Raw genomic sequence first — 60196 nt, forward strand, 5'->3', positions numbered from 1 at the left:
TAATATCTCTCGTTTTTTTCAAAAAGAGAAAAACCGAGAGATTTCAATATTACTTTCGGTTTTTTCCCCTAAATTTTTCAAAATGTGCGGATTATTTTGCTCGCAACCAAAACATAACCAAAACCTGTTCAGCCAAACCAATATATTAATGATAAAAGAAATGCAGCATACATTAAACGATCACATTAATTGATCGTGAACATTACAAAATTCGAAACCAAACAAATATTCCGAACAATCTGTTATAAGTTCAACTACTATAATGAAAACATGTTCATAATCGAAACAACCTTAGCTTGTGGGGGGAGGAGGTGGTTGTTGCCTCATATATAATTCTATTCTCTCCATTCTCGCGTTCATCTCTGACTTCTCCCTCTCCATTTTTTCAGTTATCTCTAACTTCTCCCTCTCCATTCTTTCCACAATTTCTTTCTTTTCCAATTGCATTTCATCAATTTCCCGCCTTCTTTCTTCATCTCTCTTCTCCAGTTCCTCCAGCTTGAGCTTCATTATTTGATTCTCTTCTAACAATCGCTCATTGTTTCGCTGTGAACTGTTTCCACTACGACGATCCTCACGAAATTGTGTGGGTCGGACGCCTGATCCCATTCCGAAGACGACCCCGTGTTTTTGTTGTCCGAACACCCTCTCCGTCAATTCAAAATCAGATATTCCCGGTTCGTTACTAACAACCTCCTCCATCTCAGCCTGCACAATTAAAATAAAATATCATTTCTATAATAAAAAAACTAGGCATATTCAATTCACTTACAATTTTCTCTTGCACGTGTTCGTCCGGGACGGGTGTTGGGTTTTCTTGTGTCGGTTTTGGTGTACGGGTCCTCTTGAATACTTCAATTACAGACGGTGGCCGTCCCATTTCAATCGCCTGTTGAAATAAATGATTTATATAATTAATAACAATCTTTATATTAAGTTATTACAAATAATGTACTTACCATCTCGTCTTCAATTTGTGCAAACGGTCTACTTCCCGTTCGATGTGGGAATTTCAGATTCTTCCGATTCTTCATATTTGTAGTACTGTGTCTCTGTATTTGAAATAACAAATGAAGTTAGATTAATTAATATCAACTCTTATTTGAATTATGAAACCTTACCTTAAACGTTTCTGTGAAGAAATGGTTGCGACACACGAATTCCCAATCGTCTCGATCGTAGTCCGGTGGAGGATTAGCCAGTACCGCCGCCTCGTCTCCGTTGTGGACGCGGATATAATTCGTGTTCAAATCCGACCGCCATCTATCCCATATCTGATTGGCGTGTCCCAACCCCCTCGTTCGAAAAGAGTCAATGTCACCATTAGTCGCTTCGAACGGATCCTGAAAAAAATAACATCGAAATGTGAAAAATAATTATTTAATAACGTAATGTTTAATCAAGTAATAATTATTAACCTTGATAGCAGTCCACAGTGAATCCAATTGGTCTGCACTTAAAGCCTTCCACTTGAGAAGACGGTGTGAGACGGCTGCGGGGCTCCGGATAATCGACCCCACATGTCTAGACCAACGTGTCCTTCCCACGTCTGTACCGCCTGGCCTCCCATCCTTGTCTCTAAACGTTAGAGGGATCCTCGTCCCCGCTTGCCTCTTAGACAGCGCAATATTCTTGTTCTTCCCCCGTCTCTTGCGGGCAGAAGATTCTTCAAAATTATCAAAATCTTAATTAAATATGTCAATCAATTGAAACACTAACTAATTTGTAAACGAAATACCTGTCGATGATGGGTCGGGAGTGGTCCCGTGCTCCTCCTCGTCATCCTGCTCCTCGATAGGCTCCTCAAGACCCTCGTCTTCAGCCTCAGCGCTAGGCAGGTTATCAGCAGCGAATGTGCTCTCTATATACTCTGCGATGTCATCAATATCGTCTTCACTCTCGTATGTCCGCGGAGGCGCAGTAGCTATCGGGACCACAGGAATCGGTGGTTGGTCTCTCGAAGACGATCCTCGTTGCTTTAACACCTCGGATTGGGCAAGTAGGTTTTGGTAACTCTTATCCAATTTCTTGGGTGTCTTCCTCATACTCTTCCAAACTGTTTTAGGACCTTCAGACATTCTTAATTCACACCATTAATAAAAATGAGTGAATACTTGAAATAAAGTAGTAAGAAAAATGAATATAAAGTTAAAAACATAATTAAATCTACCTAATTAATTAATATGAACTATATGTTTGTAAACCGCGGTTTTATTTTTGTCACAATCTTCCAACCGGGTCGGGCTGACATATCAGGGGCGTAGAATACTTGTTTTGCTTGACTCGCCAATATATACGGGTCTTGACTTTGCGTTTTCAATATTCGGTTTACATTTACACTTACGAAGCCATATTTATCCACTTTCACTCCTAGTTCCCCCGAGTGTGTATCAAACCACTTACACTTGAATAAAACAACTCGTTTGTGAGAATAGTATTGTAATTCGATTATATCCGTCAAAACTCCGTAGTATGACATAGTTTCAGATCCGTTGTATCCCTCAACAACCACCCCACTATTTTGAGTTGTCAAACCTTCGTCGTGTTTTTCTGTACAGAATTTGAATCCATTTACTTTACACCAAACATACATAGACGAGTAGATACTTGGACCTTCTCCTAAGATCTTGAGGTCTCTTGATATGTCGTTACTTTCTGCTAAATGGGCGACCTATATATGTATCCGAAATGTAGTTGTTAATATAAATAAGAAGAGTTAGGATATATGGTTTGTAATTTACTCACTCGATGCTTGAAATATGCGGCAAACGTTTCTCCACTGGACTCGTTGTTATAATCTCTACAAATAGATCGAATGCTAATTAGTAACACTCTTTAATGCTAATTAGTAACAGCAACTTTGAAGCTTACATGTAAAAAGGTTCTGCTTCGGGACAATTTTTCAAAATGTAAGAATGAGCTGTCACTCGATCTATATAATCCAAGTTGTATACTTTTCCGTTGGATAGGTCTTCCAATGATGCAAATATTGAAATCCCCGAGATTTCAGGTTGTGCATTTTCTTGATCTTGTTCCTCCATATACCTGGCACATAAGCTAATACTTTCGTTAACAAGATAGCTCTCGCTTATAGAGGCTTCGGGGTGGTTATTATTCCGCAAATATCTTTTCATTGTACCCATGTAATGTTCAAAGGGATACATCCATCGATACTGAACAGGTCCTCCAAGCAAAGCCTCAAATGACAAGTGAACCGGGAGATGCATCATGATGTCGAAGATTGACGGCGGAAAAATCATTTCAAATTTGCAAAGCGTCAATGTAATATCCATGTACAATTGTTCCAGGTCCTCTTGAATCAACTCTTTGAAGCACAACAACCGAAAGAAACGAGACAAATTTACTAACGCATCATACACATACTCTGGAAGCAATCCACGAGTTGCTAAAGGAATTAGGTATTCCAACAAAATGTGACAATCATGACTCTTTAATCCCGAAAGTTTTTTCTCTTCCAAATTTACACAACCCCCGATATTTGAGCAAAACCCATCAGGCAACTTGAGATCTTTCAAGAAGTTACAAAGACGTATTTTATTTTCGGATGTCAAAGTGAAAGGCGCTTCTGGATAATGAACAACTCCTTCATCATTTATAGGATGTAACCATGATTTTATGCCCAAGAGTTCTAAGTCTTTACGAGCTTTAGGACCATCCTTAGTCTTCTCTTTCACATTCATTATTGTTCCCAGCACGCTATCACAGATATTTTTCTCAATATGCATCACATCCAAATTATGTCTCAATAATAGCGATTTCCAATAAGGTAGACGGAAGAAAATGCTAAGTTTGTTCCAATTGTCGCCCCGCGTTTCATGATATTTCTAATAAAATGGAAAACAACCCGCATTATTAATTACTTACATTTGTCTAAATTAGTTAGGCTTACATAATGTTAACATAATTTCTAACTATTCTATCATTATCCAACCAAAATTCAACATACATATCATCTAGAATTATATCATTCATACACCTTTTGAAGCAATCAATTCTAATCCAACATAATTTTATTCATACATAATTCATTGCATTTAACAATTCTAACCTACATTCAATTCTAATTGAATCCCAATCTAATCCAGCTTAATCTAACAAACTTAATACCTAATCTAACATAAATCAAATCAAACAAAAATCTAACAGGAAAAGCTAACATGAAAAGCTAACATAATCAAACTAATCTAACATAAACCTAATCGAAAAATCAGACTTAAATATAACATGAAGAACTAACCTTGCACCAAAAGAGCAACGAAGAAGAGCAGCGGATGTAGATTGACGGGCGGGCAGGGGGCGGCTGAAATTCGTAATCCACAATCAAACCTAAATCAAAATTAAACCCAAATCAAACCAACCACAATCAAACCTAAATCAAAATTAAACTCAAATCAAACCAACCACAATCAAACCTAAATCAAAATTAAACCCAAATCAAACCAACCACAATCAAACCTAAATCAAAATTAAACTCAAATCAAACCAACCACAATCAAACCTAAATCAAAATTAAACCCAAATCATACCAACCACAATCAAACCTAAAACAAAATTAAACACATATCATACCAACCACAATCAAAAATAAACCCAAATCATACTAACAATAACCTAATCTTAAACTTATAACCTAATTGCAAAAATCAAACCCTAATCTAACCTAATTTCAATAATCTATCAATAATCTAACATAATCAACCCAAATCTAACAATAATCTAACAAAAATCTAACCTAATTTCAAAAATCAAACCCTAATCTAACCTAATTTCACTAATCTAACAATAATCTAACATATTAAACAATAATCTAACAATAATCTAACCTAATTGCAAAATAAATAAAAAACAAACCTTGCAGGGCGGCGGCGGCGGCGGCAGAGGATGTTCTTCACGTTCCGGCGGCGGCAGAGGGCTATTCTTTAAAATAACCGGTGGTCTTCGGCAGGACGGCGGCGCAACGTCTTCGGCAGGTCGGCGGCGCAAGAACTTCGGCAGGAGATGGCGCGGAGGCTTGTTCGTCGGGGAGAGGCTGGAGTGCGGCGGGAGAAGAGGGAAGTAAAATCGGGAAAGAAGAGAAAGAGGCGCCCGTTTTTTAATTTTATCATTTGATTTCCGAGAGTTATATATATAACTCTCGGTTTTACCCTTATTAAAACCCGAGAGTTGTATATATAACTCTCGGTTTTACTCTTTTTAAAACCCGAGAGTTATATATACAACCCTCGGTTTTGACCCTTATTAAAACCCGAGAGTTTTATATACAACTCTCGGTTTTCACTTGAAACCCGAGAGTTTTATATACAACTCTCGGTTTTCACCCTTATAATTCCGAAGGTTAAATATTTAACTTTCGGTTTTATCACTTCCAAATTTGTTAAATTCTTTTGTTTCTCACCTACTAATGACCTTTAACAACATTGATTGAACACATTTGTTATCCTTACAATATTGCACAATCCATATGATCAAACATTACACATATTCTTTACATAATCATACATAAACATTCAAATACACTTCTCTATAATAATCAAACACAATCATAAACATTTCAACATAAAACACAATATAAATTTTTTAAATATAACTCACATTAGATTATATTAGTTAGGAGTCTATATTGGAAAGAAAAAATACTCTAATTTAAAAAATTGAAAATGTAAAAACCGAAAGTTATATAATTAACCTTCGCAAATACACATAAAAAACGAAAGTTGTATATATAACTTTCGGTCTTGAGAAGTATAAAACCCGAAGGTTATATATACAACTTTCGGGTTAGATGGATAATTCCGAAGGTTAAATATTTAACTGTCGGTTTTATCACTTTCAAATTTGTTAAATTCTTTTGTTTCTCACCTTCTAATGACCTTAAAGAACATCGATTTAACACATTTGTTATCCTTACAATATTGTACAATCCATATGATCAAACATTAAACACATTCTTCACATAATCAAACATAAACATTCATACATATATAAATACACTTCTCTATAATAATCAAACACAATCATAAACATTTCAACATTAAACACAATATTCATTTTTAAAATATAACCCACACTTGATTATATTAGTTAGGAGTTAAGATTAGTGGCTTAAAAACAAAATTATTTAACAAATTAGGAATTGTCAAAACCGAAAGTTATAACATAAACTTTCGTTTTTATGTATATTTGCGAAGGATTTACGTATAACTCTCGGTCCTGAACATAGTTAAACCCGAAGGTTTATTTGAAAACCTTCGGTTTTTACCCATTCCCATACTTAGAAAAAAATCTGATTTTTTTAATGCTAGGCAAAAACCGAAGGTTTATTTGAAAACCTTCGGTTTTTACCCATTCCCATACTTAGAAAAAAATCTGATTTTTTTAATGCTAGGCAAAAACCGAAGGTTTATTTGAAAACCTTCGGTTTTTACCCATTCCCATACTTAGAAAAAAATCTGATTTTTTTAATGCTAGGCAAAAACCGAAGGTTTATTTGAAAACCTTCGGTTTTTACCCATTCCCATACTTAGAAAAAAATCTGATTTTTTTAATGCTAGGCAAAAACCGAAGGTTTATTTGAAAACCTTCGGTTTTTACCCATTCCCATACTTAGAAAAAAATCTGATTTTTTTAATGCTAGGCAAAAACCGAAGGTTTATTTGAAAACCTTCGGTTTTTACCCATTCCCATACTTAGAAAAAAATCTGATTTTTTTAATGCTAGGCAAAAACCGAAGGTTTATTTGAAAACCTTCGGTTTGTACCCATTCCCATACTTAGAAAAAAATCTGATTTTTTAATGCTAGGCAAAAACCGAAGGTTTATTTGAAAACCTTCGGTTTTTACCCATTCCCATACTTAGAAAAAAATCTGATTTTTTTAATGCTAGGCAAAAACCGAAGGTTTATTTGAAAACCTTCGGTTTTTACCCATTCCCATACTTAGAAAAAAATCTGATTTTTTAATGCTAGGCAAAAACCGAAGGTTTATTTGAAAACCTTCGGTTTTTACCCCAATTTTAAAAAAAAAATAGGTCAAAACCGAAGGTTTTCAAATAAACCCTCGGTTTTGGCAATGCGGTTTTTTTTTAAAAATTTGTGAAAAGTAATCAAAACATAATTATTAAATAAAACATATTAAACCAAACAAAACAAACATAATAACAATAATTCATAAATATTAAAACATAACAGTCATAAAATCCATAATAAATCTACAAATTAATTATTAGAGGGGGTGGAAGGAGCGGGTGGTTGATTCAGTCGACTCCTCAACAAGACAAGTTCCTGTTCGAGATTCTCTAATCTCTGAGACATTTCGGCCCGGTCCGCTTTAATTTCACTAAGCAAACGACCTCTTTCGGCATCCCTTAGTCGGATTTCTTCCATTTCCAGCGTCATCTTTCTGACCTCTTCCTCACGTGCCGCAATTTCAGATTGTGTTATCAGATTCTGGTAACACGGATGCAGTTTCTCCGGTGTACGCCGAAGTCTCTTCCATGTCGAATCATCACCCATATCCTAAATGCATTTCAGATCATATATGTATATATATATATATTCATCAAACAAAATAACGTAAACTAACATAAATCTAAATCTTTCAATAAACAAAACAAAAAACCAAATCAAACAAATTACCTGAAGAGAAGAACCCGCGGCTTGGCTTGGAAGAGGCAGGCGGCGGCGGAGGCGGAAGAGAGAGAAAGGAGAGAAGCGAAATGAAAAAGAGAAGGGTTAGGGTTTGTATTTATAGAGGTTGAGGCCGAAGGTTTTCATAAACCTTTCGGTTTTGATATTAATCAAAACCGAGGGTTTATTAAAGACCCTTCGGAAAAAACCCTTTCAAAAATTTCAATTTTTTTTAATGAGCAAAACCGAAGGGTCTTTGAATAACCTTCGCAATTAAAAAACCAAGGGATTTCAAAACCGAAGGTTTTTCCTAAAACCTTCGCAAATAACCCACACCCAACACTTAGAATTTTTTTGGGTGTTTTGGGAAGGTAAAAACCGAAAGTTCTTTGTAGAACTTTCGGTAATAATTAATAAACCCGAAGGTTTCACACCCCACTCGGAATCTATTTTTAATCCCGAAGGATTTGTTCCTCTCGGGAGTATTTAGGAGAGGTTTACAAAACCTTCGGGAAAAACCGTCGCTAAAGACCCTTTTTTTACTAGTGATATAGACACTTGGTGTTGTGTTAAATTTTTTATGAATGTTTCCCTCAATCTTTCTTTTATTTCAATTTGTAGAGATGCATCAGTCTATTAGTTTGGCTAGTTGTATCAGATACATAAGGAGATTGAAAAGAGAGGAAATCATGTTTTATGACAAACTATTTTTCATGTTTTAAATAAGAGGTTAAACCCATCTTCTCAAGATTCTATGCGATAACGTGATCTAGATAACTTCATTATGGGACATTATTATATTTTGTTCAATAAAATAAGTCTGAATGAGTTGTTTTAAAAAAATTCATGAGAGTCTAAGATATCTACCAAGATCTCTTATTTTAGTTTGAGTGATATTCACGACGGTATTCTCACTAATGATATATGTACGTTGAAAAACATTATTATTGTGCATCATTTTTAACATTATCACGGTGTGACAAATATTTGGTGTCTTTTGTGGAATTTGATTAGGTATTCAATGGGTTATACTGGAGAACGTTAGTGTCTATTGAGATACATGAATCGAGACGTCTAAAAGAGTGAGACTTATTAGATTGGTCTCTATCCATATTATATTTTGGTGGGTTGTCTAGCTGGAAAAAAATCGGAAAATATTTAACTACTAAATTAGGTCGTTAAAAATCAATAAGCGTTCGTTTTCAACAAACATATATTTAAATAGTACTCATTTCTTAAATTTTAATATATATATATTTGAATAGCATCAACATGTAACAACAAATATACATATTTGTAACATTGACTTGTAATTACATGTGCATCAAATGTTTATATACTACTTGCATTTGCATACTAATCATTTCAATTTCACTTTACGTTAAACTATTTGCATTTTCAAAAAAAAAAAAAAAAAAAAAAAACTATTTGCATTCTACTATTTATTCATGATATACTATAATTTGTCTTTGTATGTATTTGTTTGTACTATAAAATGTCTATTTGAATTCTAAAAATTTGCATTTAGCTTTAAATAAACATTGAACAATTTATATGTACATATAAACTAAACCATTTACATTTACAAATATAATATTTAAGATGCCAATTGCATTTAAATTATAATAAAATATGTAATTAATAACAACAACACAAATGAATAACAAAACAAGAGCAAATGTCATATTAATTAAATATTATTTGAATTCTAAAGTTGTAACACATTATAATTTAACCGTTATACAAAAAGAAATCATAAAATATGACGTCAATGTTAACACCTAAAATCCCACATTCCAACCCAAGGGATGTCATTCTTTCATTTTTCACCATCTTTAGAGGATTTTAGTGGTTTGACACAACTTTTATGGCATTCATTTGTGTTCAACACATAAAATATTGCACAACAAAGAAATATGTCTAAAGACATCATTGCATTTTTAAACATTTCTAAACACTTATCAATATAGCAAACACATTAATATTTCATTCCTAAACACATTATCAATATAGCCAAACATATTACATTCCTAACTATACACTATCAATATAATAAACAAAGATAAAAAAAAAATATTACATTACTAATCATTCTATCAACAATAACAACAAATTATCAATTTATCATACTGCTAAATAATTTACGATTTTACGTTCAAAATAATAAGGGTTCAAAATTAATAACTTTAATGTTATTATGTTTACAATCAATTTCTCAACGTTGTTATACTTTTAAAAGTTTTCGAAGTAGTTGCAAACTTTGCAATTGAGTCTTAATTACAATAAATGTTACAAAACCGCATCAAATTAATACATCCTAATAATTTTTAGTTTAAATTGTGTTGCACTATAACATTATAAATTATTACTTAAATTAAGTTCTTGCTCGGTCCACTCTTCTAGTAGGTCTTGATCTTTGTGTCCTTTTGTGATCCAATGTGCGATGCAATTCTTAGTCCTAGGAATCTATTCAATTTTGTAATCCTAATTTTATTAAAGAGATTACAGAATGTCATGACAAATCGGTTTGTCATAAGAAAAAAATATTCTTATGATTTATATCATTAACTTCTTGACAATTTAAAAAGATTTCAACGTCAGTTAGATTTAGTCTTTGGTGGTGATGTTTGCAAGTATGATTGCTTTCTATTTCAGAGTTTAGTTTTTTGTTATAGGTGTACACTGATAATCAACTAATTGAAAGGATTAAAAAAAATGAAGATTAATAATATTAGGAGAGGCCAAGGTGGCAAAATGCTGAGGTAATTAAAGGTGGGGTATGAATTAATGAGATGTGTTTAATAATTTGTATTAAATTTGGTCATCCTTTGCCCCATTCAACGCTATATATGCCCTGCCCGCCTCTTCTTAGTCAATACCAAAACAACAGTATAAATTGGTTGACTTTCCAAACTAATGGGGCCAACAAAAATATTATTCAATATTTTAAAGAGAACTACTTCAAAACAAGAAACCCTCAACGTGTTAGTCTTTGATCATGTAAGTATATGGAAAACTTGTGTTATTTCATTCTAGATTGATTATGTGATCATCGAACTAGCTACATGACTAAGATTCCAAATATTGATTTTACATTTTTAAGTTAATTTTATAGTTTGATGTACGAGGAGAGAATACATAAAATTAAATGATCGTTCGAACTACGAAAAACAAGTCAAACGTTTTGAATTAGAGTTGGATAAAATGGAAAGACCCGCCAAACAATGACTCGTGAAATCCGGTCTAAGGTTTATAAAATAAAATAAAAAAACATATGGTGAATGAAACAAAGCATTAAACTTGATATCTACTTTGTAAGGTGGGAAATTTATGGTTGTTGGTGCAAATATAGCTTTAATTTGGAGCAATAAAGGATGGCCAACTCAGACAACATTATGAGAGCTAACCTAAAAATGGAATTAATGGCCGTACAAAGACAATGAGATTTTTGGGATGGGATGAAAGGTTGAAATTTTCAAAATAATAAAATATAAAATAAGGTTGAACCCAACTGTTACCTCCTGCCTCATTAATATATATATACATAAGCTAAATTTTTTTGATGTAAAACAAATTAAATATATAGTCTTATAAATAATAAGAATACAAATAAATAAATTTTAAATTAATAATACAAAACTCTTAACATAACCAAACAAAACCTATAATTGATCCTCATGTAAACTTTAAAAAAATATATAAACCGATATAAGTGAGTAAAATTAACAATATAAATTTTGTAATTGTTTTATCATTTTTTATGTTAAGGCACTTTATTACATTCAAATAAGTGCATAAGTGATGAATTTAAAAATAAAAATAAAATCTTAACAAGTTGCGTGACTCTGTTCCTATAACGATGGAGATTGGTGGTTTGCGAATAGGGTCCAAATGGTTGAGACAACATCCAATGTCATACGTTTTCATTGAGAGTTAAACCTGTCGATTTTTTCTACTGGACCACCGTGACGAGGTACTGCACAACATCTTATTAAGAATTTGAATATTATCTAAATGAATAATAAATAGTAAATAAAATAATGCAGCGATCATGTTACATTTTGATGTAATGTTTTTTTTTTTAATTATGAGATTCAAATAAGTGCATAAGGGTTTCATTTAAACCATTGGGCAGCAGCCTTTTCTCTCTCCTCCTAATTTTAGGGGTTATCTATTAGGCCGTCTAAAAGGGGACCCCCTAACCATTTGGAGAAGTTGTAAGACAAATTTACACTCATTTTTAGCAGATAAGAATTGACCTTTGGGGACATAAAAAGTAATTAGCTAATGGACATGAATGATGACCTTAAATCAAACAAAATATCAATAAAAAAGTAGTGCATGCATCCTTCCAAATTTAAGGAAACTTTAGCTTCTTTTAGATGGCCCTTAATTATTATATTATGTTATGTTAGGGGGCCTTAATATGACCTTGATTCTAATTTCTGACCATGAATTATTAACGGGACAGTTGTCGCTGAAATCACATTTTAGGAGGAAAAACAAACCAAATTGACACAAATTCAGACATTATTTATTAAAAGTTAAATCACACAAATTATAAAATAGAAAAATACAAAATTTTGAAAAATGGAGAATAAATAAAAATGTAACTTAAATAATGATTCAGTCTAATCTCTTCTTGTGTTAATGCTCCTTTGTGAGTTATATCGCGAGTAGCTAGGTCTGGTCCGGATATCATAATTTACGTAGTTACAGAGCTTGAACATTTCTTTTTCGCGTTGTGCTTATTAAATTTCTCATTTTTTTTTCCTTATTTCCTTTTATATGTTTAAACTTCGTCATCCTCCAGCATTCTAGATCGAATGTGTACTTTGTGATAATATTTTTGTCATGAATAGGGATGTGACATTGATCCAAATTAAGTACCATACTCGACAAAAAAATGTAACCGTTAACCTATTATATTAGCTATTACAATTGTTTTTTCCTCATAGGTTTGATCTGGAGGGATCATATATATATATCTGCTGGAGGGCGAGGCGCGAGCATCGTGAGATGTGTTAATCACTCATTGTTGCCAACGTACACCTTTGTTGCATAGTCATACTTCTTGCACACTGAATTCTTTGAGTATTTCTACCTATTTAGGCATCCAATGGAGGATTATGGATGGATCCACTTAAAACATTAAGCCTATAGATAATCCACACACAAAATTTCCATTTATTTTTTCAAATATAATATGATTCTCTCGAGTTTCTACCCATAGAATAAGCATTCAATAAAAGTTACCAAAATTTTCATTTGATTTTGGAGCTAAAATCAATATTTCATCAACAAATCAACTTGTTATTGACACTTTATTATTCGTCTTAATCATTTGGGTTGGATCCAGTTTTATTTTTTTTAATTTAATATTTTCACTTCATGATGATATTTCAGTTATCAACTTTTTTATTTTTATTAATTGGTGACAATTTTTTGTTATATATGAATTTGTATATTTTTTTTAACTGATTATTTTTCATCACATTTATACGTATGGTGTCCTCAACATGTAAATGTTGAGTTAATTAAATTGGTTGTATCTACTTAAAAAAATCTATATCATGTCTAAATACCTTGCATAATAAAAAAAACAGCAATGTGTCACAACAAGGATTTTTTTCTTAAGATATTTGGTTTTATTTAGTGTTTTCTAAGGGAGAAGATCATTGCTTATAGTTTTGATTTTTGATTTCTTTCTAAAATGTAAAAATAGTTGGAAAGGTCATTTTTTAGAAACATATTAATATCAACAAAGCCTAAAATGAAAAGAATGTTATCAAAAATAAGTTAAGAAAAAATGAGATACATAGACCTCAAGGAGATCCCAAATAATTTCGAAAGAGGCCACATGAGAGCTACATTCACTCTTGAAAAGTGATCAAAATCGAAATTTTTTTTATGAAAAAGTTGTCTCCAAATAAAAATCTAAGACGAAGACGTGTAAAGAGTTAATATTTCTGAGTTGCATAACATAATTAGGTAAGTGCATAGGGTTGTGATCATCATAATTCATTCCTTCTTGTTAATTTGCAGGAACAAACACCTTTTTTCTTTTCTTTTGAATGTTGTTAATTAATTAATTACTTTATAAGTTATATATTAATCAAGATAATTATTATTATTATTTAAAGAAAGTTATAGTGGCAAACCCATTCTCTGCTTCCTGGCCTATGTTTAGTTTCAAGAGTTGGGAGATGAGTTAAAAGGTACCATGCATATATATTATGCACGTCACAATTATTATTATTTTAAAATATTAGGACTCTTGCATCCAGCTATCAATATTTGTCTTTTCTTCTGAATATTATATAACTTTTAAATATATATTATTTATATCCATTTCTTTGCTTGTCCACTTTATTATATTTTATTTGTCTCAAGATAGGTAAGGAGGTGCCTGAGTAATTATCATCTCACTCACTTGTAGAGAGTGTAATTAATAAATCAAGTTTGATCAAGTGAATTGAACATGTGATAAAAATTGTCAATTCTAATACTTAATAAAAATAAGTTGAGAAGATATATGTAGTTATGAAAAAAAAAGGTGAATTAAGAGATTAACTTTAAGGAATAAATAAATTAAATTCTCATTGAGGTAAAAATGACAAAAAGAAGAACTCTACTGTCTCAACAATATCAATTCAACATGAAATAATTTTACCTTTTCAAAAATTATATAACGGAATCGGTTTGGTTTTATTTAAAATATCTTAAATTGAAAATGAGGTATAACATTAACATGTAAATGAGTAGTACTATTAATTTGTAATGAATTATGTTTCTAAAAAAATTACTTTATTACAAAAAATTCTATTGTTTTAAAAATAAATAAAAAGATTTTATGTATTCTAATTACACCTTTATTAAGGGTAAGTGTAAATTTGGACATTAAAGAACATAAATCTCAATTAAAATAAGCATAAAGGGTAAGTGTAAATTTTATGTATTCTAAATCTCAAATCACTCCTTTCATAAATATCGAATGCACCTATCTATTATTTACTCTTATCCTATTTTAAAGTACAATTAATTAAAGAACATAATAAAATGCTAATATGAATGTGAGGGAAAATTAAGAAATTATCACACAAAATTACCAAGTCCAAAGAGAAAAATCTTCAATAAAAATCCCAAATATGACAGAATCTTGAATGAATGGACTAGCTAGACAAGCATATATAAAGTCAATGTTACAATATGATCAATTATCCCTATAATTAAAAACAAGTTATTGCTCAACCATACTCATTATTTTCACATTAATTGTACACTTTTGAGAACACACTCAACACCCATTAATTGAGAAGGAATTCCATTGAACTCTCTAAGAAAAAGTTACTTTTAATTGTGAAAGAGATGAATTAGCTAGTGTCACAACCAGTTTAATTAACACAATAAAAATAAATAAATGAAATTTGTAGATGACTTTGGTGCACTATAATATATATGTATATAAAGGGAGAATCTAGATTGTGATGAAAAGGAGATTCTCTCTAATGTCTAATCTTATTTAAAATTAATAATTTTTCACAAGTTGACAATATCAACTAATTACTTGTTTTTTTTTTTTTTGTGAACAATCAGTTATGGGCAATTTTTAGACTTGGGGTGAACAATTGATCGATCGTCTGTTGCAACAGGCATGGCCCTAGTACTGTATTTTTAATGTGTAGCTAGCTAGATCTTCAATTCTTCTTGAAGAAGAACATAATATCAGATCATTCAGAATCTTCTTTTTAACTTTTAGAAATTGTTGTTTGGATGTGAAGGCTCGAAACTGATGACAATATTAAAGACAAGAATGAAAGTATGGAGATTAATTATTTAACATTTTAATATAAAGAAAAGTATGATATTTTTCATATATCATGAATTGATCATATGAGTTGTACCTGTCATTTGGCTACTTTTTCTTGTCAAGAAAGATAACAAATTAATTAGAAGTTCCCATGCTTAATTAGTTAATACAGCACATAGCTTCTCTTGTATGGGACAAAGCAAAACCATGGGTACTGTCTCATAGTTTGTAGAAAACCACCAGAGAAGATATATTCCAAATTTCCATAAATATTTAAATTGGACATGAGATGAGATGAAACATTACAAAATGTGACATAAATTATTGCTTTAAATTAATCATAATGTAATATAAATGAAACCTAAAAGGTCAATGCTCTGGGTCTAGGTTTTCAAATGAACTTTTTTTTGTTGACCCAAGTTTATTTTTGAATTGACCAACAATCCATATTACTACCCTTTTAAATTAAATTTAAATTTTTGAATGAGAATAGAATCTAGAAATGTTATATGTTTTGAACGAACTTAGGTTGACATCGACTTTAATATCATTGGCGAAGATTGATGTGTTACTAGTCAGAACCATAATAGAAATTTGATATTTGATATTCATATCTCAAATGACAAAAGTAGTTTCTAAAAGACTAAATGTTACATATTCGTTAAACGCCTTAAATGAAATTAGAAGTAATGTGTCATGCTAGTTTTTTAAATTTAAATTAAATTAAATTAAGGATCACTTTAACGTCTTTACTTCTCTTCCTTGGTTTTTTGAGTCGCCGCTTTATATTGAAGAATTAATCCATGTAGCAAAGTTAATGACGACTACTCTTAGATCCATCTTTCATTTTTCTATTGAATAAACTAAATTTGTCTCTTAGTTATAATTTGTACAAACAAAACATGTAAGGTTGTGAGAGTTGATAACTTATATTTGAAAGCAGTTTTTTAGTTTGTTTAAGTATTTTGAGGCTCGAAATTGTGTCGATTTAATCAATTCAAACTCGAATTTTAAATTATGTCACATGGGTTCAAACTATCGCAATTTTAATTATTTAAGTATTTTTTCAAACGAACGAACTCGTGTCTATGGAGCGTAATTTCTAGAGAACGAGATAATATAAAAGTAATGACTTCTGGTTGTACGAGAGTTGCTCAAGTAAGAATAATAGGGGTTGGTTGGGCCGTCAACCTCATAGGTTGGTCTCCTTGTCTGTCGTCGGAGTCATAAAGACTCAAGCACGATATCTTAAGGCATCTTCTTACTTTATCGGTATTATTTTTTTTTCTTAACTACTTTACGATATGTGTACAAAATAACAAATAGTAATTTTTTTTTTTTGATTTTTCAATTATTCTCAGACATCACACCTGCATATTGTAAGGCAATCAAATCACATTATATATAGTTGAAATGCATCTATCTCAAAAAAATATTCAATTTAAAACACAAATACAAACCAAACTAATAAATAGACACAAAGTTAAGGTCATTTCAAAATTTTGTAGAAAATAAATATTAAATCTATATTTATTCTGATTCTAAAATCTTTTTGAAATCATATATTTTTTATACTCAAACCACCTTTAAAAAATTAAAATGTGTGTAGATCTCAACAAAAAATATTTCATTTTAAACTAATACATCCAAAGCGTCTCTACAAAAATCATTTTATTTACAAACATGTCAAAATAATTAGAAAATCCAAAATAATAGGCTATAATAATTAGACATACGTTTTGAACATTGGGAAAAGACTCGAGTCGTTAAAATTTTGATATTTCGAGTATCTTATGTCACAATTTAACGTTTGAACTTCATTTAATAAAATTTTAACCAAATTCAAACGTCCCAAATAGAATTGGTCCTTTAAAAATACATAGCAGATAATTATTTTAAATATACATAGGATTTAATCTGTATACATATTAGAAATAAAATTATACTTGTTTTTAAATATGCTTAGTTATCCACTATCAATTATTTTGATTGCGACTTCAAAAAGATGAGATTGTAACTGCAGGCATTGAAACAAAAAGAAAAGGCTGCAACTGTATCTGGATGTAAATACACAATTTTATTTATTTAAATAATCATTATAATAATAATTTTTTAAAATGAAAATGATTAATTTCAAACTTGTGAAATGAATATTAAAACATTCTTCCTCTAAATAAACTCATTCATGATCGGATTATTTTCTTATTATATTTTTTCTCTTTCTTTTGTTTCTTTTTTCTTTTCGTTTTTTAATATTTTGCTAAATTTCATTTTTTTTAATATAAAAAATATTTTAATAGTTTCTATTTTATAAGACAAATTATTTACAAAACAAAAAACAATATCAAAACAAACTCAACTCTAGAATAAATTGTTATATAACTTAATATTGTATAGCAACTAAAATGATATCTTCTGGTTCTTATAGAGAATTAAATATAGGGAAGATTGTCAATTTTATCATTGAACTATAATGGAATATTCACGTATATCATTGAACTAATTTTTGTTCGCTCATATCACTGTAGTTGAGATTAATGTTCGTCTATATCATTTGTTAACAAAACATTCAAATCCGTTATCTTTTTCGTTAAAAGATGACACATGTGATTGACATGTCATTTTTTAAAAATTAATATATATTATATTTTTTTCATATTTCTAAATAATAAAACTCTTACATTTTAGATATATCGATTCATACATTTACCCAGATAGATTCACCTTTCTAAAACAGAACAAGAATCTAGAAATATAGGAAGAGAAAGGTAAACAAACTCTGAAGAGATAAGAAAGCATATAGAAAGAGAACAAAAACAATAATCCAGAAATAAGTCTTCAACAAAAAGAAGAAGATTTGTAAACTTCATTATCTGTCATCATTGTTCATTGTGAACTTTGTTTGAGACTGATTGAAGTAAGAAAAAAAAGGTGAGGTTTAAGGCTCTACTAAATGTCAAAGTTCGTCATGGTAGGATTCTGAAATCAAAATCTCATCTCTCATTGCCCTCAATTCTCTCGCTAACTCGTCAGTCTTCCTTCAGTTCCTTTATCTGAGAAATCGAATCCTTTGAAGAACAAGAATCGGAGAAGAAGAATGGTGTGCTTAGTTAATTAGGGCAGGAGAGAGAAATTATTAATGACTTTGTAAATATTTTATTATTTAGAATTTTAAATAAACAAAAATATATATAATATATATTAATTAAAAAAAGATGACATGTCAATATATTAATTAAAAAATATGACATGTCAATTCCACATGTCATCTCATTTAACAAAAATTTAACGGGGTTAGAGGTTTGATGCAATAGTGACATAGATGAATATTAATCTCAACTTCAGTGATATGAGCGAACAAAATTTAGTTCAATGATATTTGTGAATATTCTATTATAGTTCAGTGATAAAATTGACATTCTTCCCATTAAATATATAACAATCATATTATTGCAAATGTCATTTATTATATGTGATAATAAAACTAAATATAAAAATAAATATAAATGAATATTCATTTCCATCATCAATTATTATATCATATGCGTAGCAGCTGTATTGAAAATAGATATATGCAGCAGTAAATATTCAATCCATGCAAAAACTTCAGAGATGACATACACGTATATGCTACGTAGCATATACGTTAATAATTAATCAATCCATCACAAAATAATATTATTATTTCAACTTATTTATTATTCAATTTTCTCTTTTTTCTAAATCATGATTCAATTTATTTTTATCAACATAAAGAATAAAAATAATAGTTATATATCATAAACTCAATACATTTATAAAAACAAAGGTCATTTTATAGATTTTCTAGAAAGTAGGTAATTGAAATAGATATAAAAAAATTTAATAATAATAATAATTACAAAATAGTTCAATTAGAAATGCTTCACATTTGATTTTTTGATGTTTTGTGGAACATCCGTCTAGAAGACAATCTAGTATGGATGGAGCTTTTTAGGATTATTTATTTTCCACTAGATACTCTAACAAATGAGGATATATAGTTATTGAAATGGGCAGTGTATATATAGGTAATAAGCTTACTTATTTTGTTTACGTTAATTATAGAAGTTTATTTTTCCTAGTGTCGTCGTGGACTCGTGGTACCGAAATGAGTGGTTGTTTTGATTGATGCTATGGTCGTTTTCTCTTCTTGAATTCTCCACTCGTTTTGGAAAACCAGAAGTAAGGATGAGAACCAAGTATGGACCGGGAATGAATCCCTGGCCTCGAGTGGGAGTGTCGAGGTCACTCCTATTCAACTTGTGAATGAGGCTCAATATGATCTTGTCAAACCTACTCGCTATGTGGAGAGGTTCACCGAGAACATGTTGAGGGCATCATGGCCGTAGATCATTGTGACACGTCACCTTTTGAGGAGGGTTGTCATCTCTCGTGAATATGTCGCCCCGATCGTTGCTAAGTAATGAGCAAGTTGTGGAGCTTGACTAGCCTTGTCGTGAAGTTGGCGTCGTCAACCTTCTTTAGTGGTCCTCTTGTCTAGTAGAAAAAAAGAGATGAATGCGATCAATCATATGCTTAATAAGAGTTTGGTGGAAACATCTAACCATAAGTATTTTTTACGAGGTATAACAATATTGAGAATTCTAAAAAATTAAAATAAAAAACTGAGAACCTTATTAAAATTATTTAAAAAGTTGAGACATAAAAGAAACTTATAAAATTCATTATGTCCGCATAAGGAATTGGTATACCCTAACTATTAGGATTTGTGTTAGATCTTGATGTTTGCTCTTTAGGAAATAAATTATTTTTTTAAAATGGCCTTGGTGAAGACTTTTAGGAAATATTTAATTAGTTTTGACTTTCATTTGTCTTGTCTGTGATATTATTAGTGATCATTTTTAGATTTGATTGCACGCAATTGATAATCATTTAAATCATAACTTACTTGTTTTTAATCAATTTTGTTCTTACATTAATTTTGTACTTTCTGGAGATAATATGAAATAATTAAATGATTTTATGTTTAAGCTCAAGCAACAAATATATTAGGTAGAAAAGCGTATTTAAAATTTGTAACATATTTTCTAATTAATATATATGAAGTTGTACTAATTATAATTAAAACCAATATTGTGTAAATGTCACATAAATTTCAATAAAACAATATTGGGGGTGACATAGTCAAAATAAACTGTTTCAAATGGCCAGTTGTCTTTGGTGTCAAAAAATTAAAAAATCCTAAGTAATCATATGTTAAATAATTAATATGCAATTAATAATTAAGTCGGCTTTTGGTTGGGTGAGTCATAGACTGATAGACTCATGTCATGGTGTAGTTTTTAAATCATAATTTATAAACATATAAAAATGTTTAATTTTAATGTTTTCAAACTGTCGTCGGGTACGGAGCCAAGTACAAGCCGGCCCGAGCTGTAGCCCGGGTAGCCCTAGATATTATGTGTACATTTATTAATAACAACGGTAATTTACCGTCGATATTGATTGTTTCCCGTCGTTATTGGTTGTTTGTTTGATATTATTATAAAACTAGTCCGGGTAGATTTTTTTGTTACAAAAATAGCCCGTGTAGGTTTCAAATCTTGGCTCCGCCCTATAAACTTAAAACGGAATAACGTGATATGTTTTGAATTGATAACTTAATCAAACAAATATAATCATTTAACTAATTATGTTATTAAAACTTTAATTAATAATATGTTCACATCTTTAAATTTATGAATTTTATTTGTCTAATTAATTTATATATATATATATATATATAAAAGCACCATTTGACATGTCAAATGATTTGCTTAACATATTACATTAAACTATATTAAACTGTTAGCATATCTGAAGAATGAAGATGCACCGCCTCTAATTAAATATGAATTGAATATATTAATTATTTATCTTACAAAATTGGAATTAGCTACATTAAATATTAATGAAAATTAATTAGTATTATTAATTAAATTAAACTGCTTCTATTTGACTAAATTAGCTAATCAATAAATGCATGGTTATGTACCGACTCCATGCTTATGATAATATATAGAATTTAAGTGAGTACTCGAGGCTTATTTGACATTAAAAATAATTAAGTTGACTAATTGGTTATATAATATAGTAATTAAGAGACTATTTAAAAAAAAAAAAAATAGGTTGACTATTTCAAATAAATTTGGAAAGAAGAAACTTGTGAGAATGTTAGGTTTTGTTTGCCACAATTCAATGATTCTTCTCTAAAACATTTATAAAACTAGTAATTTATTAAACTATGAATTATTGTGAAATACCATTTAATTAGTAAAATTCTTCCAACAATGGATGTTTAGTATATTAAAAATATGATTAATTTGACATATACAACTTTATTAGTAATTGAAAACATAGTTTTTTTAAAATGTAAGTTAACTTAGTTGAACTCTCTAGGTAACAAAAAGATCCAAATTTTCAAATTCATTACCATTAAGAAATATAGAAGATGTCACTAAGGACATGTTCTGATTTTTTTGTTAAAAAATTATATTTGGTTATTGTTATTATTTATTTGATTTAAATTTACTTAATATTATTATTAAGCTTGATGTTAGATAATAGATAGATCTCTTTATAATATATATATTAATTTTTTTTAATGTTGGAAGCATGTGACATTTAATTTTTTTAAGAATGACTCTGATCATTTAAACTATCTCATTGGATTTTAATTTATTCACTATTAAACCAACTAATAAACAATGTTTTAAGATTTGAGAAAATCAATGTCAACTATTTGAAAGTGTTTGGAATCAATTAGAGTTTACTAACAACAAAGTTTGTGTTTTATATTTTTATAGTTCAATCAAATTAGGAACTAATTAATATATAAAAATATAGATGGAGTGGATCAATGAAATGGACATTAGAAGTATATATTCATTCATATGGAAATTTAAAGAGCCCAAATAAGGCTACTTGAGTATATATGGACACTTTGGTCATATTCAAATATATATTAACAAGAAGAATGATAGTTGATTTATGTGATTTTTCAAAGTGACAATAATCCCATAAACCAATTTTTTTTAAAACTTTTTCAAAGTACTGATGCAATGTAGATACATAGAATCTGATTCCATTGAGAGAATGTTTGATGCTTTAACACTCAACTTGTACTTTTAGAAATCTAAGGTAAATAGATCAACTTGAAATAATAGAGTTAAAAGTATTGGAAATAGCTAAGGAGTTTAATCTTGGATTGTATTTATTTTTTATTTTATTGGTTATATTTTATGTTATATTAAAAATATTTATAATGTTATATTATATTTGATTAAAATAATTTAGTTTGGTTGTTTAATGTTATAATAATTGTTATGAGGTCCAAACTAAGGTATTATTTTAATTAAAAAAATTAAGGCCCTTTTGGATTAGGGAGATGAATGTGACACAATACTCAAATTTCCTATACAATAAATTCAGATTTGGCACAAATTCAAATTGTGCAAAGGCCTTCTTCAAATTGAGTTATTTGAAGAATCTTGTTCAGTTTGAGTTATTAAAAGGTGAATTATTCTTATTATATAAATGTTATTTTAATATATAAGAGAAAAAATTATATTTTTTATTAAAATAGTGAAAGGAATTTTAGTATGTTTATAATAAATTGAATAATATAATTAAGAAAAAAATATTAATTAATTCTTTAGAGATTATTTGAGCTTCAACCAAACAAATTTTGCACCGATACCGATGATACAAATGAATCGGCTGATCAATTTTATCACAAATGGGATAACAATAACAAGAAGGTGCTCTTTTCGAGGTTTACAGCGGTGAAATCGATAAATGTATGACTAGTTTGATAAAAAAAATATATAAATTATTTTGATTGATTATGTAATAAAAAAAGGTATAATAGTTTTAACAAATAAATTATTTTATATAAATAAGTTGGATAATCTGAAATAAATAAATAATATAATCTGAAATAAATAAAAATAATAAATTTAAGTAATTAATCAAATACACTCAAAGTAAGTTAGTGAGTAAGTTGAATATTATCAAACAACTTTTAACAAATTAATAGGTTAAATCAAATTAGCTCTTAGCTCGAAAATTGAGCTAGTCCATCCAAGGTAGAAAAACGTGAAGTAAAATAATTATCTACTCTAATTTCTGTTAAAAAAATTATTACATGTAATGAGACTAAACACATAACTAAATAAAAAATGAATTTTTCATTATAAACCAATCTGTGTACACTTTTATGCTAAAAAATTTAATAAATTTAAAAAAAAATTCTTAATTATTTTTATTAAATGGGCTCTCATACAATTATTGGGCCGGCCTGCTCTTAGTATTACCTTATCCTTTCCCTATCAAAGTTCTGGTACCAAATTAAACTTTAAAAGAGGTGGAGGCAGGGGAAAAGAAATATAAGAAAACTTTTGTTATTGTCTGGTCTATTCTTGAATGTTATTTAGTACATATAAATAAATAGAATTGCAAAAGTTGATAAATAAATAGAATTGCAAAAGTTGACTAGAAAGGAAACATAAATGACATGATTTTAGAAACCAAAAGTAATCTCTTCTCCATGTTATATTTGAACTCAGCTAGGTTTAACTTAAATCAAGTAAGTAGTAATGAATGAATTTTAGTTCAAAATAAACACAACATAACATTACAATATCATAATATGCAATAAGTAGAGTAGGTCACAAGTGGTGGTGAAAGCCTCTAACCACTTTACATACATAACCAAAACATAACCAAGACATAGCATAATAAAGTACTGAAAACCACAAATTCTTACATCAAAGAGGCTGTTTGTTTTACCTGAGAAGCTATAGCTAGCTAGGAAATCCAAATCATTACTAGTAAGAGTCAAAATGATTTGATTACTTCCACTTCTTGAATTTTCCACCAAACATCCCATGCTTTCCATGCTTGAACTTTCCATGCTTCCCGTGCTTGAACTTTCCATGACCGAATCCATGGCCATATCCTCCACCGTGGCCATATCCCCCATGTCCATATCCACCATGACCATGTGATGAACCATGGGCAAGATGGGCTACACCATAAGCGGCTGCAGCTGCAGCCGCACCACCAGCTAGCATTGTACCCATACCCGGTCTATTGTGACCTGAAATTCAATGAAGATTCTTATCATTTGAGCTACCTGAGTGAATTTCTTAAAAGAATATGGAAAATAGATATTCCACAAAAGGGAACTCATGTATGCAATAATATGTTGACAAGGAGTTTGCAAATGAAACATAACAATAATAATTGTCATGCAGACTATTAATTTGAATGGATTAGAAAGAATTGCATGTAGATATAGAGATTACTAGTATATATACCTCCACCTCCATGATGTGGAGCAGATGGGTATGGACCAGGTTGCTGAGGATATCCATGAGGTGGATAGCCAGCTGGTGGGTATCCTTGTTGAGGTGGGTAGCCAGCTGGTGGGTAGCCTTGTTGAGGAGGGTAACCTGCAGGTGGATAACCTTGTTGAGGGTATCCACCAGGTCCCGGAGGGTATCCACCTGGTCCTGGAGGGTATCCACCAGGTCCTGGAGGGTAATGACCACCAGGCGGGTATCCTGATCCCCCCATGCCATGAGCAAAATGAGAGAAAAGTCCTTTATCATCATGCTGGTTCTCATTGTATTTGTCTTTCCCCATTTCTCAGAACACACTACTAATTACTACAATAGATAACACGGAAATTAATAAGAAGACTATAAAAAAATGAATATTCATTCTCTGTTACTAACTAATTAACATTCCATTCTTTCTTTTTAAACAAAATACTTTTCAACATGCCTGCAAGGCTGTAAATGCAATTGATTATTATTATTATTATCTTAAACAACCTTTTAAATCCTGGAACTAATTAACCTAGCTAGTTCTAATTGCAGGCTTGCAGCTATGTCAAAATGGAAGAATATTACAGACTATAAACAATGCATGCAAGCCAGATCGATGATTCAAAAATTGTTTATATATACTTGATGATCGATGAGATACATTTATCAAATCATGTTAATTAGATGCATAATTCAAAATACACAGGATATATAATATAAAGATCGATGACATGAATACGATTCTTCTTCTCCTTTTCACCAATTCAAAATCTAATTTATCCACAAAGTAATTCCTATATTATAATAAATCCTTGTAAATGAATCACGGTGAAAGATCCCTAACTAGCTAGCTAGCTACGTAATTCTGTGGATGATTTCATTTTCCAAAAGAGGTGTACAAAAACAAGATCCATACACACAGAGAGATCTAAAGAAACAAAAATCAAGCAATAGAGATAGCGACATATACATACATACCAGATGAGTTTATACGATCGGCGGCGAATTATCGAGATGTGAAAATGGTGAAGAAGGAGATATGAGATTATAATTATATCCGATTTTGGGGTTCGCTAAATCCGCATTTATTTGAAGGATTCTAGGCGTTAGAATAACGCGTGAACGATGCCTTAATTAGACGCGCCTAAGCAAGACACGTGGACTTATCAAAATCTTTTTTACACTCTTTCATCAACTTTTCTCTTTCCTATCTTTCTTTTCTTGCACAACTAAATAATATTTCTCCAATCTTCACACGCCACGTGTTACTTTTTCAACCCATCCCTTTCCTTTTCATTTTTTTTTTTTTGTAATGGGTCCAAAGTAGGCTAACAAATCATCAATTATTTTATGTAAAAGATATTTAATTTGACCAAGAAGTCGATGTTTGTGTGTTGAGTAAGTAATTAAAACAAATGTGAAACATGTAATTAAGGGGAATGTGGGTTTGGGTTCTAGAGACTATATATATAAATAAATAAAAATAAGTCAGTGGAATATATTTCTTCATATATATATATATATAAAATTATAGTACAATAGAATACAAATCCCAGTTTATAGATTTGACCACTTCTAATAAAATGATAACAATATGGTTAAATTCACTCAACAATAAAAAAAATATAAGCCTACAAGATTTTACAATATGCCGTGTCATTATTTTTTTTGTTAAATAAAAAGATTGAACTATATTATGCTGCAGAATCCAGCAGCAGAAATAATTCATCTGCAAAAGCTTTAATTTTCACCATTTCCTCCACCTTCATCATCAGCAGCAAGCATATATGGTGAAAACTTAATGATACATTTTACTTGATGTGGAAAAGAGACAACACCCGCCGCCAACTGTTGGATCGATCGAACTGTCTAAGAATATCCATTCGAGGATGTTTTTTGAACTTTCTTCTTGAAATTTGAAATGCTGCACTGAGGACATATGTATTCTAGACCATCTGTCTTTGCATAGTCCTGCAACTCTCCAAACCACAATTATTAATTTTCAAAACCAACCTAAACTTAAATTGTATATTCCTCGTTAGTACATATTTCCATATACAAAAACATAAATAAACTTCAGATTCAAACGTTCATGGATATGGAAACAAATCCAAATACATAAACTATAAAAGCCTTGTTTACTTTCAAATAATCTACTATCTCCGACTAACAATCTACTCATCAACCAAAATACCCTAAATTTAATTTTATTTCAAATCATAAACTTCAATTACAAAAACAACTTTTAAAAGCAAGGGTAATTTGGTAAAACAACATCAAATAACTGGTTATTTGAATTGGAATGTGGAACAGTTTCTAAATAACACATGCGTTACCCAAGCTACACCCTCGTGTTTTCTTTATAAGAAGATTCATTATATATGTATATACCCTAATGACTCTTTAGCCAAATAACCTCAAGTTCAATAACCTACATGATCAAACAAGATTATTTGGAAATAACCACTTGGTTATTCAAATAACCCAAGATCAAACAAGGCCGTGTCCAAATGGGGCATAATAATTCAGGAAATATACCTTGAATGCACCAAGACCCTGTCTCCTGTCGCAGCCGAAATGGGCCCACTCGCCACATATCCCACAGTTAACCCAATCACCAGCTGCACTACTGAACAACAAGAAAAAGACAGAATCTTAGGATCAATACCAAGATTACTAAACTTTGGATTAGAAAAATGTCATCGAGATATAACACGAAATTGATAAAGAGGATAATATATGAGAACGGACCTATGACACAATAGGCAACACTCTCCATCGACATCGTCATGGGCCAACTCATACTCCAACAAATATGTTTCATAGTGTCTCTTTAACGTGTTCCCTACTCCCTGTTCCCGATATATAGTCTTTATAAAAATCGGGGAGCACAAGAGAAAACAAGGTAGAGCAAAAAAGGTTATTAAGGACATACGGTCATTCTATTGGTAATCGTATGGTTGCGCATTTTTGAGAACACCTGCCCTTTCCAGTTGATGCCATTCCCGACATGAAATCCGCCTCTCGAAACAACCTAAGAAGCCAAAAACAATGACTTGTAAATTCATTCTCTGATTGAGAACCCACAGGATTACAACAAATAAAGGTTTTATGTTAATAAAAAAATAAGTTTACCTCTCTATACAAATTGAATAGGTCCAAACGTTTAGCATTAAGGACCGCATCTGGGAACTCTGCAAGTCCACCTTGAGGAATGTGACGGTTATGCCCTCTGAGGATAAGGAACTCCATCACATCCTTCAGAAACTCCTCCTGTAAAGGATATAGTTTTCAAAAAATAAGTTGACCAATGATACCTTCATGTATGTGGATTTGCTGGCTGGCTTCCCATGTTTCATGTTTTGAATCCATAACCAAGTGGATGATAACAAGGCCTTTTTTATCTAGGCTTATTTGAAAAACCAAGTGGTTAATTCCAGATAACCTTGTTTGATGTAGGTTATTCAAAATCATGTTATTTGGGTAAAAATACATTTGGGGTATTTCTACCCAATGAAAAATTACTCTTTTTCTAAAAAAATAGTCTTTTGGAGCTTTTTTTATGTAGGGGTGAAATAATCAGGGGTATTTACAAAAAATAAAAATCTTTGATGGAAAAGTGAATTATTTTGGTTAAATGACAAAAATACCCTATTATGTATTTTATATTTTAAAATGTTATGAAAGATTAAGTAAAGGTATTTTAGTATTTTAATCGATGATTTGATTAATAATGGGATAAGGGGTTATTTGAATTTAACCCTTCATCAAACAAGGACGTGATATTTTGGTTGATGATTTGAATAATGTGATGGGTAGATTGTTGATTGGATAGTGAATTATTTGAAATTAATCTCAAATGACCAACATCAAACAAGCAAAAGTGAATCTTGACCACCTTCTAGTTTATTCTTGCATAGGCCTATTTGGGATGAGAAATCACTAATAATTTTGAATTTGTGTTTGACTAAATTCAGTTCCAAATGTGATCCCATCTCATTCCACATTCAGATGAGAACATGACAGAAAAGTGTTTCAAAATGAACACATAAAAATGAACACATAACAAGTGAATGCGAAAAAAATATGCTCACCTCCGAACAAACATGTATCGGACTTCTTCTACAACCATGTTTCTTAAGAGGCAGGGGATTCAGGGAAATGATCTGCTTAGTGTGGAAAGAGCTTGACTGCGATTTCCGTTGGGTCACGGGAGTTGATCCCACCAAACCGTGCTTTGAAGAAGGAACAATGGGCAAACCAGGCTTTACATGGAATCCATCATGTCCGTCTACCTCAAATGCTGTGGAGAAAGGAAGCATTTTCTGATTACGTACATGAGGAATGGGCCTCATTGCAGCTATGTTACGTTTGTTAATTGAAGGAGTCAAATGTGTTGAAGTGCCATTTTGTAACCTAATCCCGTTTTCTTTGCTTTTCACAACTGAACCAACTCCAGAAACCACTCCATTGTAAGGGTCTGGACTCGTTTTGCACATTTCAAATCTATTTATGTTAAGAAGAGGTGGTTTCAACCAGATAGGAGCATCTTCCGAACACAAATTGCTCAGAGTAAGATCTTTTCCCTGCCTAACAAAGAAAAGAAGGCGCTCTGAATCAAGTTCCTCAAATGATGCAACAGCTAGTCCCTGTACACCGGCAATCCCAAGTGCAACTAAGCTACGATATGAAAGATCTGGGGCTAGCTGCCTTAGAACCTATATAGAAACATGCCAAATGCATAAGCAGAAGAAAATCGCACACATCAGCAGTGAAGATCTTTTTACTGCTATTTTTTCAAACAAAGAGATATCAGTAGTATAGAGAAAAAAAAAGTGCAAATCACATGGGGACCCATCTCAATGAGGAAGGAAAGAATCTTGAGTCACAATGCATTTCTGGTTCTATCATTTAAACCCGAGAACAAAGGAACTACGAAACTGGAGGCAATCAAATGATTTCCTGATGAAAGTATAAGGTTTAAATCATTTTTTCAGGTTCAAGAGAATGCAAAAAAGGATTTCCGAAATATTCTACATTGCAGAGCAAGACAGATCTCCAATTTGGAGCTTGTTTGATGTAGGGTGGTTCCAAAATAATCTGGGTTATTTGAAAAAAATATATATTGTTGGGTGAAAAAGTGGATTATTTGGGTTAAATGACCAAAATATCCTTTATATTTAATATGTAAAATGTTACAAAAAATAAAGCATGGGTAATTTGGTATTTTGGTTGATGATAGGATAAGAGATTATTTGGATTAAATCCAAATAACCTTTCATCCAACAAGGACTAAGACTTCTTAAAATAGGATAAATAAATTAAGAAAAAAAAGGATAATGAGAAAGAAAGAAAACCTGGGAAGCCCACGAGGGAACCTTCATGCGGACCTCAAAAACTGTTGCACCACAAGCAACCGAGTCAGATTTCCGTGGATGTGAATGGGACATTTTGTCTTTCTCACTTGCTGGTAGAGAATGGACCAGCTGGCTTTTCTCAATCACTTCACTCTTTATATGGTTTTCCATGAGCTAAAAGCAAAATAGTGGAAACTTGATTTCTTAGGACTCCAACTACTGTGCAACCCATAAAAAAAAACTTTCATGTATGAACACCATAAATGCTATTTACCTGATCATCAAAGCACGTTTGGGCACTACCTGACACCAAAAGTGAAATATGGGCAGCACTGGCTGTTGATATATCACATCGCATTGTCACAACACCACGGGAAAATGTTGCTGCTTGCAAAGGTGGTGGTAGAGCACTTCAAGGATAGTAAAGCAGGAATCAGCAGGTAAGAAATCAGTAAATACATTCAGCATAAATTAACCGTAAGGTTAAATTATAAGGTTAGAGACAGTTGAAAGAGCACACAAGCCAAATAAAATTAGTCCAAGCTATTCTTATGTCATAATTTTATCAAACTGAATAAAAAACAACTGCATACTTTATGCAGTGAAGCCAGAGAAATATACATGCAATTGGTTTGAAATTTCTACATACCTGACTCGACTATGGAGTTTGCTCCCACGTATCTACAGTAGAAAAGAGAGAGGAAATGATCAGTAGGCAATAAAAATAGAAATGTCATATTACTTCTTTATTCACTAGTAATTTGTATTAAATTATGCCAAACGAAAAAAAACATTCACTAAACTTACTTCAATATTCAAGAGAGCATTCAGGCCATCTTCTAAAGCATCAAACAAGTAGTCGTCCTGAAAGAGACGGAGGCATCAGCAAATTGTTAAATACAAGAAAAAACTGTAGTCCACATGATTGTAATTCAAAAATATATAAGGATAACATGATTATGAACTCACCAGTGTGCTTGGCTCTCCACATACAAGAAGCCTAACATGCACATCGTCGTCATATATTTTAATAGCCGGGAGATCATCTGAGGAGCCCTCTTCATCATCTTCTACACCTATCTCAGGTGGAGGAACATCAATCTTTGGAGGCTCTCCAAGAAGAGAAGGACCCAACTTTCCCTTAATTTCCGGGTTATTAGAGGGAAGGCCTAGGTCGTCTCTTAGACAATAAAGCCTAAATGAAGCCTCTGCAACATGAAAAGCATCCCATGTATGGCTAGAAGAACTGCAATCCACAAAGAGCAGGAAAAAAACAAGACAATTATATAATATATTATCTACCTCTGTGATTCTCAACACTTTGCCCATTTCTTTTCAAAAGGACAATGTATACAAATCCAAACAGTTGCTGAGTTCAAGATACAGCATATTCAGATGTTAAAAATATAGGGATTCAATTTCACCAATCATCACAAAGAGGTACCAGAACAATGATTTTCAAGAAGATAGTAAGCCATGATTATAAGAAATGGTAGTGTACCTCTGGACAACTGAAAACAATGCATGCCGAAAATGACAAGCTGCAAAACACGAGAATTCGCTCTTCCAGTATATCACGTAAGGAACTCCCTGGAAGAACAAATACACAGAGTGACTTATCATGTATAAATAACCCCAGCCTCAGTTAGATGCAACCTTATGTATTACTATCATGTATGTATATCAACATTTCTCACCTTAGACTGAATTGCCTCAGCCAACTTTTCTCCACCTGGTACCTCCAGATAAACCTGCATAAACGAGCAAAACTATAACATCTGAAACAAAAACAGTTATGAAAAATAGCACATACAATGGTAAGGTGATAAAAGAAACCTAGACATTTTATTTAATTGAAGTTGATACCAGTAAACATAAACCCTTTGTGACAAATACTAAAGCAAGTATACAGAAAATAACACGCTTCACAAAAAAAATAGAATAGTGGGCAAAAATGGAAGGAAAAAAGATAGGAGAAATCAATACTAACATTAGATAAGAAGTCTAACCATGATAACAAAGAATGTGTTGTTCATATTGTGGAAATGATAGTGAACAATATATGCATTTAAAAATAAGTAAATCTACCTCAAGCCCTAGCTCACACCTCAAAATACATAATATTGCACATGTATTAAGTGTGTAATCCCGAAAACAAGTAAAGACTGACCTAAAACAGAGAAGCTAAGGAGTATGTGAAGACTTGGGACGTCAACAGTGAGAAGATAAATATATCCAAATGAAACCGCTAATGATGCAAAGGGTGAAAAGTACATGAAACTAAATTACAATCAATGACAGATGGTGTTGAGAAAGAATATACAATATATAATAGACAAGAATTGCAGCAGCAACAGCCAATGAAAAATGTGGAAATAATCACAAATAATATAGCCTACAGTGGTTGGAGTTGTTGCTTCAAATAGCCCAGCCACCCCTTCTTCACTGGACAACTCAATCCCTGCCCACGACAGAGGTCCAACTTCATTGTTTGGACGGTGTTGTCCTTGCAGATACACAAAACTAGGATGCAATGCATCAAGAGCTCGCCTGAACTCCTCTATGCTTGGACTATTTAGAGTTTGAACCTGCACATCGTCAACTATTAAATGAAGTGAACAACTTCAAAGAACAATCAGCAATAAATAGAAGGAAATATACAGTCGAACATTTGCACCTCCAAACGTCCACAAGAAGCAACCTCTGGAAATGGATATCTCAAATTGCTACCTACATCAAGCGTTTTATCACCTTCAAAAGCCTTCCCGCACAACACCGCAAGGAGACTGCAAGAATTCCTTGAAGCGCCTTGAACTTGGAACATCTTCTACTCTATTGTATATATTAAAGGAGATACTAAATACTTCTCTACAAAAAGGCATCAACTACATTCCTCAGAAACCGGATCAGGCTTTTAACCTCCAAAAAGTGATAAGCTGTCATCCGATGCATAAACTAATTCTTCAGAAAGTGAACATGCCTGAAAAATCAAGTAGTGTGAATTAGTATTTCCCATTAAAAAGCTTCCCAATGTTAAAATAGACACAACTGACAAAGGCGCTGAATTAAATGGCATGCACCCTAAACATATATCAAACAAACTGTTAGCTATATTCAGCTTTTGTAAAGGAATGGTCAAAAGTTTCGTCTATATTAGTCAAGTACATGGCTATTATTCAGGACATGAAGCATTAGCCAATCCCAAATAATGTATTTCCTCAACTTCTAGACATGAACACCATTAAAAGAACTTATCAAACTCCCGACTGGTTCTTGAGAACACGAATAAGTATAACTATACTGAGATTCAAAGAAAGAAGAAAAAGCTCACCAAACCAGAAATTCGTTCAATAATAGGAAAAAAAGAAAGAAAAAAATAAAGTTTAACTATTGTCAACAAAACAACCTGACGATCATAAACCTAGAATTAAGAAAATACAGTACATTGATTCTTACATGATCAAATCCGATGAAAGCTCGGATTCTCTGCAATCAGAACAGGAAGAGGGGGGCGAATGACCTAGGGAATGGTTAGTAATCGTATTCGTACAGGCATTCAAGAAAGCTTTCAACTTTAAGTCGACAATGATCAAAAACGAAAAACGAATTGATTATAATATTTTTTCAACCCTAACTTTGATTTTTCTTCACTGATTCTGTTTACTACAGATAACCGGCCGGTAGATGAACGGTTTCCTCAGACCGGTCTATTTCAAAAAAAAATTGATTCACTTTAATTTTATTTAGGTTTTTGAGTTAAATGAGTTGAGCACAAATTTTAATTAAATAATTAGTTTTTTTTTAATATAATCACTATAAAATAGAGTTGTTTTAATATTTTTCAAATAAACTACAATTTGAAAATTTATATATATTTTTATATTAACTTATCCACAAGTCAAACTATGGGTTGACCCATTACTATTATATGATGCATGAAATAACAAACAAAAAAAAACAAATATATTATTCCATATATCACAATCCAATAATCTACTTCCTTCATATAACAAAATTTTGGTCAATAATTAAATAAAAAATCACAATCCAACTGCCATTTTCAATTTTAAATATGCATTAGCATCTTCAATCCGACCCGATTGATTTAGCACATCAATGACGCTAGAGTAATGCTCTTCGCAAGGCTTAATTTGATATTTTCGAACCATTAAGTTAAATAATCGACACGCTTCATCCGCTAACCCTGCCCTTTCGCATAAACGTAGAACCACCTCGAAAGTATAACGGTTAGGACAATAACCATCCAATGTCATTTCCGTAAAAAGATCAAGCGCCTCTTCCACATGTTCATGTTGTCCATAAGCCTCTATTATAGCCGTCCATGTCAACGGACCCTTCACGAGAATCGCGTCGAAAAACCTCCTAGCTTTCTCGGTTTCACCGCAGCTTCCATACATCCTTATCATCTCAGACGAAACAAATGGGATCAATTCTAGCCGTTTTTTCAACACTTGCCCATGGATTTCCCTCCCGAGCCTCAATTGACATAGACGTCCACATACATTAAGAATCCTCGAAACTGCAACCGCGTCATGCCGATGCAATGAACGAAAAACACTCACGGCTTCCTCGAGACAGTTGTTATCGATAAGGGAATCGATCATCGCAGTCCATGCGATCACGTTCTTCTTCGAATCCAATCCTCGGAATAATTTACGAGAGTAGTCTAGAAAACCGCATTTGGAATACATCATCATCAAGCATGTTGTGATCGATATTCCGGGGAGTATACCGTTCTTCAACGCAAAAGCGTGAATCTCCTTCCCTTGTCTCAACGCTTTCAGCTTAGAGCAAACGGGAAGAATAGTCGCAATCGTTACGATATCGGGCTTGAATCCTTCTTTCTGCATCCAGACTATAGTTCTCAATGCTTGTTCGAGTCTACCGTGCTCTGCATAACCAGATAATAACGCGGTCCAAGAGAAGACACTTCTCTCGCTCGAGACGTGGAATACTCTTCTACCCGAACCGAGATCACCACACTTGCAATACATATCGATCAAAGAAGATTGAATCGGTAACTGCTCTATATAGCCGTTCTTCTTGATCGAAAAGGCATGGACTTCTTGCCCGAGTTTCCGAGCTGATAATTCTCCGAGAACGGGTATAATCGTGGTGAGGATTACCGAGTTAGGAGAAATTCCTTCTCTTATCATCCTTCTGAAATATGCTAACGATTCTTTCGGCAGTTTATTGTGTGCAAAGCCGGCAATCATCGTTCCCCAAGCGACAATATCAATTTCGATCGTATTGAATCCCTCAAAAAGGCTGCAAGCGAGGTTAATCTTGCGACATTTAAAGTACATGTCGATAAGACTGGTTTGCAAAATCATGCTATCGAGGAATCCATTTTTCACCAAAAGTGCATGGATTTTGAATCCTTGAGAAGCTGCTAAAGAACCGGCAAAGCTCTTGATCAGACATGAGAAAGTATAAACGTTTGATTGGATTCCGATTTCGCGCATTTCAGAGAATGTATCGACAACTTCTCCAGATTGTCTGTTTCCATATACAACGGAGCCCCTGAGTAAAGCATTCCATGGGTGAACGTTTGAGCTAGGCATTCCGTCGAACACTTGGCGTGCATCTTCAATTGCGCCACAAGAGTGATACATATTGACAAGTTTAGTACACAAAAACTCATTCTTTTCTAACCCATTGATACGAATATGCGTATGAACTTGCCTTCCTTCAGTGAGAGCCTTCAAACGAACACATGTAGCGATGAGGGAATTGAATGTGGTTACGTTAACAGGGGTTCCTCGTTTGTCCAAATAGTCCAAAATCGCGATAGCTTCTTTAAGTTTGTTTTGTCTGGCGAATCTCTGTATGTCTCTGTAAACCATATATGGGTTTTTGGTGTGAATTGGTAAAGACGACGGAAATGAATCTGATTCCATGAATTTCCGCTTGGTTTTAGGAGGCTGATTATTTCTTTCATGGTTGTTGTTTTTGTTGGTGTTGGGTAAGGATGGTTTTGTTGGATGATTTACTTGTTTTATGTTCAATGGGTTCGGAGGGAGAGCGTGAAGATGAAGGCGGGCACCAAATTTGGGTGGAATTGAGGAATTGCGACCGGGAATTGAAATTGAGGGCTCCATTTGCCAATAATAATAATAATAATCCTGAAGTATGGAATTCGCTACTGAAGGAAACAGAAAGTGGCGGCTAACCAAGAAACCATTGGTCGAGGTACGATCGAACAAACAACCGGCGGAGTTTAGTTGCTCCCGGCGGCGGCAGTGGGACTAGACTGCTGTAGAAACATAGCTAAAGATATGCATAGATTTGTTTTTGTTAAAAATTATATTTTAATACTATTATTAAAATTTAATGTTAAGGTAATCTAAAACATTGTAACTAAATTAAATTAAATATATCCATTTTTTGTTTTGATGCATGAATCTTGACTAAAGAGAAGTATGATTTTTTTTTTAAATTCTAATATAATAATGAACATATATTTTTTTAATTTTTATTATTTAATTTATTAATTAAAATATTTTTTATTTTATTAAATATATCTTATTATTATATATTAATTATTTAATTTTTTTTACCAAAAATAATTACTTTCTAAAATCAATACAAATATAATTCAAATTTTATTTATTCAAAAAAATCTATACTAAATAAGCAATTCAAACATCTTTCCTTACAAATAACCCTCAAATATCTTGACATAATAAACTTACAAATTGGTTCATTAATATATAGTAAATTGGACTTTTTTTATATATTTGTTTGTAATGAATAAGGCTTAATTTCATTTTAAGCCATCTTTGATATTTTATAGGAAAATTTTGAAGAAACTATTTTAATCATTTACGATGGTATCATTCAAAATTTCTTTGTATTTAGTAACAGTTTCTGAAAAAGCAGGGATGTTGTTTTTGGGACAATATGACATTTACACACAATTAATTTTTAAAATAACTTTGACCACTTATTTTAATCAATTGAATCATTATTAACTGAATAACGAATTAAAATTGTATTTATTATTATATTTACAATGTTTAGTGTTTACAAGAGATAAATTAAAGTAATGGGTAAAAGTGATGAAAAATAGTAGGAAAAAATGGTAAAACAAAATTAAGATAAATCTTTTTACTGTAAGTACAAACCCCATTTGAAATTTACTATTGGTTAAACTGTCCCAAACAAACGCAGGGGTTGAACCTCTTTTGTTTATTTATTACAATATTCCCCATTGTTCCCACCTTCTTTAGCATCAATTGATTAGGTCATAAACTGCAACCAGATAGCTCAACCTACTAGAAGAAGAACACACTCAAATGGTCCTGTCTTCAAGAACATTAATTTAAAAAATTACTTGAAGAAATGGATTATGCATGCCTTGTCATCCTGACCGATAGCGGGAAAAATGACGATGATGCCTACTACTACTACTTCTATGTCGTTCTAAATCTTCTTCAGATGAGCTTCTGTAAGTATGTCTGTGTCTTTTCCTTTTACTGTGCTTCGACTCTGATTCTGATGAACTAGTCTTGTAATGATGCTTTTTTTTGCTAGGTTTCATCTTTCTTGACCTCCTCTTCCCTTTATCATCTTCTTCTTCATCAGAAGAAGATGATTCCTTCCTTTCAGGACTTGTTCTTGACTTCCGTTTATGCTTTTTATCGCTGCTGGATTTGGATTTTTTCTTCTTTTTCTTGTCAGATAAATCCGTCAACAAGTTAGCCATGACGTCTCCACCAAGAAATCCTAAAGAAAATTAGTTAGTTAAATGGTTAGCATCAATCCATAACAAGATTATTGTGTAAATTAATACCTCCGTATTCATCAAAGATGTCTTCTGCAACAATCTGCTGGTTGGGATCGTCCACATTGAAACCCCCTCGTGGAGGACTCATTCCTGGCTTTTGCTTCAATTCCCACTTCAAAGGCTGCAAAAAAAAAAATCAGACTCATTCATTTGCATCTCCTTAATCCAAATAACCCTTTATAAACTAAAGTACTCTTGTTTTCATTTATAACATTTTAAAATATTGAATTCAAAGAATACTTTAGTCAGTTAACCCAACTAGACCACTTTTTCAGCATATACAAGATTTATTCAAAGGAAAACTACAGATATTGAGATTAGTCAAGAACAATAACTAGTTCTTAGAATACCTCGTTAAGATCAGTATGGGATTGGATAGCCGTTAGGGGGTCATCTCGCTTCAGACGACTCTCTTCATTAGGCGTTATTACATCTTTCAGGGGACACTCCCTATCGCCACTTTGGTGGCCAAAGTTTCCGCATCTAAGACATCTCACATTGCGCACTTCAACTCCAAATGGATTCACTCTTGCAGGAGCACCCGTTTCCATCCTGAGAAATTAACGAGAGAGAGCAACATTGCCAGTTTCAGATATACACAAAGGGAAATTGTCAGCTGAGAAACATGCCATTAATTGTTCTTCATACCTAGGAGCATTTTTAAGGACTTCGAATTGTTCTTCTGTAGGTACAGCACGACCAAAAACATCTCTAGGAACTCGTTTCTTCTTTGCCCTGGCATCACCCTGTTGGTCTTTAGTGCTTGCAGCATCCAATTGCCTACATTTCATCAATTACCGATAGAATCAACACACTTCCGAGCCATAACTCTATAATAGTGAGACATGTTAAAATTTCTAAGTCAAGGGCTTACGCCTCATTTAATTCTGCTCCATCTTGCTGAGGTTTGTCCATTTCTTGCTTCTTCATTTCATCTGCAACTTCTGCTGCTTTTGCACTTTCAGGATTATAACCCGGAGGCCGAATATACATAAAACTCACAGCTTTCATTGTTTCCAGCTGCACAATTTACAAAAAAACACCTTTAACATTCAACCATGGATACTGAAAACACACATAGTCAACATGAACACATTGAAGAACCCTAAGTTATTACAGGTCACAATACTTGTATGGATTTTAAAAGATAAAAAGCAGGGAGATTACCTTCTCTTTCTCCTTTTTAGAGACAAGTGCCGTCTGGCGGAAGAATTCTTGTTCTTGGGAATACTGTGAAGAAAATAGGATTAACGCGAACCAGGTAAGCTCAGATATAATTTTGGTAAATAAAAGCATAAAGGGTTATTAGAGAGAGCGAAGGGAGGACCTCTCTGGCGGCTTCGTCGGCGCGGCGCTGGTGATTGGCGTCCGTTTGCTCGGCGATCCACAAGCGACGCTGATTGCGATAAGAGAGAGGATGCCATGGTTTCTGATTGAGAAAGTTGTGAGACCAGGCTGTTCCGGACTTGGTTTTGTTGTCGACCTCTCCACCTTTGTCTGGAAACCTCTTGCTCAACCTAATCCCACCTTCTTCTTCGTCCATCCTAATTCCCTGTCGGAAAGACAAATCAGTCTAGAATCCGAAGGTTTAGAGAAAATGGAAGCTCGGATTCTCTCTATCTCTCTCTAAATTCAGATGAGATCCACACAATTTTATTCCAATACGAGAATTGAGAAGTGAACCAGTCTCCAGATATTAGGGTTTCGTCGGAGCTTTACCCAGTTCACCTCAATTTTGGAACTTTACAAACAAGTTTATAATAAACATAATTAATTATTTTTCTCAAAAAAAAAAGACAAATATTTTTTTTACTGTTCAAGGTAAATTAAATTTGAGTTTTTTAGCTCTAAATTGATATATGTAATTAGAAACTTAATAGTTTTTTTATGTGCATAAATATTATATTTTATCACGGGTACAATTATTTTCTCATTTATTTATTTGAATTTCTTTAAATTGCATAATCATTTCAAAATAGAGTCTAATATGATTATTTTAAAGCCATAATCACATAGTTAAAATATAGTTGGATAAATTGATTCTCTTTATCTGAATTTGAATTTCTCCAAAATATTATTTTCAATTATCCTCTATTTATTTAAATTTTATCACTTTATACCTTCATTTATTTGAATTTTATTAAAAATTAAAAATATAAATATTATAATAAAAAATTTGGAGTAAAATCTTGTTAGACTCATACATTCTGGTGCATTCAACAAATATACACAATAATCTTTGACAAAAATAAATGAATTATAATTTCATTTTTCAAATTCAATTTAAGTTCTAACAAAATCAGTCCTAAAAACTTCTAACAAACTGTAAACATTTTCGCCCCTCTTCGAACCAGGTTTGTTCCTCTTTCGCAAAGATCCGATTGAAAAAGGGCTGATTCATCTTCACAATTGCTATCAGATAAATCGTCTTTCTATTCATCTTCACAATTGCTATCAGATAAATCGTCTTCTGGATCACACATTTGATCCAGGGACAGTTCATTCGCTTGATCACATAACCTAAGAGGTATCGATCTTACAAAATTGAAGTATGCATATTTGATATCGAACTGCATATCATACCCTTCAGCACAACATACAAAAATCAAGATTAGTTTTTCAATTTTAGCAGAAAAGGAGAAGAAGCAAAAGAAAGCTTTCACTTACAATAGTTTATAGCAATTGTCCTTCCTAATCTATCAGGACTTTGCCTAACATGATGAAACCACATACTCGGCCTGCAATCAATTATAAACCGAACCTCGTTTATAAGTACAATAACAACAAGAGAACTAAATCTAAAGTGTAATTACTTACAAGTATAGGATTTCCCCTGCTTTAACTGTAACTTCAAAGGGCTTTGGGCCATTAAAGAAGAGCGGAAATTTGGCTCTTTCTTTCTCCATGTTATCTGGAGAAGGGTAAGGATTAACACTACACCATGGCACCTGTATCTTAGGTTCTTCAACTAAATCCAATGTGAACTTTGATGTCTCCTGAAACCCATAAAAGTTAACTCTTTTATACAAAATTTAGTTCTTATTTGACTAATCAAATTCAACTCAAAATGGGTTGTCATTACCTTGACATACTTGTACTGAGCAGTAGGGTAGTTACGAATGTACATTCGATGAACATCGGTTGGGGGCAGAAGAAGGAAATGTTTCTCACCGGAGACGACAGCATACAGATTCTCGTAATGGTCCTTATGGAAAGAGGTTTCAGATTGATGATTTCCGATCCATAGATTTACTGCATCAGGAAGGCAACCCAGGGCTTCGCTTGCCCATGGAATATCTGATTCGCAATCGCCGGAAATTCCTGAATACTCAGAACGAAAGCAATCGTTCTGCTGCTGGGCGTAACAGACGAATTTTTCATCCCGATCGGAGGAATAGACGGTGGAGAGAGCGAGTGGGAAAGGCATGGATTCAACGTGGGCAGTGGCGAAGCAAAGGCGGGAAGGAGAAGAGGGATGAGGAGTTAGAGAATCGGCGGCGCCTGTTGGGGTGAGATGGACGGAGACGGAGGAGGAAGAGAGAGCGTTAAGGAGGTGGGAATCGTCGGATGTCCAGAGGGTGGAGGCGGGCCAGTGAAGGGTTGCGGCGGAGATAAGGCAGGGTTTGTTTTGGGAGACGAAGTCGCGGAGGAATTGGAGAGGAGACGGCGGTGAAGGGAGGCGCTCGACGGCGCCGGTGTTTCCTAGGCTCAGGTTTCTTACTTCTTCCCATAGCTGCTTTACCTGAGCAGACATGTTGTACGGATCAAGGCTTATGACTTGTGAAAGTTATGGGCGGAAAATGGATGGATTTTTATTTATTTTTTATATTTACGTGTTTTTTATTAATAAATACAATTAAATATATAATATTATAAATATATATTTATTTTTAATATTTAAAAAAAAAATACAGTATTTTTTTATAATAATATAAAATTTTAATATATAACAATATATACAATATTAAAAACTTTGTTAATATAATTTTATTAAATATATATATATATATATATATATTTTGAAAGATAATACGATATAACTGGTGGGCTTATAAAGAGTGACATTACATAGCAAATGTGGTGTACCTTGCATTAAGATTATAAGTATTAATTAGTAAAATTAACTGAAAATGTGAGAGTTTTACATTAAAGCTCAATGAATGTTACAGCAAAACTTTAAAATAGTTCTTTGCTATATTATCATTATCAATAGGAAAAATAATCAGGATTACCCAAAACAATTGGATAATTAAAATAAGAAGTAAAATACTCGCAAATGCCCTGGTTAGTTGGACTTTACAAGTGAGTATCGCGACGAGGCTGTAATCTTATGCACGTGTGAAAAAAAAAAAAAAAAGGGGGGGGACAACCAAAAAATAGTATATATTCCATGAAGTTGAAGCTGCTGGATCTCATTGAACTGAAAGACAAAATGAAGGAACATAGATTTTAGATTACTAATACTAAATAGTAAGATAGAAAAAACAAAACAATTCTTGTTCAAGGGAAGTTCAAATTCATTCAAACAAACCTGAGACGGCTTTATAAATAATGGTTATTATTATTTTAAACAGGCAGTCTTGTCCCACGGTTGTGATAAGGAGACATTGGTAACCGATGCTTCCAGTCCTTTCTTCCCATGTATGGCACGGTTTAGCACTCCGTATTGCTCCACCACTGAATTGTACAGTGCTTTGCAATAAGCTTCCTTAACCTGCAGAAACAAAAAAAAAAATGACATTATTGTAATCAATGTATATGATCAAGTTCAAGTTTACAATTTCAAAACCTCTTCGGGTTTCCCAGTGCTAGCTGTGATTGCATCCAAATTGATTTCAGGTGCTACTGACACTCCAGCTCCAAAGAATTTAATATTTCTAATCTCTCCAATTTTTTTCTCGACCTGGGGACACACGCGAATGAAAAACAAATATGTATTCCATAATCTAACAAAGAAGAAGAAGCCAAACATACCTTAGGAGGAGGAGGCATGATATCATAGCATAATATAGACAAGGGGTAAATATGACCAGGAACACCAGCATGCTCAATCAGCCTTCTCATATTGTCTACTGAAGAAATCTCAAAGGGTGCCTGAACCTCATTTTATCAGTATGAACTGTTAAATTTCCCATATAACAGATTATATCATGTTGTGCAACAAATTGAAATGAGATTTTGAACAACAGAAAGGTTGCTTCAAGTTGGAAAAGGTATTTTGATGTAAAACTACATTAAGAAGTTGGAAGTGATGACAAAAATCCTTAATTATTTTAATATCATGGAAAGATTGAATCTTTGACATATGCACCGCGTAAAACAGGTCTATTCACAAGCAAGGCAAAAATCTTACCGGGTGCATTTCATTTGTGGTAGGGTCAGGGCGATCCCTTCCGCCACTTGGTGCTATCCAAATTATCTTTGATCCGCCCCTGGCATGTGAACAGGATTGAGATAATAAATCCAGGAACTGATTGCAGAAAATTAAAACCTCATCAAGTTTGTGATGTTTTCTGTCATGTGATGACTAATATATGTCTGTATCTGCACCAGGTAAGCTCTTAACAATTCCTATCTCATTTTAAGGACATAAGATCCTTAGTTTTCTTGAGGCATATGGATATCCAGAAAGTGATAATGTATAACTGTGGTCAGATTTACTTGAACAACCTGTTGCTTAACATTCAATCTAAGCCTTAAGAAAAATTCACTTCCTTGTTTTTGGAATCATGTAGGACCAAATTCCTGTACATGTAGTGATTAATTAGATCTTCAGCGTCTATTTTTTTATTAACACCCTCTTTTATATTTTATCCATGTGAGGTCAAATTCAATTTTTTATTTAAGTCTCTTAATCTATCAAAAACTAGGAAGAGCGGGTATCAAGGTGTGCAAGAGAATGTAGAATGATGAGACCTTGTATAAAAAAAAGGTATATATAAAAGGCAGTGCATTAATGAATCACTGCACCCCCTTTCAAAATAAATAAATTACAAGACAGTTCATATAGTAACAAGGAATAATACCTCACAAGCACAGCCATTTCCTTCAAACTTTTTGTATTTGCTATTTTCTTTGTTTCAGCAAGTTCAGGAACATCGAACATATGTTTTTTGGAATACACACACAAGAGATTCCTACAGAGAAAACTTAAAGCCTAAGTCTGTGTAAAATGACATGACATAATACTTGAATTCATTCAATTGTCATAACAAAAAGTTCTTTTAGCACCTTCCAATGCTGAAGGGCTTGGAAAGAGGATCAGTTATCACTCTGTCACCTGCCACATATATCTGAAAAATACTGCTTATGTTATGATGAATATTCAGCTCTCAGAGTAATCAAATAACATAACAAGCAAAATATATATATATTCTTAACCGTGTTCTCAGAAATATATGGATGTGTCGCTTCAAGTAACAAAGCAATAATGGCCGGATCTGCCTCTGATTGATGGTTAGACATCAGTATAACATTGTGGCCCTGTGATTTTTTAGGATATCAGGGAAAAATCATATTATCAATAAACAACAGGGAAGTACAATTAAAACTATCAGGAAAGCTAAACAGTAGACAGTGCTGAACAAGGATTTGCTCAATGAAGCATAACAGATTTGTGCATTGCTAGAAGATATTCATGTGCATGTGAATTTAACACAAAACGGAAGTTGTAAGTCATTGCACTTGGACCATCAATGCCTACGTAAAGGATCAATTATGATATAGTAATTATAGTAGGCATCCCATTACATACGCTAATTTAATACGGTGCTTCTCTGTTTGTATAGAAAACGGTTTACAATTTCTAGACATGTTCAGTCCTCTAAATCTGTTGTCCCATAATATCAGGAATCATAGGAGGGCTTTAGAACCTAAAACCCAGTAATTAGTAGCCTAATCATTAAAAATAAGAATTCACAGGGGTTACTGCAAAAAGGCTACAAAAAATTGCATTTTGAGAAGATAGCTTGGTGGGAAATATTCCTAGGTTGGTTCATGGTTGTAGACTGATGAGGATAAATCAATGATGATCAAGGCTATTTAAAGATGATAGATAACCAAGTCTTTAGGTTCAACTTATTGTGAAGAATATTATAAACTTGACTAGTGGTCAAAACTGATAATTTCCTCATTTGGAATCCAGCCTAACACTACAACCGTATCTAATTCTGATTTTACTTAAGGATTTCACAATTTTTAATATGTAAACCAAGTCAAGCTTCAATAACTAATTCTAGATATGCTCCATATCCAAGGATAGGCAGTAATTTGGTGGAAATACTATAGCAAAGGCATCTCGAAGTGAAAGCCTTATGCAATAAACTCTGTGATTATTATGCAACGTGATTTCATGTGGAGGCTCTATCTTGGGTAGCACTTTTTAATTTGGTGCCATTGCCAATGCATGAGATGATTCCATTGACAAACTCCCGTTGAGGGGAGAGTGCAACACAAATTAATATATGTGTACATGAGAAATGAGGAGGCAGTGTTTAACTACAAAGGATGGTGGTTAAGAGTGGTCAATTCAAAGAGTTTGAATTCATTATCCCAGTATCTTTTCATAAACTGATATTCCAAGGATGTGCAATACCTAGTTGAAAAGGGTGAGAGATCAGAAAAAATAGGAAAAGATGGTGGTTAGCTGAACAGAAAGAAAGGTCGTCAATAAACGGAAATGGTAGAAATTATTAAGTGTTCATTAGATATAGAATCGCGATGGGGTCCGAGAAAGGAAGATAATACACTTGCTTCCACAGGGAATAAGTGAGCAGATGACCTAGAAAATAAAACAAGGAACAGATGTATAAAACCAAACTTAGTAGCCATGAGAAGATTCTTTTGTGGTTCAACTTAACCTCTAGGTCAAAGTAGCTGAACTTTCCCATTACCAAAACACACACACTCATAATCCCATGTACAAACACATAAATTTCATGCCATGACATTAACATATAATTTGCAATATAAATCAGAGGAATTTAACAAACGAGAAGCTTATAGAAAAAAATATCAGCACCTTCCGAATGTTATCTTCTATTTCACTAAAAAGAGAGATGTTGCCAATGAATGTGTTCCTGAATGAGCAAAAAACAAGGCATTGGTCAATGCAGCTAACTCAAGCAACTCTACCAGCAAGTGCATGGATAGACGGCTAACAATGTCATTAGACAAAATGTGCACCCACGAACTGTTAAAATATTCAGTCCTAAATACAAAAAGGAAAACTGTCATACATACCGGAAATCGATCAATGGACGGATATAATTTTGTCCAAACATGTAGTAGTCAAATGGTTCCCTTATGGCTTTGTGATAGGGTGAGAAGTGAAAAGGATCCTGCACAGCTATCGGTTAGTTCTTCATTGGAAAGGTGAACAAGGTTCTCATAAGAAATAGCTTAATAGTTTGGCTTATGTTGGACATGCTTAAAAAAATATAAATGCCATAAAGTAGTATCAAATTGATGATACCTCCACATCCTTGTAAACTCTATCAAGGGCTACAGACATGTTGGAGAGAACAATCTCTTCTGCATTGGGAATACCACTTTGGAAAACCTGAATAAGAAGACCCAATCCAAACATATTTTTGTGAGAGGAACCTAAACTATATCTAACAAAATAGTGTATTCACATGTTGAAGTATTACTTGTAAACAAAGCATACTAAGAAAGAAAGAAAACATAGCAGAAGGACAAATTTGGGGCAAATAATAAAATAAGATGGAAAAATATTTGTCATAGCAAATCAGGTATAATCCAGTTTTCTTTTGTATTAGCATTGACCTCTCGTCCTCTCCTGTCAAGGCCCAGGTCATTTAGCTGTTATGAAGTTATCAATTGGATATGGTTCCAGTGACCATGTCTATGATACTTGGAACATGAATGAAGCATATATGCAAACTATAGTACCAAAATAGTATTTAAACAAATGAAAGTGAAATAGAAATAAAGCAGCCTGAGTAGGTAATAATTAAAAGTGTCATTGTTTCATCAGGTAATTTTAAAGTATCAATATAACTAAAAGAGATTCATTAAGAAGAAAGAAAACATAGCCTAATACTAACTAAAACACAGTACCGCATTTCGGTAATTCTGGTAAAGTTCTTCCATTCCTTGAGCAATATTTGCAGGAAGCTTTCCACTTTCCTTTTCACTTCTAATTCCAGAAAGAAGATCTGCAAAAGACTCAAAACTGGTGCAAAATAAGAGAGCAGCAAATCAAATCCATCATCAGCAGTTCAGCACAAGAAGAAGAAATTTATGACCACAAAACCACCTAAGAGATCAAGTTCATCTTTCAAGAGTATGCAGTAAGGTTATTTGGTAATTATAACGAAGCAAAGTAATATTGATCGAGAGCAATCGGAAGAAAGCAGAACAATAAATCAACGAAGAATCTTAAACGCATTAGTACATGAAAATAATAACTGATAGAGTATGTAAAATAAAGTGAAGAATATACTAACCTTGTTCAGTTCGGATATCAATAAATACACGTGAATGTCCGAGCTCGCTCTTCTCTGAAGCAGAGCCAGAAGCTACAACAGAGACTTTCGCCACATTTTCCTTCACTTTCTCAGCCATTCCTCTAGTCTTGGAATAGCAGTAGAGCACAACCGAATAACGACACCTCCGAGCAATCTATGGAACGGAGATACGGCAGGAAATTTGGCGACGTTTCAAGTAAGATGCGGAGGAAGACGTGGAAGCAGACGGAAACCTAGCATTCAAATTCAAGACCTTAGAAAAGCATATCGTCAACGGTGGCCGGAGATCGCCAACGGAGGCCGGAGATCACAAAACTAATTCAGAGATCATATGGAAAGAGAAAGGGATATAGTAATTCAATTGTTTTTGTATGTATAATTGACAAATTATAAATAAGGAATTAGTCAATAAGTAGATTTATTCAACCACTTCATCGCATCTATTCCCTACCATTAAGAGGTGTGTGTATATTTGACATTTTTTTGGTAGCATTATAAATAAACATTTAAATTACATATGAATTCAGATTTAAGATATATTTTTATTATTGAGAGAAAATGAATAAGCCAACAAGCTAGAGATATTGAGCATACAAGTTCTATTCATATATAATATTATTGACCATGAATAAGTTGTATAGATGTTATAAGTTTGGAATTTTGATTATTAACCGTCTTCGGTGCATGTTGACAAATACAAGCGCCTGAAACCGTGCAATAGTATTTGAGGATGACAACTTTCAGAAAAGTCTTCTCGCATACCTTAAGACAATTATCACGATTACACTTCATCACTATTTGAGCACCCTCTAACATTTTAGGTCTAACCATCAACAATGTTATTGCCACTACCAGAATTAGAGTCGGTGGCACCATTTCTCTCCTACCCATTTTAATGGATTCACCTTGATCAATGAGTAATGGGTTTAGTTTATTTTTCTTCTTATTATTATGTAACAACTAACAAGTAACAACTATAAAATTGTAGTATTTATACACTCAGAAAGATAGTGCATTAATGTCAAGATATATACAGAGAGAGATAAAGGAGTAGGAATCTTATGATAATATATATAATTAATTCATATTAATCTTAAAATAATATTCTTTTGAAATATTTCTTTTCTTTCAAAAAGAATTATGTTAAAATAGTGTAACTTTTATTTTATTTATTTTTATATACTTTTAAATTTAAAATATAAACAAACATAACTTAATAAAAATAATAAAAATATATCAGATTAACTTTTTCTTCTTCTACGCTATTTTTCATCAACTTACAATACACGAACTTAATTCTCTATGGTTAGTTATTCTCTGAGTAGGGTTATATTAAAATTAATTTTTAAATTAATATTTTTTTCAACTTCTTAAACTAATCTATTTTTTTTTATTTCTAAATTAATTTACTCTACTATTCAAACACATTTTATTTATTTATTTATATTTAAACTTATTATTATATATATATTTAAATTATTATTTTTATAAATTTGATTATTTATATTTAGATATATATTTAAATTAATATTTTTATAAATTTATTATTTATATTTTAATATATATGTACATTTTAATTATTATTGTAAATAACTTTTATTTTTATTTTAAAAAGTTTAATTCAATATTATATAAATGATAATCGTTTAAATATAACGATAAAAATATAATAAAATACGATTCAAAATAAGGAAATTAAGCATTTAAGAAACACTAGTAAAATATAAGCCAAAAATGTTAATCAACTAACAAATAATCTAGAAGTTTCTCAATAGCACATGATTAAGAAAAATGTGGTAATCGATATCTTGAATAAAATAATTAAATTATTATATAATTATGGTTAAAATATTTTAAATTTATTAGTATTTATCTTAGTGAGTATTTATTATATTATATAAATATTAATTAATATATATATATATATATATTAAAATATAAATAATAAATTTTATAAAATAATAATTTAAAATATATATATATCAAAATATATCTAAACAAATTTATAAAAATAATAATTTATATATATATATATTTAATAATGAATTTAAATATAAATAAATAAATAAATAAAATAAAAAATAAAATAAAAATATGAACAGAATTTTAACAAACTAGTTGGAAAATATTAACGAGAAAAATGTTAAGTTTGAGAATTTACACTCTTAATATGATAAAGTTATATATATCTCACAACTATATTCTCATGTTATTTTTCTTTAATAAACATTTTCTTAATACAAATTAATTTTTAAATAGATGTGAAGAGATATGTATGGAAAGAGAAATGAATATGTTGGGTAAAAGATTGAATTTGTTTACTCGTTATAATTAATAATTATAATTGTATATTCATAATAATAATATAATATTATAATAATTATAATAATATTAATAATTATCATTGTTATTATAATAATTATAATAATATTAATAATAATTATTGTTATTATAATAATATTTAATTAATAATGATAATATTATATTATTAGATAATATTAATATAATAATAAATTGATAATTATAATATTAATAAATATTTTTATTATTATTTATAATAATTAACAATAAAAATAATAATAATATTAATAATTATATTTATAATAATATTAATTACAATAATTGTTATTGTAATAATAATAATAGTAATTAATAATAACCATAAAATCAATATATTAATAAAAAATAATAAAAATAATAATAAAAATCATAAAAATAATATTATTACTAAAATTAATAATTATAATAATATTAATAATAATACTAATATAAAAATATATATATAATTATAATAATATATAATTAATATTTCTAATATTAATATCATTATAATGATAATGATAATAATAAATAATAATATTAGCTATAATAATAATATTGATATAATAAATAAAGCATTATAATAATAATGATAATAATAATAATTAATAATATATAATTATAATAATAATAAATAATAATAATAATATTATTAATATTAACAATAATATTAATAATAATATTGATATAATAATAATAATTAATAATAATGATAATACTAATTAATAATATTTAATTATAATTATTATAATAAATAAAATATTAATAACAATATTAACAATAATAATATAATATTAAAAATAATAATTATCATTATTATAATATTGTTACATATAATAAAATTAATAATTATAATAAAAAAATAAATAATAATAATATTAATTATAATAATTAAAATAATATTAATAATTATAATTATAATAAAATAATATTTATAAAATTATGTAATAATAATAAAATATAATTAATAATTATAACATACTAATTCACACTTAATAATAATAATAAATAATAATTATAACATCAATAATATTAACAATAATAATTATAATATTATTAATAATATTAATAATACTAATAATATTAATATAAATATAAATATAATAATTATAATAATATTAATAAATAATAAAGATAATAATAATAATTAATAAAAATAATAAAATATAATTAATAATAAATAATAACACTAATAATTATTATTATTATTTCATAATAATTATTATAATAATATTAATATTAATAATTGTAATTATAATAATATTAATATAATATTAATAGTTATAATAAAATAATATTTATAAAATGTGTAATAATAATAATAAAATATAATTAATAATTATAACATATTAATTCACACTTAATAATATTAATAAATAATAATTATAACATTAATAATATTAACAATATTATTATTATTAATAATAATATAAATATAATAATTTTAATAATTAATAAAGATAATCATAATAATTAATAATAAATAATAACATTAATAATAATTATTATAATAATTATAATATTATTAATTATAATTATAATTATAATTATAATAATATTAATAATAATATTATTAATAATATTTATTAGAATAATATAAATAATAATAAGTAGAACAGTTATGAACTATTAACACTGATCTATTATAATAAAAGTAATAATATAAATATAAAAATAATAAATATAAATATATATATAATAGTAATAAATATAATTATAATAATAAAAGTAATTAATAATAATAATAATTAATATTATTAATAAAAATAATATTAATATTAATGATTTTAATAGTTTAATAATAATATTAATATAATAATAAAAAAAGAATAATAATATTAATTAAAATAATATTAAAAACTAATAATATTTTTATTAATATAATAATTAAATATAATTATAATAATAAATATAAAAATAGTAATAAACATATTAATAAATATAAATATAATAATAATAAATATAATTTTAATAATAAATATAAATAAAATAATAATTATAAACATGAATATAATAATAATAATAAATTTTTAATATTATTAATAATATTAATAATAATATTAAAAATAAATAAATAAATAATAATAGTAATAAATAATAATAATAATAAATATAATAATAATACTAATTAATTATAATAACAATCAATACTAATAAGAAAAATATATATAATAAAAAAAAAAAATTAATAATAATATTAATATAATAATAATAAAATAATTATAATATTATTATTATTATTAATTAATACATAAATAATATTAATAATTATTATTATTATAATAATTAATAATAATAATAACAATAATATAATATTAATATTGATAATAATGATTATAATAATAATATAATATTAATAATAAAAATACAAATATTATTAATTATAATTATTATAATAATAATTATTATTATTAATTATAATTGTATTAATATTAATTATAATTATTAATATAATAATATTACTAATTAATAATAATATAATATTAGTAATAATAATAATATCAATTATAATGAGAATAATAATAATTAATTATATTAATAATAATAATAATAATAATAATAATAATAGTAATAGTAATAGTAATAATAATAGGAATGACTTTTTTATTTTTATGTTGATTTTTAACACAGAGAATCTTTTTAATTATAATCACAAATATTTTATAAAATTATTAATATAAAAATTAAAAATAATTATATTTATATTATAATAAAAATGTGATTTAACTAAATAAAACATTTTAAAGTGAGATTTGAATGTAAGAAAAGTGATTTTTTAAAATATTTTTATCAAATAAAATTTTCTTGTAATATTAGCAAAATAAAAAATATGATATAAAAATAAAAGTAAGAAAAGATAAAAAAAAGAAAGAAAATATATTTATTAATAATTTTAGTCTTAATATTTTTACTTTTTTTATATAATCTTTTAACTATTAAAATATACATACTACATTATAACGGACTAAAACAAATAATCATTCAAATGTCAAATATCAGTTTTAAGATTAAAATGAAATTAATACAAATAATAATTTCTTATTAAATATCATGCATGCATGTTGTTTTATTTTATTCTTTCAAATAAAATTATAATCAAATATCATCCATCAATAGTATAAAATATTAAAAATATGTATTATTATTATTATTCATTTTAAATTATTTTTTACCAAACAAAACTAAAAAAACTCACATCTTGAACATCATTCTAATCAATACCATAAAAATAAATCTCTATATATAATGATGCTTAATTTTTAAAGTGTCTGAATTTTCGGGTCGAAAGTTGTGGTTAATTTGGATATATGTGAGAATAAATGGATATTTGAGTCGGATTGTGGTTGATCCGCCCATAAACTTAAAACGGTTAAAAATAAAATTAAAAATAGTATAGGTATGGTTCGAATTTGCAACCTAACAAAACAAATACAACTTTTTAACCAAATAGGCTAATAACACTTTATATTTTAAATTCAACCCAAAATTTGATAAACGCGTGACATTTTAACAATATAAGTTCAACTTTTTAACTAACTAATCTCTCTATATATAATGATGCTTAATTTTTAAAGTGTCCCGAAATAAAATTAAAAATGCTACAGATATGATTCGAACTTACAACCTAACAAAACAAGTATAACCTTTTAACCAACTAAACTAATAACACTTTATATTTTAAATTCAACCCAAAATTTGATAAACGCGTGACATTTTAACAATATAAGTTCAACTTTTTAACTAACTAATCTATATATATATATAATGATGCTTAATTTTTAAAGTGTCCCATTGTCGGGTCGAGATCTGTGGTTAATTTGGATATATGTGAGAGTAAATGGATACTTGGGTCGGATTGTGGGTTGACCCGCCCATAAACTTAAAACGGTTAAAAATAAAATTAAAAATGCTATTGGTATGGTTCGAACTTGTAACCTAACAAAACAAGTACAATCTTTTAACCAACTAGGCTAATAACACTTTATTCAACTCAAAATTTGATAAACGTATGACATTTTAACAATATAAGTTCAACTTTTTAACTAACTAATTTATATATATATATAATGATGCTTAATTTTTAAAGTGTCCGGATTGTCGGGTCAAGAGCTGTGGTTAATTTGGATATATGTGAGAGTAAATGGATACTTGAGTCGGATTGTGGGTTGACCCGCCCATCAACTTAAAACGGTTAAAAATAAAATTAAAAATAATATTGGTATAGTTTGAACTTGCAACCTAACAAAACAAATACAACATTTTAACCAATATATATATATATATATATATAATGATGCTTAATTTTTAAAGTGTCCGGATTGCCGGGTCGAGAGTTGTGGTTAATTTGGATATATGTGAGAGTAAATGGATACTTGGTCGGATTGTGGGTTGACCCGCCCATAAATTTAAAACGGTTAAAAATAAAATTAAAAATACTATATGTATGGTTCGAACTTGTAACATAACAAAACAAGTACAAACTTTTAACCAACTAGGCTAATAACGCTTGACATTTTAAATTCAACCCAAAATTTGATAAACGCTTGACATTTTAACAATATAAGTTCAACTTTTTAACTAACTAATCTATATATATAATAATGCTTAATTTTTAAAGTGTCCGGATTGTCTGGTCGAGAGTTGTGGTTAATTTGGATATATGTGAGAGTAAATGAATACTTGAGTCGGATTGTGGGTTGACCCACCCATAAACTTAAAACGGTTAAAAATAAAATTAAAAATGTTATAGGTATTGTTCGAAATTGCAACCTAACAAAACAAGTACAACATTTTAACTAGGCTAAAAACACTTTATATTCAACCCAAAATTTGATAAACACGTGACATTTTAATAATATAAGTTCAACTTTTTAACTAACTAATCTATATATATATATATATATAATAATGTTTAATTTTTAAAGTGATATATATATATATATATATAATAATGTTTAATTTTTAAAGTGTTCGGATTGTCGGGTCGAGAGCTGTGATTAATTTGGATATATGTGAGAGTAAATGGATACTTGGGTCAAATTATAGGTTGACCCACCCATAAAAATTTTAACGTAATATTTTTTTCACAGTTTTTTATATTATTAATCGTGCAAATACACCGGATAAATGCAAGTACAAAATAAACCCACACTTTATTAAATAGCTTTAAAAAGTAAATTTCTAATTCATTTGTACGGTTTTTAGCAGAAATAATAATAATAATAATTTGGATGTATTAAATTAATTAATTTACTTTTTAACAACACTTTTCTAATCATCATTTTCTTTTTAAACAAAAACTAAAAATACAATCTTCTACCAATTCATCACATTTTGCCCCTTCTTCAAGTCATTTCTCAAGTAAATGAAAAGATATAAAGAATTATTTGTGTTTTTCAATCACATATTAATCCTGAAAGACTAGACCTTCCCAGTAAACTACAAAACTCCAGCTATATATGAGGTTCCAGGAATATATATATATAAGGCAAATTGAATTGTTTTTCGGTTCCGCCTATCCAAGGAAGTTCATAATCACCAAATGGAGAACTAGATTGCAAAGCACAAAATCTGCAAATGCACGTTCTGGCGGCACATCCTGCACATATAGGAAATCCGTCAATTTCTTTGTCCAATATGTCCTCCTTTTACTTCGCCTAAATACATTTTCTTTAATGCTTCACCATGAAAAAGAATATGCAGAAAAAAATTCTGTTTCACTCCATACTCCAACAAGATCAACGGAACAAAGTGAAAATTTGCATTATTGCATATGGAAGGGATTTAAGGGGACAAAGCAAATACTTTTTACTCTAAATGGCATGGTTAAGGAAGGATATCATTCCCACTTGGAAACATCTCTTATGGAGACACTGATTTAGAAATTTATGGTTGTTTTTTTTTCATCTGGACACGGGATTCGGATCCGGATCCAGATCAAGATCAGAAATAGAAATTGTTTCCAAATGGATGTAGAAAGTTTGGAAATTAACGGCACATGTCCTAGTCAAACAAGTGGGGATATCAAATGAGACCCAAACTAATAAATTCCTAATCCATCATAGCATGTGTAAAATTTTAGTGTAGTTCTTTTGATTTCTTTTCCTACACCAACGCTTGTTTTACTTCCTGTAATGTGGTAGGCTCGTTTTCATTCCTGAACTTTTATGCTGTCACTGTCAGTTTTTTGTTTAACTTTGTTAAGTTCTCAAATCATTTGTAAACAATTTCTGCAACTCTTTAATTTCAAATTTGGCTAAAATAATATTTTATTTCTAAAATGCATATTAAAGAGTTAACAAAATGCGACTACAAGAAGTAATTTGAGACATTTTTCAAAATTCAAAAAGCAGAACCAGCTTTTTATGCAAGTTGAAGAAGAAAAATGAAGTTTTTGGCTCTTTTTCTCAACACCAAAAGAACTATTTTATGACAAAACTATCCTGGATATAGTAAGAAGCAATTGCCACACAAATTCAGTATCAGAAACAACTAAATATATATAATTTTCTATCGCCTTGTATAACCCAGGAATAAGTCAAAGGAGCATAAATGTGTATGAACTTACCTTAAATTCCTTGTTCTCTTTGTTCACTTGAATACGGAGACAAACTGTAGCCACCGAAGCTAATTAATAACTAACAAAAAATAAAGAATCTTATCACCTAGAACATCAAGCAACAGAACTGCTTACCAGCAAGAACTGCTGTTCCAACACATGAGAGCACCCCAGAAAGAAATGAATTGAAAGGAAAGGACCCAACAACAGCCATATAAACTACCTGCTTACAGCTAAAGAGGTAAGAATAAACCAAATTTCAAAAAGAAGGAATCATCAATAGAAGATGAATAGAAATTTTTTAGATTGCTGCAGAGAAAATGATATATCAAACATGGACATAAGATATGGATGCTATCATCAAAAAAGAGAATACAGTTATGGGAAAAGAGATATGGCAGCAAGTATATTCTATAATCTGTCTAGGACAAGAGCTCAAACACCAGGTATTTGACTTTTTTTTATATAATATATCATGGCTTACAAGCTAAATTAGGAGATGTTATTATCATTGAAGAGATCAACAAGTAAAGAAGAATACTCATTTTTCATGGTCAAGATCAAATAAGAAGACTACAATAAAGCTCCGACATTCCTTGCAAAACGCGCAGCATTTCATGTGGACGCATCAAAATTGCCTCTTTATTGAGGAAAAGACAAACAAAGACTGTAAAGACAAACAAAGACTGTAATTTATATCAGTAGTCTTCAGGATTTGAAAATCCGACAACAGTACAACAAAAAACCACTTGGGCCAAGGAGTTGGGTTCAATCATATACACATCATGCCGATTTAACAACACATAATGAAACCAGCGCAATCAGAATTCCATTACTAGTTCCCAAGTATAAAAGGCTACAAGTACATTTCCAATCCCCTTCAACCTACAATTTAAATACAATTGTACCTACTTGAAAATTCCCTTATCATTTGTTTCATTTTCTTTATCTTTTTTTTTATCATACAATACAAGCAACCAACATTATTTTCATAAACAATCCAATCTTGAAACACGTCACTCAAATATCCCAAACAGTATCTGATCTGTGTAAACGTATCCAAGTGAGAATCAGAATATACACATTTCCAACTAGATCAATCAAATCCAAGTTAAACTCAAACCCTAACTTCCAGTCAGAGTTATCATCTGGTGAATGTCACTATTAGCAGTTAATAACAAACAAGTGTAAAAAAAATCGCATTTAGAATAGAATTATAGCAAATCAACAAGCGAATTAGTTAAAACATATTCATAAACTCAATTACATCAATCAAATAGATTTAATTTCACCTGAATCAGAGCTGTTGATACAGCAAAGACAACGTAGAGATCGATGATCTGCGAGGAAAATCGAGATAACGTTGATTAACAAAACTTGCATTACGAGTGTTAATGACGGCACACTAGATGAAAGATCCATGGATGTGTAACAGATCCATGGTAAGTTGTAACATATGAATTAAGAGACTAACCTTGAGATTGGTGGGAGTTGCAGCATAGGCAGATCGGAGAGAGCGAAAAAGTGCTTGGGCATCCTTGGTCGCCGACGACTTCGCCATTTCTCTCTCCTTCTCGGATCTCAATTTGCCGCTAGGTTAAGCTCACACTAAACACAGTAGTTCTATCACTCTGCCTGGTTTAGAAAACGAAACAATATAAATTTTACAATTAGTTTTAGATTTTTAATTTTTTTATTATTCAAACCTAAATTAAGGAAAATGTAAAAATAAATCTGTTAAGTAATCTATATATATATATATATAATGATGCTTAATTTTTAAAGTGTCCGAATTGCCGGGGTCGAGAGCTGTGGTTAATTTGAATACTTGGGTCGGATTGTGGGTTGACCCGTTTTTAAATTTAAAACGGTTAAAAATAAAATTAAAAATGCTAGAGGTATGTTTTGAACTTGCAACCTAACAAAACAAGTACAACTTTTTAACCAACTAGGCTACAAAGACTTTATATTTTAAATTCAACACCAAATTTGATAAACGCGGGACGTTTTAATATTAATATAAGTTCAACTTTTTAACTAACTAATCTATATATATAATGATGTTGAGTAAATGGATACTTGAGTCGGATTATGGGTTGACTCACCCATAAACTTAAAACGGTTAAAAAATGTCAAAAAATATTATTCGTAATTTTTTTTCACGATTTTTATATTATTACTCGTGCAAATGTACGGGCTAAATGCTCACACTAAACACAGTAGTTCTATCACTCTGCCTGGTTTAGAAAACGAAACAATATAAATTTTACAATTAGTTTTAGATTTTTAATTTTTTTATTATTCAAACCTAAATTAAGGAAAATGTAAAAATAAATCTGTTAAGTAATGTATATTAATATTTGTTGTCAAATTATACTAGATAATCTTTTGTTCATAAGAAAATACTTGTCATACTAATTCATTTTCACTGTTTTATTTGTAATATAAAATATTTATGGATGAATAGTTTATAATGTTTAATTATTAATATTTTAATTGATGTAATATTTTTATAAATATTTGTATTGATTACAATGTAAAAGGAAAGGAAAAATTTATAGGTATTAATAAAGAAAATGAAAATGAAAATTTATACAAGATTTTTTTTAGTACAATAAAATTTATTATTTATATTTATAATGTGTGTGAAATTATGATTAGAATTTTTGTTTGTATGAATTTAAATCAGTTATTTGTGATGTTATAAAATTTAAATGTGGCAGTCTGATGCTTGTATATGTTAATGGAAAATTGAATGAATTGTATGTGTAAAGATTATTTTAAATTATTATATATTAATTTATTTATTACGACAATACAAAAATAAAGAATAATGGTTATATTTGAAAAAAATGAAACATCGAGGTGTTCTCCAAATTGAAAAATTCAATAAGTACATTTATGTTATATTTGTTATTTTACAAGTTTTTTATTTTTTATTTATTATTTATAAAAATTTATTTGTTTGAAAGACATATATAAGAAAATAGCATAAGATTTGATCAATTTTTATTTCAAAAATTGTAAATGACTTCCCTTAATAATTGGTTTACTCTAACGTATAAATTACGACATATAGTTAAACCACAAACTTGTCATTTTTATTTATAAAAATTAGCATGTTTATATTAGTTTGTTTATTTTAATTTAAAAATATTTTGACAACCTAACAATTTTGCATTTAAAAGTGTCAATCTTTGTGTTAAAATCTGTCTGGCTTAATATTTTCACTGATATAAGTTAGGATTACTATAATAAAAAGAACGTCAAGGAGAATGGCTTAATGTTTTCACTTATAGGGTTTGGTGGTTCGAGTCCACCCAAATTTTTCTTCTTCCCCTATAACTTTTTGGTTAAGTTGCAATAAAATGGCTTATCATTTAATTGTTTGAGTCTTTTTTAGTCTTTACAATGATATAGAGTACATCTTGTTGGTGTTGGAAATAAGCATCAATCTCATACCACTCGTGAAAGATGAGTTTTTATTTTATGGGTAAGAATGACTTTTATTTTAACTATAGTAATTAGTAAGTATGTGACTTTTTCTTTTCTTTTTTCATTAGGAGCATTCAAAACTGTCATTAGTGTTAAATTTATCTCTATTAATATTTTTTTTATCAAGTTTTTAGTGGGGATTGAACTAGATTTGGTCTGTTATGCATGGCTTTCATCATGGCTCAATGCATTTATATATAAATATCATGATATTCTATCTAAATTTTAAAATTATTTATGTTTTATTTTTGTTTGATAATTTATCAATTAAAAAAAATTATGTGGTTTAATAATTTAGCAAAGAAAAAAAAAATGTGATGTTTGAAAACAACAATTTAAATTTGAAGTTTAGAATGT

At 30.3% G+C, this 60196-nt stretch overlaps 7 protein-coding genes across 9 annotated transcripts; all 7 read right to left on the minus strand.

Annotated features, from left to right (window-relative positions):
- Nucleotides 1-24095: 24095 nt before the first annotated feature.
- Nucleotides 24096-25941, minus strand: LOC124910823 (glycine-rich protein A3-like). Of its 2 annotated transcripts, none has more exons than XM_047451507.1 (3): nt 25787-25941; nt 24797-25147; nt 24096-24576 (listed from the first exon to the last, which is right to left on the minus strand). In XM_047451507.1, exons 2-3 carry the CDS (start codon nt 25122-25124, stop codon nt 24329-24331), a joined length of 576 nt encoding a protein of 191 aa, XP_047307463.1. In that variant the 5' UTR covers nt 25125-25147; nt 25787-25941; the 3' UTR covers nt 24096-24328. The 2 variants fall into 2 exon arrangements, with proteins under 2 accessions (XP_047307463.1, XP_047307464.1); XM_047451508.1 differs by having other exon boundaries at nt 24803-25147; nt 25787-25940.
- Nucleotides 25942-26289: 348 nt separating this feature from the next.
- On the minus strand, nt 26290-33804 carry LOC124944982 (AT-rich interactive domain-containing protein 4-like). Its single transcript, XM_047485337.1, has 16 exons — nt 33622-33804; nt 32843-33145; nt 32565-32753; nt 31863-31916; nt 31667-31755; nt 31135-31411; nt 30973-31029; nt 30815-30846; nt 30440-30575; nt 30166-30339; nt 28903-29526; nt 27944-28081; nt 27744-27842; nt 27560-27660; nt 27347-27437; nt 26290-26779 (listed from the first exon to the last, which is right to left on the minus strand). Exons 2-16 carry the CDS (start codon nt 32987-32989, stop codon nt 26678-26680), a joined length of 2310 nt encoding a protein of 769 aa, XP_047341293.1. The 5' UTR covers nt 32990-33145; nt 33622-33804; the 3' UTR covers nt 26290-26677.
- A 389-nt stretch (nt 33805-34193) lies between these two features.
- On the minus strand, nt 34194-36447 carry LOC124945271 (pentatricopeptide repeat-containing protein At1g71460, chloroplastic). Its single transcript, XM_047485671.1, has one exon. The coding sequence runs from the start codon at nt 36285-36287 to the stop codon at nt 34206-34208; it is 2082 nt and encodes a 693-aa protein (XP_047341627.1). The 5' UTR covers nt 36288-36447; the 3' UTR covers nt 34194-34205.
- A 918-nt stretch (nt 36448-37365) lies between these two features.
- Nucleotides 37366-39686, minus strand: LOC124945052 (uncharacterized zinc finger CCHC domain-containing protein At4g19190). Its single transcript, XM_047485421.1, has 7 exons — nt 39303-39686; nt 39143-39205; nt 38850-38995; nt 38624-38755; nt 38326-38527; nt 37982-38096; nt 37366-37914 (listed from the first exon to the last, which is right to left on the minus strand). Exons 1-7 carry the CDS (start codon nt 39516-39518, stop codon nt 37550-37552), a joined length of 1239 nt encoding a protein of 412 aa, XP_047341377.1. The 5' UTR covers nt 39519-39686; the 3' UTR covers nt 37366-37549.
- A 527-nt stretch (nt 39687-40213) lies between these two features.
- On the minus strand, nt 40214-41742 carry LOC124945377 (bifunctional peptidase and (3S)-lysyl hydroxylase JMJD7). Its single transcript, XM_047485804.1, has 4 exons — nt 41058-41742; nt 40793-40971; nt 40643-40713; nt 40214-40559 (listed from the first exon to the last, which is right to left on the minus strand). Exons 1-4 carry the CDS (start codon nt 41727-41729, stop codon nt 40408-40410), a joined length of 1074 nt encoding a protein of 357 aa, XP_047341760.1. The 5' UTR covers nt 41730-41742; the 3' UTR covers nt 40214-40407.
- A 342-nt stretch (nt 41743-42084) lies between these two features.
- Nucleotides 42085-47854, minus strand: LOC124946068 (glycerol-3-phosphate acyltransferase, chloroplastic-like). Of its 2 annotated transcripts, none has more exons than XM_047486627.1 (13): nt 47446-47854; nt 47057-47154; nt 46449-46535; nt 46217-46314; nt 45996-46053; nt 44357-44458; nt 44207-44268; nt 44002-44112; nt 43329-43407; nt 42950-43069; nt 42765-42878; nt 42507-42689; nt 42085-42395 (listed from the first exon to the last, which is right to left on the minus strand). In XM_047486627.1, the coding sequence occupies exons 1-12, from the start codon at nt 47561-47563 to the stop codon at nt 42537-42539; spliced, it is 1200 nt and encodes a 399-aa protein (XP_047342583.1). In that variant the 5' UTR covers nt 47564-47854; the 3' UTR covers nt 42085-42395; nt 42507-42536. The 2 variants fall into 2 exon arrangements, with proteins under 2 accessions (XP_047342583.1, XP_047342584.1); XM_047486628.1 differs by having other exon boundaries at nt 47057-47171; nt 47446-47559.
- Nucleotides 47855-55126: 7272 nt separating this feature from the next.
- On the minus strand, nt 55127-57972 carry LOC124945904 (dolichyl-diphosphooligosaccharide--protein glycosyltransferase subunit DAD1). Its single transcript, XM_047486425.1, has 5 exons — nt 57819-57972; nt 57637-57684; nt 56480-56567; nt 56354-56397; nt 55127-55384 (listed from the first exon to the last, which is right to left on the minus strand). The coding sequence occupies exons 1-5, from the start codon at nt 57903-57905 to the stop codon at nt 55301-55303; spliced, it is 351 nt and encodes a 116-aa protein (XP_047342381.1). The 5' UTR covers nt 57906-57972; the 3' UTR covers nt 55127-55300.
- Nucleotides 57973-60196: the final 2224 nt, after the last annotated feature.

The sequence above is a fragment of the Impatiens glandulifera genome, chromosome 7, assembly GCF_907164915.1.
Source record: "Impatiens glandulifera chromosome 7, dImpGla2.1, whole genome shotgun sequence".
NCBI lineage: Eukaryota > Viridiplantae > Streptophyta > Magnoliopsida > Ericales > Balsaminaceae > Impatiens > Impatiens glandulifera.

Bases quoted from the DNA above. Each gene is read 5' to 3' on its own strand.
- LOC124945271 (XM_047485671.1), bottom strand. From the start codon at position 36,287: ATGGAGCCCTCAATTTCAATTCCCGGTCGCAATTCCTCAATTCCACCC.
- LOC124945904 (XM_047486425.1), bottom strand. From the start codon at position 57,905: ATGGCGAAGTCGTCGGCGACCAAGGATGCCCAAGCACTTTTTCGCTCT. The intron at 57,685-57,818 runs GTTAGTCTCTTA...TTTTCCTCGCAG, and splicing joins CAACTCCCACCAATCTCAAG to ATCATCGATCTCTACGTTGT. The intron at 56,568-57,636 runs GTGAAATTAAAT...AGCTGTAAGCAG, and splicing joins TATCAACAGCTCTGATTCAG to GTAGTTTATATGGCTGTTGT.
- LOC124910823 (XM_047451507.1), bottom strand. From the start codon at position 25,124: ATGGGGAAAGACAAATACAATGAGAACCAGCATGATGATAAAGGACTT. The intron at 24,577-24,796 runs GTATATATACTA...ATTGAATTTCAG, and splicing joins TCCACATCATGGAGGTGGAG to GTCACAATAGACCGGGTATG.
- LOC124946068 (XM_047486627.1), bottom strand. From the start codon at position 47,563: ATGGCTGAGAAAGTGAAGGAAAATGTGGCGAAAGTCTCTGTTGTAGCT. The intron at 46,054-46,216 runs GTATGTATGACA...TTGCTCATTCAG, and splicing joins CGTCCATTGATCGATTTCCG to GAACACATTCATTGGCAACA. The intron at 44,459-45,995 runs GTGCTGATATTT...AAAAAATCACAG, and splicing joins TAGAAGATAACATTCGGAAG to GGCCACAATGTTATACTGAT.
- LOC124945377 (XM_047485804.1), bottom strand. From the start codon at position 41,729: ATGTCTGCTCAGGTAAAGCAGCTATGGGAAGAAGTAAGAAACCTGAGC. The intron at 40,972-41,057 runs GTAATGACAACC...TATGGGTTTCAG, and splicing joins CTCAGTACAAGTATGTCAAG to GAGACATCAAAGTTCACATT. The intron at 40,714-40,792 runs GTAAGTAATTAC...AATTGATTGCAG, and splicing joins GCAGGGGAAATCCTATACTT to GCCGAGTATGTGGTTTCATC.
- LOC124944982 (XM_047485337.1), bottom strand. From the start codon at position 32,989: ATGTTCCAAGTTCAAGGCGCTTCAAGGAATTCTTGCAGTCTCCTTGCG. The intron at 31,756-31,862 runs GTGAGAAATGTT...TTGTTCTTCCAG, and splicing joins CTGAGGCAATTCAGTCTAAG to GGAGTTCCTTACGTGATATA. The intron at 26,780-27,346 runs GTATATTTCCTG...GGAGAGTTGCAG, and splicing joins AGGGTCTTGGTGCATTCAAG to GACTATGCAAAGACAGATGG.
- LOC124945052 (XM_047485421.1), bottom strand. From the start codon at position 39,518: ATGGACGAAGAAGAAGGTGGGATTAGGTTGAGCAAGAGGTTTCCAGAC. The intron at 38,996-39,142 runs GTAATCTCCCTG...TAAATTGTGCAG, and splicing joins CTAAAAAGGAGAAAGAGAAG to CTGGAAACAATGAAAGCTGT. The intron at 38,756-38,849 runs GTAAGCCCTTGA...GATGAAATGTAG, and splicing joins GGAGCAGAATTAAATGAGGC to GCAATTGGATGCTGCAAGCA.